The 71,875-nt window shown below is 50.2% G+C and overlaps 2 pseudogenes; both read left to right on the top strand.

Annotated features, from left to right (window-relative positions):
- Positions 1 to 18,192: 18,192 nt before the first annotated feature.
- On the top strand, positions 18,193 to 29,849 carry LOC111163826 (uncharacterized; annotated as a pseudogene).
- LOC149749257 (non-histone chromosomal protein HMG-14 pseudogene) lies at positions 18,814 to 23,852 on the top strand (annotated as a pseudogene).
- Positions 29,850 to 71,875: the final 42,026 nt, after the last annotated feature.

Genomic DNA, 71,875 nt, shown 5'->3' with positions numbered 1-71,875 from the left:
AGAAGGTAGGAAGAAGCATTGCGTCCTATGAGCTGTTCTGAAGCCTCTTAGAAATAATGGGTAATGGGACTGCTGAATCCCTTAGAAGGTACAAATATGGCTTATTTTCACAGTTATCTCAGACAGAGATTGTGCATTAACCACATGAATGTTTTCTGAACTTTGGAACTGTCTAGAGAATTCATGGGTCATTTAAAGAATTGCTTACTCATAGTTTTTTCTGAGCCTACTTCTGCTTCTCACCACTGGAACCACTGTGGGCTCATTGGAAGATGACAGTGGTTCAGAACTCTTATCTCAACTGTGTTTTTACTTGGGAGACTTTAGACAAATCAGTTCATTGTTCATCGAGGTTACTTCCGGGAGAAGCCTGACCAATCCCACATATTTGCGGTTATAAAATAATTTGATAGCGAGCTCTCAAAAAGGCACTAGGTGCCTATGGAAGATAAAGCAGATTATGTGGGCCTTCCATGAAAGCCTAGTGACCTTTGTCCAGGCATTTCATTTTAATTCATTTCCACAAGCATTTACATGGAGTATCCATTGCATCCAGCCTCTTGCCCTGACATAAATGAGCCCAGGAAGGGTAAGACAGCATCCCTGCCCTGAAACTTGAAATCTGTCTCAAATAACCACTCTTGGAACAGGAGTTGCAAACATAAATGCCCAAGGAACTAGACGATAAGACTGTGGGAATCCAGAAGGTGAGCTGGTAGGAGGGTGTTGTTTACCTGGGGACTTACAACCAAGATGTTCATGGACACAGCTGTCTACACCAAGGGCATTTCTGGGCTGAATTAGGTGAGACTTTTTCAGTAACATAAAATAAAAGCTGGTCAACTTTTTAAAAATAAATTTTACTTTATTATTTTAATTTTTATTGAAGTGTAGTCGATTTACCATGCTGTGTTCATTTCTGCTGTACCGCAAAAGGACTCAGTTGTACACATATATACATTCTTTTTCATATTCTTTTCCACGATGGATTATCCCAGGATATTGAATCTAGTTCTCTGTGCTGTACAGTAGGACCTTGTTGGTCCATTCTATATATACCAGTTTGCACCTGCTAATGCCAAACTCCCAATCCTTCCCTCTCCCCTCCCCCCGCCCCGGCAACCACAAGTCTGTTCCCTTTGTCTGTGAGTCTATTCCTCTTTCGTAGATATGTTCATTTGTAAAAGCTGGCCAACTTTTGAAGGATTCACGTTTTATAAATCAAACTTTGCTACCCGGCTTCTCAAGGTTTCCAAACTTTAATATTCATGGAAACCCCTTGAGCACATGACCCAGATTCCCTGGGCCTACCCTTCAAGGCTCCGAGTCAGGGGGTTTGGGACAGGGCCCAGGCATCTGCATTTTACAGCAGCCTCCCAGGAACGCTGAGGGGCCTCCAGCACCAGGTGTGTCTGCTGTGCCCCGCCTGGTGCGGTCATCCTCGGAGCAGGGGTCACTTCTGCAGTGCCCTGAAATCCGCCGCACTGCTATGAGAGTAGGGAACTAGAATTTACTGTTTCTTTCCTGGAGCACTTTCCAAGTATCGATGCTGCATTGCTGGAGACTCAGTTGCCATGGGTGACCGTTGTCATCTTGAAAGGCCATCCAGTGCCAGGGCGGGGTCAGGGGGCCCACGACTGTCGGCATTGTTCAGGGACCCAGCTAACGGCCTGCTGCTGTGAGAGCTGGGTTATTAGCGTGTCTCCGAGATTACTGAACTGGTTTTGATTCCCTCATTTTACATATGGGGAAACTGAAGCTTTCAAAGGCAAGGGACTCCCCAGGTCCCAGCACGGAGGCAGAGCCCGGCCTTGCGCTCAGGCTAGCTGCCCCGTCTCCTCTGCTCCATCCAGCTCCACTTTCTTTTTTTCTGGCTTCATCAGATTCTTCCAGGAGTCTTCATGGTCCAAATTCTCCCATGTTTGGGTGCCCTGGAAGGGCCGGCTTCCCACATTCTGGGTGTTTCTCCATCAGCACAGAGTATCTGCGGTACGCAGGCTCTGGACCAGCAAGCCAACACCCTAGGAGAGATTGTCCAAAGCCCAGGTCTGTGGCCACAGCGAAGTGGGGAAAGGCCCCCAATCCCCCGTTGCTTGTAGAATGGCTCTCTCTCCCTGGGGCAGAATAAGCCACCTTACCCCTGGGGGCGTGTTTCTTAAATAGAATTTGGCAGGGCTGCAAAGACCTCTCTTATCTAAGGGTAAATGGGCTTACAGCACTCTCTGGCTCTCTCTTTCACACAGACACAGACACACACACTCACACACATAGGGGTTTTTGTGGTCAACCCTGGCCAAACTCACAGTAGTTCCGGAGGGAAAGGACTGTGACCCAGGGTGACGCCCGCCTCACCCCATTGTACCCTCACTGCCTCCCAAACCACGTGGACAGGAAGAGCGGGGGACTCGAACTGGGTGTGGCGGCCGGAAGGAGCCTTGTCCCCTGGGTGCCCAGGGCCCCGGGCCAAAGGGTACAGGCACACAAACGCCCGGTAGGACCGGTGATTGCCGTGGACAGGTGACTGGATGCCTGGCTCCCAGCCTTTTGCATTTTAGCCCAGATTGGATGTTGGCCAACTGTGGTCTTACCGATAAGAAAGGAAACTTTAAAAAAACAACAATCACTTGATAGAGCAAAAGAGCTATGAACAGTTGTCTTCCCTGGAGCCCCTCCCCGATCCAAAACACCTGAAGGGTTTCGCTTGTTAATCCAAAGAAATACTGCCTCTGTGGGTCACCGACACTGGGCCGCGGCACCTGCGGGTGGGAGACACTGCCCACTGAGTCTGCTGTGTCCACCCTGACCCCGCTATGATCTGTGTCCCCCAGATTCCCATGTTAAATCCTGCCCCCCAAGGTGATGGTGGTAGGAGGTAGGTCCTTTGGGAGGTGCTTAGAACATGAGAGTGGAACCCTCATGAATGGGATCAGGGTCTTTATAAAAAAGACCCCAGAGAGCTCCCTAACACCTTCCTCCAGACAAGGACAGAGCGAGAAGACGCTGTCCATGAACCAGGGAGGTGGACCACACAGGACGCTGACTCTGCTAGCACCTCGATCTTGGACTCCCAGCATCTAGACCCGTGAGAGATAACTGTCAGCTGTTTATAAGCCTCCCCGTCCCTGGTGTTTTGTCATAGCAGCTGAGCTAAGGCAGACCCTGTCTCACACCATCCCTTTCCTACCTTCCCGGGCAGACTTCTCAGAATAACACCCACCACCCGCAGAGTCTCACCAGTCTCCTGCTGTCACGTCTTGCAGCCCGGCGCCCACCCAGAACTCTGGAAGTTGCTCTAAGTTGGCCCTGGGACCCCCGTTCCAGTCTGCCAGCAGTTACGCTGTCCTCATCCTCCCAGACCTGCAGCTCCTCAATTCTGTCTTCACACTTGACCCGTGAAATGCTTGCCTTCCTTCCACTGAGTCTCTTGTTCCCCCTCCAGGCCCCCAGGAGATGCACCCAGGAAGTTTCTGGTTCTGTGCCCCTCATTTCTACCCCCTGGATTCTCTGCCCGTTGGCATCTTGCCTGTTCTGACTCTGGACCACCAACCGTCCACCCACCCTCTGCCTAAGCTCTGTCTCTCAGGCAGCCTTGGGACCAGGAAGCTTATCTGCTCCATCCCCTGGGGGAGCCACTCAGGCGCATCAGAGAGGGATGAGACAGCCGAGGGGGAGCATCTAGGGGTCTCAGCACCTTCCAGGGGTCTCAGGAGAGATGGTAGAGAAGACAGTTCTTTGGGCCCCTCAGCACAGCTTTAGGCCTGATGATGCCACCAGAAGCCACGGTCTGCCTTCCGCCTGTCTATTCTCTCTTCTCTGTTCTCCCTTTGCCTCCGTGGGCTCCAGGGTCAGGCCTCCTTGCTCCCCCAACAGGGGGTCCTGGGAGCCCAAGCTGGTAGAATTTCAGCCCCCAGGTTTCAAGGACCCTGGGTAGGTTGTGGGGATTCCAACCAGTGGAGAGGAAGTGGCTCTGGAAAGAAGGTGTCTTCTTAGCTTTTCACTCTCCAACAAGTTCCAGGCAGACGCCAGGTGGCAAGACGTCGGGAGCAGGGGGCGGTGAGAAGCTGCAGTTTGGGAAGTTTGATGGGAAGGTAGGAAAGAGATCATCTGAGACCTGGAGGGAACCAGGTCAGAGAAGAGCCTCAAAGATGGAGAATCCTGTAGGTAACGGCAGGTTCCACCAAGGTGGAAAGAAGAAGGAAGGGAACAGAGAAGCATCACTGAGAAAGTCAAAAGAAAACTGGGTGGCAACAGAGGAAAGGAGGTGCGTGGTGGGGTGGGGAGCTTTACACACGGGAATACTTACAGCACGCACCTCTCCCTCTCTCCCTCCCTCCCTCCCTCTCTCTGTCCTGAAATGAAAGATTAGGAAAAAGTGACAATGCCAAATATTCCTTTTCCACTATGCTTCATTTTACGTACTTTCCAGAAAGAAGTAGATACTAATATTCTGTTTGATTGCAGACTTGATATATGTTTTCAGCTCTAGGATCATATGTTTCTGTTCAGCTAACATTTACGAATCCACGTTGAGGTGCATCCTGGCATGGGCTCATGACCTGCTTTCCGAGAGCAGCCCGCCAGGTGCATGGGGTTTGCAGTCAGACCTGAACTCGGTGTGAACTCTGCGTTTGCTTTTCCAGCAGGTGACCCTGGTCACCTTCACCTCTCCCTGGTCTCAGTTTCTTGCTGAACCACACTAGAATAATTATTGTCCTATCACCGGAGTTGCCTAGAATGCACTTGCCCCATCCCTGGTACTTTTTTGTATTTTTCCATTGAGTGTAGCAAAATGCTTAGTTTCCAGGGGTGACTGGTATAGTTTATGAGTCACTAGGCCCTGGAAACCAGAGCAAAGTGTAGCTCTCCAAACTCCTGGTGGTTTCCTTGTTGCTAAATCTATTGCTTTTTTTTTTTTTTTACAGCTTTCTCTTCAAATGGCTTTCGCCGGGTATTTAGTGTCGCATGAACTTCCCTGGGGTGTTCCCTCTTTTCTTCCCCAAGCCTTCTTCCTCTCTCATGATTTATCATCCCCAGCAGCTCGAAGCCGCCAACTTGCCTACATTTCCTGGTGCCGCGAAATCGCCCTTAACACACAGCAGGTTTCCTTCTAGAACTGTCACCTACTGTTCATTTCCCCATTGTCCCTTTCCTTTCCCCAAAATTCTGCCCTAGGATGGATCCCCTGAGAACATTATTCACATGTGCTGTGACCTGTGGTGTATCAGTCTGAAAAAAATAGGCAAACAGATTTTTGCGGTAGAATATCTTGTGTCATCTTTCAAACAATCATCACTGCTTCTTTTAAATTACGTCCCCCGAAGGCTGTGTCTAAAAGGACCTGGCAGAATTCAATGCTTGCCGTTAGGAGTCCTCTCAAAGGCCACAAAATTCAATGTGGGACGCACTTGCCCTAAGGGAACTTTAGATAAGATGTTATTTATTCATGGCTCTGTGTAATAAAAGTGATCACCATAATCCAATCAAGAAGAATCAAGAAAATACCAATTTTAGATTGACTTTTCGATTTAATGCATGGAGACGTATGGGGAGAAGAGAGAAAATGATTAAACTCTGATGTCTGAGCTCATCCCCTTCCTGATAAAACCCATCAGTGTTTAGAATAAGGACAAAAGCCCTAATGAAGCTTCTCCCTCCAGCCTGAAACCTAAACTCCCTGGCTCCCCCCCACCTCCCACTCACTGTGCGCTCCCTCCAGCCTAGGGAATCCTGCACGCGCCACCTGGACACTCTTCCCTACTCTTTGCCTCGTTGACACCCACTGAATCAACCTCAGCTCTGGCCTCAAAGCCCTCGTTCCTTGGTGAAGCTCTCCCTGATTTCCCGATGGGCTCAGATCCCCAGAGTTCACGCTTTCATAGCACCCACCACCCCCCGGCCCACAGGTGGTCTGTGGGGAGAGGTGATGTGTGTCTGCGGTGTCCTCTCTACACCTGCTCCTGCCCAGGTGAGCAGCACGGGTCATGCAGAGGCCGAGCCTCCTGAACAAAGGACTCACCGTCCTAAGTACTGTGTTAAGTTTATCACAGCGAATTTACCCAATAAACTGATGGGGGTGGGATGGGCCCCACCACCATCCCATTTTATGGATGAGAAGGTTGAGGCTTAGAGATAGTAAATATGCTGTCCAAAGGCCAATGTCTGGTGAGTGATAGAGTCCAAATTCTGGTGACTTTTTATCATTGAGCTAAAGATTCCCCAATTTCTTCTTAAATTAGGTCTGGCTTTGGCTGAGTTATCCACACAATTGTCCTATAATCGACTTCCCTCAGACTCCTTGGACCTCGATTTGTAATCCAAAGGGCAGATTGCAGACCTCCAGGAGAAGATGCAGGACGTGATCAATAAGACTCTTTCCCAAGGATTTTGGCTAACGACCTGCCCTTTGCTTGGCTTCTGGAATCCATGGCATATGGTGAGCTGTGAGGAAAGGCTTAGAAAAACGCCAGAGCTGCTCGCATTGGGAGCAGGGCTGAGGCTGGGCGAGGGTGAGGGGAGTCAGGCAAGAGCCTTTGCCCAGCTGCCGAGAGAGGAGAGGGGATTTTCAGCAGTTTTTTCCTATGTGCTATATAATTCATCCTGCACACAGAGAACTCATAAAGGATTAAGCAGCTTTTTCCTTTTCTCTTTTTACTTTTCACCAGTCATCCGGCTGGTGTTTTCTGAACACCACATCTTACGAAGATGAGCTTTGCAAAAGGAGCAGAAAGGTTCCAATTTGGAATCTTCACATTATCCTAAAGCACCTGGATGCTGCACAAGGATTAAGCTGCTGTGTGTTTTATGAGACCTCGGTCACTGCAGCAGAGAAACTGGATGGGAAGAGTCAGGGTCGGGTTAGGGAAGAGACAAATAGTTTATCGGATAGAGAACAGACTTGGGGTTGCCAAGGGGGTGAGTGGGGAGAGGAGGGAAGGAATGGAAGTTTGGGATTAGCAGAGGCAACCTACTGCATATAGGATGGATAAACAACAAGGTCCTCCCATAGAGTAGCGGAAACGATAGTCAGTATTCTGCGGCAAGCCTTAATGGAAAGAACGTGAAAAAGAATATATGTGTGTATACCTGAGTCACCTTGCCGTACAGAAAAAATTAACACAACATTGTAAATCAACTTACTTCAATACATTTTTTTAAAAATTCATCAAGAATAAGAGCTGGGGACTTGGATCAGGGCTGGGGCGGGAGGAAGGGAGAAGAGAAGAAGGATTTGGGGGTCTGGAAGGAGAAGCAGGAGGGTTTGAAGGTTGATTCGTCGCAGGCGTGAGAGACAAAGGAGTCGAGGATGGCACTGAGGTTTCGCCTGGAGCAGGTGGTGCTTCATTCACTACAATGACAGGAAAGGGGACGTGGACCCCCAATCTGGATACGGGGGATCCGCCGTGATGCCTGGGAACAGACTGGGGCCTCAGGAGAGATGCTGGCCCGGGCAGCAGATTTGGACTTTTCAGCAGACACAGAAACCCCCAATCACCAGGCAAAACTCCACTGCCCTGGTGGGTTTCCTGGTGACCACCTAGGACGGGGGTGGCAGGGCATCTCCTCTGCATTCAACTCACACAAAGCGAACCAAGGTTGCCTGTAAAAGAGGGAGAGAAAATGAGACCAGAACCGTCTAAGCAGCACAGGTGCGTGTGCCACCCTAGTTCCCCTTGCAGGAGACGAGCATGCAGCCTAGAACCCTGCCATCCCCCCAAGTCATCTAACTTTATGATGAAAATGATAAAAGTACTCTTGGCAATTTCCTTTCCTTTAGAGAAAATGGCTACCGTATATACGTTTTAATAGCTTATGTTCCTGTAGTACTCAAAACTTTAAAAATCTGTTCACGCCTTACTGTAAAGAGTCACTAATTCTTTTTTCTAAAAAACGTGTTGAGACACGTCTGCTCTCCTGAGGTCCCCTGGAGTGGTGGCTGGAGCCGGCAGGGACTCCGTGCCCCAAATTCACTGCCGCTGTCTCGTCCAGGAACGAGGCCTGGCACATGGTTTGCAGAATCAATGGACAGAGGCCAACGTCATGTCCATTGCATCTGTTCGCAGGCGGTCCCTCCAGGGACAGCTGCAGGGGAAGTGGAAGCAATCAGGGTTGGGGGTTATAGGGATGGGTCTGGAGTGACAGCCAGCCCGCTCTGCTTTTTCCTGAGGAAACGATTGCAGATAAAATGCTGGGTCATGACTTCCCCCATCAGGACGATTCACCCTCACAAAACCCAACAAACTCGGTGTTGAATTCTGTGGGGGCCAGGTCAATGGCTTTTGACTTTCCTTCCTTGTGTCAGAGGTGACGCTGCCCTGTCTCTGACCACCTAGGAAATCCATTCCAACAACTCAGGACCCCATGGGTTTGCCCCTGAAGGTGCTGGGGTCTCTGGATTCCCCTTCAGTAGACCTGCAAGCTGTCTGGGCTTTGGGAAAAGATGCCAGCCTTCGAGGAGGGTAATCGATTGAGGCCAGGAGCCCAGCCACCTGAGAGGGGTGTGGAAGGGGATAAGCAGTCAGGGGCATCCTCCTTCGGGGCCAGGCGGAGGGCAGCAGCCGTGAGAAGGATGGAGAGGAGGGGCTCCTGGACAGGTCGGAGAAAAGGCAGGAGAGGAGGCTGGCCTCTGTTTCTTTACCTGTGCAGTGGGCTCCCAACAGCTCTCCTGTCTCCCTGCTGCGCTGACGACGACCCAGTTCCCTCCCTTCCCGAATGGTTTCTTGCCCAGTGAGTCACCCAGGTGCAACCAGACACAACACACCTGGGAAGGACAGAACGATGGAGCCGGTGGTGCAAGCGCGCCCTGCCTCTCGGATGAGTCAGGGGAGCTGCGGGCCGAACGTCACCACCGAGACAGCTTCCTCCACAGCCTGTGAGCGGGGTTTAGCCCAGGCCCTTCTGAGAAGGTGGTCATCGAGTTATTCTGCACACGTGTTTTAGATCAAAGCCAGACCTCACGTGTCACTCTAAGAGGAGCCACCCAGGCCTCCTGATGTCGAAGGGCAGAACTTTTCCCATGCCCAGCACAGCTGTGCACCCACTCAGGAGTCAAGGAGCATCCTATGTCCCACCCGCGGAGTCACTGTCCTTGGGAAGCTAGAATCCCACATCTGGAATCATCAGGGAACAATGCCGCCCAGCCTACAGTGGGTTCTGGGCAGGATGGACAGGATGAAGGGGCAGCCCCAAAAGAGGGCGACCAACGAGGCTGGAGCAGCGCCTGGTCCACAGGAAGAATACTCTCCCTTTCTCTCTTTCTTTCTTTCCCTCTGTATGTCTCTCCCTGTCTCTCTCTCTCTCTCCTGTCTCTCTCCCATCTCTCTGTCTCTGTCTCTCCCTCTGCATTTACGATGGTGAACAGAGGATGCTCCGTTGAAGAACCAGCACACGTCACCAAACCGCCCAAACAAAGAGCTGCGCTGAGCAGGTTACTGGAGGGCCAGTGGCCTCTGTGTACTTTCTGGGCAAGGGAGAGGCTGCCGTGATCTACTCGGCCTGGCACTGTGGGCACGTGCCTGGCTTCGCCTCGGCAGGCCACACAGCTCTGCCTCTATTACTGACTCATCTTGTTCCAGGGGTTACAGACATACACAGCATTCGAAGATAAAATCAGAGCCATAGAAGGGAGTGAAGACAGCAGGACAGAGAGGAAAGCAGGGCTGCAGTCGGACCCCAGGGCCCACACCCCGAGAGGGTCACCCGTCTGCCTGTGAGAGACTCAGGGACCCAGTGTCCACCCTGTGTCAACCGATTCTGCAGCCGAAAGCAGCATTTCCACGTGACCTCAAGTGCCTCTGTATCAGAGGTGTTTTCCCAGCACCCGCTACAGCCTCATACCTTGGGGGAAGGGGGTCCCTTATTTCCAGGGAGTGGGCCAGGCTTGGATTTTGAACCCAGGCCCTCAGAGAGGGTGGAGGACCCAGAAGCTAGAGCCCGGGGAGATAGAGGCAGGGCTGTGAGGCTCTGGGCCGGCACCTTAGAAGCAGGGCAGGCAGGTTGAGGTCCCAGAGGCAGGAGGGGACTGGCGCCTGGGCCCAGGGGTGCTCACCACAGGCGGACCTGGGCCGGAGATGGCTGGGTCCTGGACCACCGCCGGGAGACACTGCCAAGTCACCAGCAGCCTTTCCGAGCCCCCGCCCCACAGGGGACCAAAAGCTGAACCCGGGTTGATCGGATTCAGACATGGAAGAACGGCGCCGTCCTTCTCTCCAGGGTGCTTCTCACGTTCTGGGTTCTGTTTGCTCGACTTAGCGACATCCTGGGTTGCCTGCTGCCCCCAGAGCCTGAGTTCAGGGCCTAGCCTCCCTCCCTCCGGTCAACAACCCTGGGACAAAGACCCTGTGTCCCAGGCCTGTCCGAGCGGCGATCTCCTTACAGGCGTGCCAAGCAGATAATCCCCATCTCCCGGTCCTGCGGGGCTGAAACGTGGAAGCTGGTGGGCTGTCCTGCGTGTGCCATGCGCTGGGTGGCTAAGGGGCCACACTCCCCACAGGAGCAGGAATTAAAGGGGTGTCCAGCAGGAGAACCCACAAAAGTACACAGGGGCAGCTGCCAGACACCAGCAGACGTAGACCACCGTCCTGGGTGCAAGCCTGGCTGCGCACAGGGCCTGTCTGGGGGCACGTATGCGGGTGTGGCCCGGGGACTCGGGGGACTGCCAGGATGAGCGAGAGCCCCAGTTTCCTCCAGGGTGCAGGGAGGTTGTGACCCAGCCCCCTGTGGCCGGTGTGAGCTTCTGACACGGTGCCGGCACGTCATCACGGCTGTGTCAATATTTGCCATTATGGGTTGTATGTTTTCAACAACCTGGGATTCAGGTTTACGCTTCAGGGGTAAAAGTGAGTCAGGGAAGTTGGATCTAGAATGATGTCACTGTGAGAGGTGTGGTTTCCCCCGTGACCGTGGTCAAAGCCAGAGTGCCTGGCCTGAAAACAGTGCAGAGCAGGGTTAAGCAGTGTGGGACCTGGGACTGTTGGGATGGGGACCCTGGGGGGCCGCGACCAGCCCTGGGACCCTCTTCCTCATCCAGGCAAGCTCCCACGCTGAAGACGCCCCATCTCTTCCTTTGGCCTCAAGGAGCTCCATGCTCTCCTGTATCTCTCGGTTCCCTGGAATTCTCCAGTTGGCCCAGACAGAATCTCATTTTGCCAAAATACATCAGCATCTGGCATCGTCAGTTCTTTAAGGCTAAAATTCTCTGAACACTCCCTGAAGAGTGAGGGAGTTTAGCAGTAAGATCCTATAATTTTTGCAAAACCCAAAGAAAACAGAGTCCAGTGGTGCATGCCAGTCCTTCCCCACACGGAATTTACTTCTTACAGACCTCACCACCGGGCAGAGGTTCCAGTTTCCTCACTTACCCACGGGGGCAGGCACCATTCGCTGCCAACCCAATATCCATTTCCCCACATCCTAACCAACAGGACCCCAACTATGCCCAGGCAGGTAACATGCCCAGCTAAGAGTACTCGCCTCTTCAGGCTCACCTGAAGCTAAGGATGGCCACATGACAGTTCTGGTGAATAGACATAGACAGAAATCTGCTGGGGCCTCTGAGGAAGTTTTCCTTCCCTGAAACAGGGACCACCCTTCCTTCTCCCATTCCTTCCTCCTCCTTGAACCATAGATGCAATGCCTGGAGCTGCAGCAGCCATCTTGCAATCATGAAGCAATGATCTGGGAATGAAAGCCAACATTAAGGGTGGTAGAGCAGAGACAGAAAGAGCCAGTGTCCCTGATGGCATTGTTGGGCCACTGCACAAATGCGGGGCCTACCATGTGACTTCTTCTAATGTGAGACAAAAGCATTATTAAACCTGGGTTGTTTGTGGGGAGAGTGTTATTTCCAGGTGAACGCTCTTAGAATGTACCTGAGTTTATATGGGAGGCTTGGTAATGTGATCAGAATTGACCTGGGTTGAAGTCAGGAGGGCATTCTGGCCAGTCACAGGTGTATTGTTGCCGATAAAGACACAGCGGGCAACCACGGACAGGCTTCCTGTGTAAAGGTCCACTACTGAGGCCACGTGGCCACATTCTGCCTGTCCCCAGATCCCTACATGGTGACTGTGTGCCCTGGGGTGGTCTTGGAGTCCTGTGGGATCTGCTAATGAGTCGAGCAACACAGAGGCAGAAACTCTGCTTCTCTGGACCTCAGTTTTCGTTGGTTGATTGATTTTCTTTTGTTTTTACTATACATTAGGGCTCCTTCCTGATCCATCCTTCTCTGCACCTGGCTGAGGCTGGCAAGATGGCCAGTAGATGGAGGCGGAAAGGGCAGAGAGATTTCATTGGAAAACCTTTTCTGACTCTGGTAAGATAACCACGTACTGTTAGAGGTGTGGGTGGGGAGGTGTTTCCACATAAAACAGAACTGTTTTTATCAGAGAAGTGTTTTTGTTTTCTTCCTGTTTGACAAGAATGCACAGCGAGTATCACAGGTGTTGGTACGAACTCAGCACCCTGACCCCAAATATTTACATTCCAGGTGAATTACTCTCACTCCTGTGTCTGCTGGGTCTGTTCGGGTACCAGCCTGCACACAGGAAAGAATGCCCTGCCTGGGATCCCAGAAGACTCGGGGCCCCTGAGGGAGGTCGTGTGAAGCCTCTGACCCTACTTGCTCAGCGAGAGTCCTGAGAAATCAGAGTGATCCCGTGGCCCTTGCTCTGCAAATACACAGCTGCAGCCACGGACAGACCCACCCGGCTGCATTCTGAGAACTGACCGCACAGCAGGACGCAGGTCTCAGGTCACATGGTGAAGCCCCCACCCCACGCCGCCCACTGCATCCTTCAGGAAGGGCTGTTCCCGGCGTCCTAGAGGGCCGGATGCCCAGAGAAATCCAAGCTGCGTCATTTCCGTAAGGCAGGGCTCTGGAGCTTCAGGGGGAGCAGCAGACACCTTTGCTGGATCCCCTGCTCTGTCCTTCCTGCCCCCCCCCACCCTGGCGTCTCAAATTCATCAGTAAGAGGCATGCCCATCCACCCCTCATACATGTCATCAATAAGATTCGTGTTTCTATTACTCCTGCAGAAAAACCTGATGGCTCTCAGGACACTTGGGGGCCAGAGATGGAGGAGAGAGGAGAGAGGGACTTACACTTCTCCAAAAACAGAAATGACACTGACTCTCCCACCCTGATCCAGGTGAGCTCAGGGAAGCCAGGGCCAGGCTGTTAATTTTGTATCTCTGGCTCCAGACACGGGGCTTGCATACAGTAGGTGCTCAACGCTTGTTCAATTGAGCAATTCCTTTTTTATTTGAAATAAGGGCATGCATTTGGCTTTGAAGAAAAGGCTCTTTTTTTTGCTTTTGAAACTCAAAAAGAGATCTATAAGGCTATAATAATTTAGGCATCTTCATTTAGCTTGGGGCTTTCAGATAATTTCATATCACAAGGTGTTTGATGTTCACAGTGGGCCCATTTGGGGCAAAGTACTAAAGAACACACACACACACACACACACACACACACACACATCCTAGACAGGCCATATTTTCTCAAGATGTCATCCACATAAGATGCTCCATTATTTTATGTACATCTAAGCAAAAATAACGGCTACCAAATAAACTATGATATGCCATCATTTGGAAGATGTCTTCCCATTTCAGAGATGTTAAAATGTGGTCTTGAGTCAAGGAAGTATAGTTATTTATCTTGACTTAATGTGTGCCATCATATATATACCTGAAATAAATTTAAAAACTGACACAGTAATTACGAACTATGCAGTTTGGTATAGGTGACACACACCATGGGAATTCAGAGGGGAGAAGTTCCAGCTGGTGCTGAGCCAGATCAAGGAAGGATTTGAAAAGAAGGTGACATTATTTGGGCCCTGAAGAGTGACGCTCTAGCTGCAAGGAGAGGCCAGGAAGTGACATCATGGAAAATCCTTGGAGCAAAGGCATAGGGAGAAGGTCAGGGTGGGGTCAGGGTCGGGGGGGCATAGGCAGGGGCAGCGGGTGCTGGGGAGCCAGTCAGACTGACTGCAGCGCAGGTGTGATGGTGAGGATGACCACTCACCTGTGCATGGGGTTCTTCACACACTATCACATCTCACCCATCACACCCCACAGGTGAGGCAGTTTCCCCAGGAGCACACATCGTGTATTCAGGAATTACTCCCAGGAGAGCCTGGTAAAGGGCTGGGACAACCAGCTCAGGGGCCAGAAGAAGGTCAAGCCCCAACCTGATCTCACAGGGGCACTGAGCATACGACACATCTCAGAGAAAGAAGCTGGGTGCGCCCCTGTCAGCCTGGTCTGGGAGCCTGGGTGGATACAAATCCCCAGGCACTGCGGACTCACTAAGATGTGTGGCAAAGTGGCTCCTTAGGCAATCCTCCAAGGAGACCTGCGGATGACGGCTGTTCCAAGCAAACCCACAAGGAAGCCAGGAGGTTCGCAGGTGTGGGGAATGGGGCTGGAGAGCACCTGGGCACGGCTCCAGTGGGGTCGGCCCAACAGGCATCATTCCCCTTGTACAGAAGACGACTGAGGTCTCTAAGGCGACACTACTGGGGGCTAGAAACAGGCTCTCTGACTCTGAATAAATCACTTATCCTTTCAATGAGCAATTTTTTTTCACTTTTTTTTGCTACAGCCAACTGCTGAGCAAAGGATTTGATTGCACAGTAAAGAAACTTGAATTAAAATGGGAAAAACAGGACCATCAGTGAGCTGTGGAATTTTTCCACTATCTTTTTTTCCCTTTGTTCTACATTAAAATAGAAAGATATAGATAGATGATAGATAGATACATAGAAGATAAATAGATAGATGGTAGAGTGATAAAATAATACCATAAGGAAAGTATAAGACAAAAAACAAGTCAGAAAAAATATTTACAACTTGTACCACAGAACACGTGCTATATCACTAATATAAGAGCTGCCAAAAATCAGGGAAGAAAAACACCAAGACATCAATATTTTAAACGGGTTGGAGATATGAACAGCAACTCACAGAAAATGAAATGCAAATGGCCTTGAAAAAGATTCTCAAACTCATATTAAGAGAAAGGTAATATTTTAAAAACCACAAAAGATACTATTTCGTAGCTATCGGAATGACAAAAAGTCGAAAGCTTGATGACACATGTGGTTGGAAAAACTGTACAAAATAGGCATTCTCACACACTACTCGTGGGAGTGCAAAATGGAACTACCCAATACAGAGGGCAATTTGACAGGGTCTAGCAAAATTTCATGTTGATCCAGTGATAAACAATAAATAATAAAATGCTAGAAAGGTATCCCAAAGATACACTGGCAAAATTATAAATGATATCTATTCATTGCGGTGTTACTCAGAATAGCAAAATACAGGAGGAAAAACAATTCTCCATCAATAAACTGTGTTACTTTCATATATGAAGTGCTATGCAGCTGTAAAGGGGAGTAAGGAAGGTCTTGAAACCCTGCTACAGTGTGCTCTCCAGGATGTATCACTAAGGGAAAAATCAAAGTGCAGACCAGGGTGTATAACATGCTACCTTTTTGTAAGAAAGGAGAATAAACAAACAGATTTTTGGTTACATTATTTTTTTAATGGAAAAATAAATCAAAACTCAATAAACCATTACCCACAGGGGGAATTAAAAAAACAGGTGGAAGGGACTGGAATGAAAGACAGACCTCTGTGAAGGCATCTTGCGGGGAGTTATTGAAGGTGGTTCTTAGAACACAGATTCCCATGGGGAATGTGATGGGCAGCCAATTAGCTTAGTGGCAGCAATCACGCTGGAGCCGCCTGGAGCTGACTTGTACCACATTGCAAGAGGCAAGTATTAAATATTCAGGAATGTTGCAAGCTGGTCGTTAAACTACTGGTAACTTTGTACCGGACATGATCAAGGTATGCCTGTCTGAGGACTGGCTCAGATCCAGGAGCTGGGAGAGGGACCAAACTTTCTACTGGGGTCATTGTCCTCCCCTTCTTGACCAACCAGCTTAGATTTCTGTTATTTGGGGGGCGGGGGGTATTTTGTTTTGTTTCTACAGGTTTTTGAAGAGTAGGCGAGTGAGATGTTGGGAAACTAGCCTTCCAAAAAAAGGTCGTGATTTGCTGTGTTTCCCAATTTCCTTGATGTAAATGCTCCCACCCCAGAAGGGAGAATCTTTCGATCAAGACAAGTGCACGTAGTAATAATTATCCCAGTCCTTCCCCCTCACCAGCATTTGCTCATTCAGCAATACTGGGGAAGGGGAAGGATGGTTGAGCGCAGAGTTCACTCCTGAAACATCATTATGGGCCGTCGACATGAGAGAGAGGGAAGGGAGGTCCTTAGTGGAGTCCTGGCAACATCCAGCTCAGAGCGGGTCCACTGGGCCCACAAACCAACCCATTGGCCACTCCTGTGTCCCTGGAGGTATAATTGGAATGTATGTCCTCGGTGTTTAAAACAACTCCAACATTCATTTCCAGGCTTTGGAAGGAATTATCATATTAAGAAAGGTAAGCTTCTGAAAATGCTTTCCCCCACCCTCCCCCACCCCAAGTCAGGATAGTGATTCAAGATCAGCATTGCAACCTGGGAGCAGTGGCAGTAATTAGTGCTGCTTTAAAGATTAAAGGATGTGGGAGCGGTTCTTGGAATATCTCCATTCGCCAGTCGAGAGCCTGCAAAAACCAGTCGGATCCTGGGAAGTGGCAGTGGACAGCTGCAGGCTCAACCAGGGAGCAGCCCCAGTTGCAGCTGCTGTGACAGATGTGCTATGTTTGCTGGAGCAGCTTAACCGAGCATGCAATGTATGGATTTCATAAAATTTAAAAAGTCTATGAGACTTCCCTGGCGGTCCAGTGGTTAGGACTCCATGCTTCCAATGCAGGGGGTGTGGGTTCGAGCCCTGTTCAGGGAACTAACACCTCACCTGCCGCGGGGCACAGCCAAAAAATATCGGGCTGGCCAAAAAGTTCATACGGGCGGTGCTATACCATCTTACAGAAAAACCTGAACAAGCTTTTTGGTCAACGCAATAAATAAATAAATTTTAAAAATACTACTAATAAAAAGTCTATGTATCAAATGACACTATCAAGAGAGTGAAAAGACGGCCCATAGACTGAGGGGAAATATTTGCAAATCATAATTCTGATAAGGGCCTAGTAACCAGAATACATTAAAAACTCCTATAACTCAACAACAGAAAGACAAACAATCCAATTTAAAATGGGCAAAGCACTTTCACTGACATTTCTCGAAAGAGGCTATACCAACAGGCACAAGAAAGGAAGCCCAGTATCCCTGGTCATTAGGGAGATGTCACTTCATGCCCACTAGGGTGGCTATAATTTAAAACAAACGAATAACAAACAAACAAACAGAAAAGAAATATCAATGAGCATGTGAAGAAACTGGAATCCTTGTACATTACCAGTAGAAATGTAAACTGGTACAGCTGTTATGGAAAATAGCCTAGCAGTTCCTCAAAAGTTTTACACAGCATTATCATATAGCCATCACATCTACTTCTGTTTTATTTGTAAAGACTTTAAAATTTTATATTGCAAGTGTTTTCTGGTGGTTCAATATCTTCACTTTGTATACCAAAAAGATTCCTTTTGGGCTCTGATTGAAATCACATCAGCGATGGATCCATCCAGGGAGAGTGGAGATTCTACAGTCTCAAGTTTATTGCCCACAGCTCTCTCGGGACCCAGTGGACACAGGCTGTGTGTGTTCTTCGGTAAAGCTTACTGTTTTGTTCACAACTTAATTTCCTAACATTCCTCTTAGGTGCTTTATAGTTTGGGCTGCAGTAGTGCTGGGCATCTTTCCCTGTTGTATTCTCACACTGGCATAGCTGGTGTGAGGGAGGGGCTGCCAGTGGCTGCGAGTTTATCTCACGCCCAGCCCATACCTGGATGTGACTTAAGAACCGAGACAGCCACTCAGCAGAAACTTGCGTCGTATACTCCCTACAAGCTTTCTGGAGCCAAAGAACAGATGAGAAAACAGATTCTTGCAACATACTCACAAGTTTAATGAGTAAAAGCTGATTGTAGAAAACACAGCAGCCCTAATGAGGGGCTCGTGCAACAGCTCCAAACATCAACAAGGAAGGGCAGGCGTGGGAGCCTCCTGCTGGGGCCACGCGCACACCCTGGGGTGGGGGGGGGGATAAAAGCGGATATCCCCAGCACCTCACACACACTCACACCCTCCTTCAGCCCCCCTGCCACACCATGGCCGCGTCCACCCTGTCCGTGTGCTCCAGCGCCTAGAGCTACGGCAGCGGCTCTGCCTGCCCGGTTCCTGCACCAGCTCCTGCTGGCAGGTGGACGACTGCCCAGAGAGCTGCTGCGATCCCCCCTGCCGCGCCCCCAGCGGCTGCGCCCCGGCCCCCTGCCTGACCCTCGTCTGCGCTCCAGTGAGCTGCGTGTCCAGACCCTGCTGCCAACCAGCCTGCACCGGCCCCTGCACGGCCTCGTGCCGCCGACAGTCTAGCTGCCAGCCCCCCTGCCGCACCTGCTCCCCCTGCCAGCAGGCCTGCCGTGTGCCCGTCTGCCGCACACCTGCTTGCTGCGAGCCCGTGTGCTGTGAGGCGCCCCCTGCTCAGCCCCCTCGTGCTGCCAGCCCACCCCCTGCCGCTCGTCCTGCCGCAGACCCTCCTCCTCCGTGTCCCTGCTCTGCCGCCCCACCTGCTGCCCCGCCTGCTGCGTCCCCGCCTCGGGCACGTCCTGCTGCTGACCGGCTGGATCGTCTGCCCCCCACAAGCTGCTGTCTCTCGGGAGCCCCTGCCCCTCTGCTGGCACCAGGACCTCCCCTCTCCCCATCGCTTGACACTCAGTGGTTGCCTAGAGGGATTTGAACCTGCCGTCCATCCCACAGACCCCTCGACCAGGGTGGACTGCGGGCCCTGGGTGCCTCCTCTGCGGGTTGGCAGCTTGAATCCCATGTGACAAAGGTTAGCTGCTATCATCAATAAAACACTGTGTCCTCCTCAAAGACATAGTCTCAAATCCGAGTTCAAGCAGCTGAAAGACCACAGGATCTGAAAGCGGGTGTCATCTGCACGCTCTGTGTCCCTTCCTACCCCGGGGCCCACCCTCCCCAAAGCCGGCAAGGGAGACGGGCGTGGGGGCAGAAGGTTCGGACCCTGAGCAGGCCCTGGGCTCCTCCCATGCCCACCCCCCTGCCTGTGCAGGTTAAATGTACGTGGGGAGCTGCAGAAACCCTGTTGGGTCGGGATCTGAGAGTCCAGGACTAGCACCATTGGAGGGAGGTGCCCACCCAGAGGAGGCCTGCCTGCATACTGGTCTGCGTACGAGTTCCTGTGGGCCCCGAGGGCGGTGCAGGGTCGGTTCAGACATCACTCGTTCTACTCAAGATTTCAAGGCCTGAGTGAGAAGGCACAGAGCAAAAAAGGCACCTTGTGAACAAACCCTCAAGACAGCGGGGAGGATGAGCCTGCAGTCTCAGTGGACCACTAGCTCTGGAGTCAAATGGGCAGCAGTCAGACTGATGATGTCAGCATCCGGCACCCTACTTATCCCCCAGTCACGAGCAGGCTGATGGGGTCCGTAGGAGCAGAACAGTGGAGGCCAGGCAGGAGGGACCAGGAATTGAAGGCACCTCCCAGGGGGCTCCGCCCCCACCCCAGCTCAGCTCCATCCAGGGAAGAGGGGACAGAGCAAAACCCGAAGAGGACCTTTAAACAGGAAATGGCCAGATTGCAAACTTGCCTCAGCTCTTAAATCTCTTGCCCCAGTTTATTCAAGACCTGTACCCTTTACCTGTTCATTCAAGTTTTAAGAAAATATAACCATCTCCTTATGGACAATGGACAAAGGCCTTGATGGACTCTGCATAGCACAAAGAGTTAAAAGACATAGAGAAGGTTCCACTTCACCCCAACCCAAGAAAAGTGAAGTACAGGGATGTTGACACACGTGGAAATCAGAACCCACAACCCACAGGGACACTAAATCGTCCATCAGAAGGATGAGCAGGGCGTCTTCGGGGTTCCTGACAGGACAGCAGTGTCGCCATGGACAACACGAGCAGGACACGTGGCCGCATGTGCACCAAGTGACACCAAGCAGAAAACAGGCTGACTGCTGGCGCTGTGGGTGTCCACGCCGGTCAGGCCACAGCGCAGACCCGGAAGGAGAGAATCGGTTAAAGACATCCAGGTCTCTACTTTGGAGAGCTTGTTTAGAACATGTTTGTAACAAAACGACAATTCTAAATCCTCTGAGAGCCTCCAGATCTCAGGTGAGCTCCTCTGTCACCGTGACACATCTATCATCCATGTGACTAAGACACGGAGAGTCACCACCCTCAAAGTCATCCCATGAAACAAGAGCAACCCGCGAAGCCTTTCTCCCCTGCCTGGTGGACAGCGCAGGTGACACCCTGGGGGTGTCCGGGAGGGTGTCGGAAAGGCCAGGAGGTGACATAAAATGGCCTGGCTTGGATACAGGTGAAAATAAACAGGCCTGGCAGGGAGGTTTGGTTTGAAAGCAAGCATGGTGAGAAAGTGCTGGAGTAGTGGGTACTCTAAGAATTCCTTCTGCACTTCACACCCTCATGATCATGTGACATCACAGTGATGGAAGTTTCTAGATATGTGCCTTCCAACAGGAAGGATGCCCTGATGGCACTCCTTGGATTATTTCTTCGTTCCCAAAGAGCTCCCCACCGGTACCCTACTGTGGCAAGAGCTTCCTTCTCTTGGGGATGGTGCCTTCTCTGGGCATCCCCTCAACCCCCTCCCCAGGACGGCCCCAGTGTCCTTGCTCCTGAGGGGCCCGCGTTCACACCACGGAGGCTGAGCCAGCACTTTCTGGGCCATCCCACATGTAGGCCTGCACCTTCCTCCCATAATTGCCGTGATTCCGGACACGAGTGGGGCCTCTGTGCACAGTGAGCTCGTCAGGTGTCAAGTGAGGTGGGATTCTCAAATTGGACTCTCCTGGTTCCTCAGGAACCAAGAGGTCAGATGTCACAGGACAAGGGGAACGGCGGCGCGGCCACGCGGGTGCACGAAGGAGGGGCTGGACTCGTCTTGCAGCTTTGAGCTGCCCCTCTGGCGGGTTGAATTGTGTCCCCCCACAAAGATATGTTGAAGTCCTAACTCCCAATACCTCTGAATGTGACCTTAGTTGGAAATGATGTCCTTACAGATGTGATCATGTTAAAATGAGGCCAGTGGGGTGCGCCCTAATCCAAAGACATATGGCGGTGTCTTTATCAAAAAAAAAAAAAAGGAAACTCTGGACACAGAGGCAAGAGCAGAGGGAAGATGTTGTGAGGGTGAAGGCAGAGATCGGGGTGATGCCTGTACGAGCTGAGGAACCCCAGAGACGCCAGCAAACAAACGCCAGGAGCCGGAAGAGGGGATGGATTCTCCCTCGCCGCCCTGGGAAGGGACCAGCCCTGCCCACACCCTGATCTCCAATTCTGGCCTCCACGCCGGGAGACCATACATGTGTGCTGTTTAAGAGAGTACCCTGGCAGCGGCCAGGCAGCCCAGCTTTGCAGAGGCTCCCCCTGCACCACAGCCCGCAGGCACCCGGCACGCGCTGGCCCTGCAGCCATGATGCCCAAGAGGAAGGTCAGCTCCCCTGAGGCAGTGGTGAAGCAGGAGCCCGAGAGGAGATCGGCGAGGTTGTCAGCTAAAACGCCTCCTGCAAAAGTGGAAACGAAGTCAAAAAAGTGGCTGGAAAGAACTTATCTTCAGCCAAAAAAAGTGCAAACAAAAGGGAAAAGGGGAGCAAAGGGAAAACAGGCTGAAGGGGCTAACCAAGAGACTAAAGGAGACTTACCTGCAGAAAACGGAGAAACTAAAAACGAGGACAGCCTGCCCTCTGATGAAGGAGGAGAGGAAGAAGCCAAGTCTGATTAATATCACACACACCCAGTCCTATCAGTGGTCCCTGTCTCACTTCTTGTACAATCCAAAGGAATATTTTTATCAACTATTTTGTAAGTGCAAGTTTTTTAGTAGCTCCAGAAACATTTCTTAAAAAGGAGGGAATCCTACCTCATCCCACTTTTTTTAAGAGTAAATTCCTTTTTTTTTTTAGTTTCCCAAGGAGAATTTTATGGATGGCACTAGTTTATTTCCCTTCCAAAAAAACCAATTGAGGGCTTCCCTGGTGACGCAGTGGTTGAGAGTCCGCCTGCCGATGCAGGGGACACGGGTTCATGCCCCGGTCCGGGAAGATCCCACATGCCGCGGAGCGGCTGGGCCCGTGAGCCATGGCCGCTGAGCTTGCGCGTCCGGAGTCACAACAGGAGAGGCCACAAGAGTGAGAGGCCCGCGCTCTGCAAAAAAAAAAACAAAAAAAAAAAACCAACTGAAGCTAAATGAAGTAAACAGTCTCAAGTTTTTATTGTCTTCATAATAAAACAAAATATGAGGCTGAGAACTGGATCCCTTGGCCCTTTCTCTTCTTATCTCTTCCCAGTTCAAAATGCCTGCATCTCTTAAGAGCCAGCATTCTCTTAGATCTGCAGTTGGGCTCAACGCATTCAAGCCTCAGCACAATCTTCTTTGTAGTTTTAGCCTTTTTCCGGAAAATCGGCTCAGTCTGCCCACCATAGCCACTCTGCTTCTGTCAGGACGCCGCTGTCCCTGGGCACACAGAGAATCCTTGCCCTTGTACTGTGTCTCTTTGTGGGGCCGGTGGGTTTTAGGAATGCTCACCATGTCTGAGAGAGCACTGTCGGCGCGGAAGGAAGGTGAATGTCTTTTTTTAAGGGGTGAAATCACTTGCTGTTTATTTTTTGGTACAACGAGAAAACAGTGGGATATTGAATATGGGAGGCTTTGATTGTCTTGGGTGTCAGCTTAACATTCCACAGTTGGGAGGTAGCTTTTATATCCTATAATACAAAGCATACTACATGGCAATTTGGAGTCAGTTGCGCATTCGATGTCTTGAACACTTTAAATTACTTCTCTTCCCACGTTGTTTTCGGTAGAATTGTTTCCTAAAGCAAACCACTCACCCCTTGATCTTGGCTCTCCTGGGCAGAGTTTTGCGCACTCTGTAACAACTTTGGTCGTGACAGTCCAGTTCTTCTAGTAACTTTGTTAATGTGCTGTGAACGATTGACAATTTGAGTATGTAGTGTATGTGATATTAAATTGTGAAATAGTGGACCAAACGTAAAATAGATAGCTAGTGGGAAGCAGCCACATAGCACAGGGAGATCAGCTCGGTGCTTTGTGACCGCCTGGAGGGGTGGGATAGGGAGGGTGGGAGGGAGGGAGACATAAGAGGGAAGAGATATGGGAACATATGTATATGTATAACTGATTCACTTTGTAATAAAGCAGAAGCTAACAAAAATAAAAAAATAAAAAATAAATTGTGAAATAGTGGGACTTCCGATGTAACAGCATATCAGTATTTGAAGATATTGGTACTTGATATCCCGTCAAGGAAAATTGCCTCCACATTTTAGGCTGGAAAGTCACTGGAATAACTGTTCAGAAAAGAATCACAATGACGATTTTTTAGATTTTTGGTACATACGTTAAGAATTGTCTACAAATTGAAATGTCTGTGTACTGATCCTCAAAACAACCAGCAAAATTTAAATTATGAAAGAAAAAACAATAAAAAAAGACAGTACCCAGTCTGTGTACTTTGCATCCCTGGACGTTACCCCAGCCCCTCCCCAACTCCAGCCCCCTAGACAGGGTGGAGAAGCCAGGAGGGGGTCTGTGTGTCACGGGTCCAGGCCCGTGCCTGCCGGGGTCAAGAGCCATCCCTGGAGAAAGCTGTGCCATGTCCCCTCACCCTCCTGAGGAGGAGGGACTGGGGCAGTTATGTCCTCTGCAGGCAAAGGAGGGGCTCCCAGGGGGTCACCAGGAGTGTGATAGAGTCCCCTGCAGGGAGGCCCAAAACTGCCCGGTGCCAAGGTGCCCAGAATCTGCGCCGGATGCTCAGGGGCAGGGTGGTCTGAGAGTCCCCACGCGTGGGAGAGAGGACAGGGCCAGCTCAGGCCAGGGGAGAGAGCCTGGAGCGGGACAGACCTGGGCAGAGATATCAGCTACAGCGAGCGCCAGAGAAGGGCAAGGACCCGCTGGAGGGGCTTCCTCCCCCGGCTGGGGGCTGAGGGTCCCATCGCCCAGCAGGAAGGGCCCCCGAGGAAAAATGGGCTCCAAGACCACACAGCAGGGCGAGGGGAGCTGGCTCTGCAGCCCCGAGTGGCTCCCCTCCTTCCCTTCGTCCCACCGGCACTGATGGTGCAGCTGGCAGGACCGCGGAGGGAGGGTGGAAGTCCGAGGCTGTGCCGTCAAGAAGCTGGACTGTCCTGCGGCTGCCCTAACAAGTGCCAGGGACACGTGGCTGAGACAACACAAAGTGTCACCCCACAGCTGTGGAGGCCAAATCGGGAGTGAGTCTCACGGGCCACAGTCACCATGTGGGCTGCCCGCTTCTCGCCGCAGGCTCCGGGCAGAGTCTGATCCTCGTGTCTTTCAGCCGGAGGCACCGCATCCTCAGCTCGTGGCCTAGCGTCTGGCTTCCCTCTTCCTGCGGCCTCCCCTTCTGTGGCCGAGTCTCCCCGGCCCCTCTCCCAAGTCCCACTCGGATGACTCAGGACCATCCCCCATCACAAGACCCTTACTTTACTCCCGTCGGCAAAATCTCTTTGCCGTGTGAGGGGACGCATCACAGTCTTGGGGTCGGGCCGTGGGCATCTCTGGGGGACCACGGAAGGTCCCCTCGAGGCTCTTTCCCACCCATCAGGAGGCAGAGGAGCCCTGCTTGCCAGTGGAACATCTCGTTTCCATTTAGACTCCGGGTGGGGGGACGTGGGGCACCACATATCAGTTGCTGAGCAGAAGACCTTTTCACCTAAAAGGGGTCAGTTCAGGAAGTGACTTGCCCTTAATCCACGCAGAGCAGGGTGAGGACTGATCTCGTAAGTTCAGGGGACAGAGTGGGGTCCCTCGGGCTGAGCGCTGGGAGCTCGCCCCTCGGCCAAGAGGCCGGCCGCCTTCCCATGTTCGGGCACCCAGGGCAGGGCAGGAGAGCTAGAAGTACCCGGAGGCCTGACAGGAGGGGGCCACACATACGATGGGCTTGCAGCTCACGGGCACACACACAGCAGGCTTGTGGCTCAAAGGCACACGGCAAGAAGCCTGGCAGAAGCTGGGCACACAGGAGGCCAGCTGGCAGCCCTCAGAGCAGCTGGCGTGGCACACGGTGGCATGGGGCTGGGTGCGGTCAGGGCAGAGGACAGGGCTGGTCCAGAGGCTCCTTCCCCAGGGCAGCCTTCATACTGGGCTGTGGCGTCCTGGCCATGCAGCACCCGGATGTCTTCCTCGTAGCGGCCTGTTGTCTTTCCTCCTCGTCCCCCCCTCGGGTCTCTTCCTGGGGTTTCCACTGGCAGTGATTCAGTGCAGGAAGCTCCTTCTCAGCCGGAGGCTGACGGTGACCCAGCGGCCCTGTGATTTCTGGAATCGGAGCCTGGGTTGGATGGGGAAAGGCCGTCAGTTGGGGACAGGGGCCCCACTTCATGATTTTCAAGGCCCTCCCCAGGTTAAACATCCTGTCCTTTGTCCACAGAAGCAGAGTCACACTCACCGCACCAGCGTCCCCTATTGCGATTTGGAAACTCAGTGATCCAGAAGGTTCTCCCTCAGGGTCGGGCGCCTCACTGGGGGCTGTGGCCACGTTATGGCCATAATCGTAACGGCGGGGTCCCAGCTTTGTGCCAGAGCTGAGCTAAGCATTTTATGTGGACTCTCTCGTAACTAATCAATTATCAATCCTGCCACCATTCAAGGGCAGGATCTGCACAGATGTTCAATCAGGAAGATCTGGAAGGATCCCAGGACGTGTGCACGTTCTCACCACTGCAAACGGAGAAGCAGGCATTGAGGCTGCCCAGCCTCACTCTGGAATCCATGGTCTTTCCATTGTGCCTAACGGTGCTGGGACCTTAGGGGTGGTCTGAGATTCTTGGATCTGTAAACTGGAATATTTTAAAATCAGATTTGGGGATTTTGTCCAGTATTTCTTCAAAATATTCTTAGGCTTCAATGTCATTCTCTTCTCCTTCTTGGGTTGAAATTCCTTGCGTGTTAGCCCTTCTGATATGGTCTCATAGGCCCTCTTCATTTTTCTTGACTCTTTGTGCCTCTTCTTCAGATTGGATTCTTTCTACTGATGTGTCTTCAACTCACCGAATCTTTCGTCTTCCATCCATGATCTGAGCCAGTCCCTCTGCACCCATTCCCTAGCACCTCATGCTGCTCCTGGAACACGCCGGTTTCTGCAGCAGGGTCCTCACAGCCCCTTGACTGCCACAGCCTGGAGCACCGTCCCTGACCCTTCATTGCACCCAGTGCCAGTTCAGCATCACTGCCTCCCTGAGACCCCCAGACCACCCACCAGCACCCACTTCTGTCTGTTGAACCTGCTTTCCTTTCCAGGCCTCAGCGCCCCCCGGAATGATTCCATGCATTCATTTTCTATTTATTCATCGCCCTGGAAAGCTCATGAGGCTGGACATCTCTGTTGCCTGCCCAGAGCATAATCTGTTGCATGAACAAATCAGTTCTTGTACGATGACGTAAGGCAGAGCTGGCAAACTTTCTGTAAAGGGCAGAGGCTTTGCAGCCACACCGTCTCACTCACAACGACTCAGCGTTGTCGGGGAAAAGCAGCCTTAGACACACTAAATGCACAGACATGTCTGTGCCCCAGAGAACTTCATTCACACAAAAGCAGCAGGACAGACTTGTCTCACAGACGGCAGTTTGCAGACTTCTCCTTCAATGTTTTCCTGTGCGAGATAAAAACTCAAAATACATGACGGCCTCAAAGTCTTCATTTGACGGCATGAGATAAAAAGGAGTAAAAGGGTACCGCACTCTGAGTGGATCCTGGGGTGCTCTGTGCACAGCGATGGCCTGGAGAAACACCACAAACCCCACGGGAAGGCAAACCAGAACATCCTGTTTGCAGAAGGAGGAACTGGCCTCAAAGCCAAACTAGTTTATGGTGGAGAACAGCACAGGGAAGCACGTCCCAGGATAATAAGATGCTGGGGAAGCACGATGACAGCAGCCACGAGGAAGTCAACAGCTGTGCTTCTGTGTCGCTGGGACGCCCATGGCCCGGGTATAAAGGCCCCCAGGGAGGCAGCCTGCAGACATCACCACCCTCCTCCCGACACCAGCCCAGCCCCATGCCACCGTGTGCCACACCAGCTGCCCCTCGGGCTGCCAGGCTGCCTGCTGCGTGCCCAGCTCCTGCCAGCCATCCTGCTGCACGTCCAGCCCCTGCCAGGCGACCGGCATGCCCGTGAGCTGCAAGCCAGTTGTATACGTGCCCGTGAGCCGCAAGCCTGCCATGTGTATACCCGCGAGCTACAAGCCTGTGCGCGTGGCCTCCTCCTGCCATTCCTCTGTGTGCCGCCAGCCCTCCCGCCCCACCCTGCTCTGCAGACCCACCCCCCTAGCATCCCTTCCGGCCTCTGATCACGAGGCTCCTCCCAGCTGCTCCCAGCACAGACGGGGTCACACCTGTACCCCTCCCGGCACGAGTCCTCGGTGGGCCTCCAGGTTCTGCATGTGGCAGACGGCAAGCACGCTCAGCCAACCCTCTGAACTCGGGCGAGGAGGTGGCAGGATGATCTGGGCCCTTCCGTGAGCTGACGCATTCCCCCTGGGAAGCCCTGGTCCCTGGGGTCCTCCTCTGTCTCCAGCAGGAAACCATGCCCCATGTGAGCCAAGTAAACCATGCTTTCTCAAGGCAGCCTGTCCCCCTGTTTTAGCTTCACATATTTTTGAAGCTTCCTTCCTGAGAGTATATACAAATCACAAGCACGGAAGACCCTCCTCAAAGAGCCCTCTTCCCAATGGCTCAGCTGAAGGTCCTTGGTGGGTGGAGGGTGGGGGAAGGTGTGTCCTCACGTCCACCACTCGACTCACATTGTGGATGGGGAAGGATTTCCCCTCCCTCTGAGTGGGGCACAGGAAACAGGCCTGGGTCCAGGGTCCCACCTGGTGCCTAAAGGATGTCTATACAGGGAGGGCTGGAAACATTCACACAAACCCACCACACACACAAAAGGGGGTCCGGCCATCCCAGGGAGAAGAGGCAGGAGTCTGAGAAAGCCTCATCCCCAAGCCCCAGGCACACAGGGCCTGTCAAGGCTGACCCTGGGCCAGGACCAGAGACCCTTCCCTGCCCCCTGGCTCCAGCCTGGCCAGCACAGATGCCTGAGCAGCATCGTTCTCCGCCAGGGAAAGGCAGATGCATGTAGAGGTCCCTTCTGTGTGCCAGACACGTAGGACAGCTGAAAATATAGGACAGAGTGAAATCGCTCTGCTCCCCAACCCTTGCAAACGGAGAAGCAAACTTGTGTAAATGCTCATAGTATATATATTACATAAGTCTGATAGAGTTGACTGGAAAAAATGCACAACTTGAAAGTTGAGAATTATGTTTTATTTGGTGGACATGCTGCACACTTCAAGCCTGGGACATTGCATCTCAGATCACGCTGAGCACAAGGCACAGGTCCCCACAAGGAATCTGAAGTTGCTGGTACCCTGAAGGTCCTCAAATAATAATAAAACCCAATCCAAGGTCAAAGCAAGTAGATTCAAACCTCCTCTCGCACCGATGACCTGACAGAAGAAGAGACGAGACATACCCATTCCCAGAAGGAAACATTGTTTATGCCCATTTAAATCAACACATAATATCTGTTATTCGAGAAAACTAATAGATATACAGAAAAGCAGGGAAAAATCAATCTATTGTCAACAGACAAAGCAATCAACACAACTAGACTGAAAATGACCCAGATGTTGGAGCTGTCGGAATGAAAGTTTAAAATAACTATGAGTAGTGAACTAAGTGAGACAAAGAAAGACAAATACTGTATGATCTCACTTCTATGTGGAATCTAAGGAAGAAACAAAACTCATAGATACAGAGAAGAGATTGGTGATTGTCAGAGGCGGGGAGACGGGTGGGCAAAATGGGTAAAGGGGATCAAAAGGTAAGAACGTCCATTTATAAAACAAATAAGTCCTGGGGATGCAATGTACAGCATGGTGACCATAAGAGGAAAAACATTTAGCTTTAATTATTTATTTTTGTTTAAAGAAATAAAAGAGAGAATTATGAAAGCAGAGTGATAGTCTATTAAAATAGAAGAAAGAAACAGACTTCAGGAGAAACAAATAGAACTTCTAGGAATAAAAAGTCAGGTCATGGAAATTAAAAACTCAGTTAAACAAAATATTAGACACAGCTGAAAGAATTAGAAAAGTTAGAAGGCAGTTGTTCGATATCGCTTATCACTTTCTGGGAGTTGCGTCAGCTGAAGGCGATAGTCTTGACCATGGTCAGACTGCCTTTTCAGGGAAACTCACATCTAATAACTGGTCCAGGATAATAAAGACCTGGGCTGGCGCCCCAGCTCAGGACAGCTCCAAAAGACCCTCCCCTCCACAGATGTTGATCCTGAGAGAGCTCCCTAATAAACCTAATATCTGGGCACCTCTGTCTGCAGCAAAGGACCTGGAAGCAATGGCAGCCCTGTAGCAATGAGTGCCCCAGGATCTCGCATGTGGTTGCTAAATCTCATTTCCCACTAAAAAGGACCAGGTGCTCCCTGAAAGAAAGGTAGGCTACTGGGGCAGGAAATGAGCTTAAGGAGTCTGGGACACCTTGAGCCCCCAAACAAGGAAGCTCTCAAGGACTACTGAGATTATATCAACAGGACACAGGAGCCAACCTGAAGGGGCTCCCACTGATGCGCACTGAAGGAGGAGTAATTTCATCCTGCAAAAGAATAACTCCTGCTGTAGAGTGAAACACACCAATTATATAAAAATCCTTAAGTGCATAAAATACACAAGATTTTATGCATATAAATATATACATATACATAAAATATATATATATATGAGTATATATATAGTTTATAAACATGTATGTATATAATTAGAGATCTATAGAGGTTACTAGGAAACCAAAAATTATTCTGAAAATTGATTTAAAGGACAGAATAAATCATGTATCTGGACTTTCCTGGAAAAAGAGTATTTTAGGGTAACCAAATAGGAGTGGAAGGAAAGTTCTTTATAGAAGAATTCCAGGTTATAAATGTAGAAGGGGTGATAAACTTAGATAACCGCCACCTTGCAATGCCCAGTGACATGATAGATCTAAGCCCAGATTCTCAGTGGCTGCTGAAACCGAGCTGAAAGGCTGGCGGGGAACAGACTGACAGCAGCCATCCCAGGGATGACAGCAGTCCCCAAACCGAGGCACCCAGACAGCATCTGCCTTTTGACGTCATACCCTTGGAAGCACACAACTCCTGTGAAGTATTCTCGCCAAAGGAGTTGAACCTGCATTTCAGCCTACCCACAGATCTCCCATTCTGCAAGAAATACAGGAGATGGAGGATTATCTTAAAGAACATCTAAAGACACAAACAACCTAATCCAGAATGTGGAAAACTCTTCAGGACAAATAACTGAGTCTCCTTAACAAACACACGCCGTAAGAATTGCTGTCAATCAGAAGGGACTTAAGAGAAGCAACACCCACGTGTTCTGTGTGAGCCCTGTCTGGATTCTGATCTGAAAAAACCAGCACTTTAAATGTCTTTTTTTAAGACAATCAGAATAAATTGAATAGAATAGGTATCAGTTAACCACTGTTTACAACTCAGTATTTCAAACTCGTGTAAATGCTCATAGTATATATATTACATGAGTCTAATCGTGTTGACTGGAAAAAATGCACAACTTGAAAGTCGAGAATTATGTTTAATTTGGTGGACATGCTGCATACTTCAAACCTGGGACACAGCATCTCAGATCACGCTGAGCGACAGCTCCGAAGAGGCGAGGGGGAGCCAGGATATGTAGGAGTTTTTGCAGCAAAGAGCAGGTAGTCGGAACATCAAAAGATTACTGTTAATTAAAGAAAACCAGACATCTCAAGTTAAGGAATTTAGCGCTTTTCTATGTATGGGAAGATGCAAGAGTCTGGGCTCACTGAAATCATTCCTTTGATGTGCACCTCAGCTCTCTCGGACCAGTCTCCTGCTTTTCTCCATCCCAAATCCCCACAGGGTGCACAGCTGCGGGTGGCTCCCCTGGCTGAGAGGTGGGCAGTGGGCAACCCGTTGGTCTCCATCCCGAGTTCCCTCAGGGCTCACCATCCCAGCTGCTGTAATGTGATGGCTTGATGGCTGCAACATCTTTTGTTTACTGATATGGAAGGCAAAATTATTCATTCACAATAGACACATGTCTATCTATACACACACAGCTTTTTGTAATGTACTTATACTTAATCAATTTGCTCCCCTTGGTAAAATATCAAGGGCTTCTTCCCACCTCCACACACATAGATCTACCTCGTTCTTCTTAATGCCTGAGTAGTATTTCATTACACAGATATGCAGAAATAACGGCATTCCTCTATTAATCACCTTCGTCTAGTCTCCGTTTTTTGCCGTTGTTGCTATTACAATGTGGTCACAAACACCGTCACGCATATCTCTGCGCAAGCATTTCTGTTGGGCTGATTCCTAGGAGAAAATATCCACTTTTCAAAGGAAGTGGAAAGGACCTGGAAAGATCCCTGTCCCAGGCTGCAGTCAGTGTATACACAGCAGAGCTTGATGGAGCCCAAAACCTGGTCTGTGTCGGTCTGTCCAAAAGCTGATCACATCTTCCATCTCCTGCCCTGCCTCCTGCTCTGGGGACTCTTTTAGACGGTGCAATGAACTGACTGTAAAAACCTGGGAAAGGGGTTGCAGCAGCATCCCACCTGGTTGACAGCCACTGCAAATGTCTGCAACGTGCAGTCAGTGAATCGGGAGATCGCCAACCTCCCCATGGTTGAGCGACATTTCTCAGTTGGAATCCAGTAAACTGATGGAGCCCGTCGCCGCCCACTCGGGCCGTCCCGGCAGTAACCAGCTGATGGCGGAGGATGAGACGGCGGGCATGGAAGAATTCCCCTCGGGATTACACTTGGTAACACACACCAGCCGCACCCAGGGGCTTCAAGTTCTCTTCCATTGAATTGAGGACGCAGGGGAAGAGGGGACAACGATGCCTCTTGAGTGGGTGGCCCCGAGAGAGGCTCCCCTGTCTTGTCCCCTTCCAGGGGGCAGTGGGGCTGACCTGGAATAAGAAGGCTTCTTTTCTGGTATCTCCCCCAACCTGTTTTGTCCATCTCCGCGAAGGAGGCGTTGCCTAGCAACTGGAGAGGGGCAATGACGTCCTTGGACTATTCTGTTCCGCTCCTGTGACACTTAACTCTGGTTGATTATTAGCACACGCACTGGGGAGGAGACAACCAGCCTTACAGAAAAACGAGTTCTATGAAGTCACCAAGGGGCAGAAAAGGGACTTCTGGCCTGGCTTTGGGATGGGGTCTGGCCCATAGGAGATTTTTCAGTTCTCAGAAAGAATCTTTCTTCCTAAACCTACAAGATTCCTTGGGCAAGAGGACAATGGGTGCTGAGAAAAGTCTTTGAAATATGAGCCATTCCATTTACTTTCTAATCTGCAAAGCTGCACAGCAAACGCGATCTTTGCTGGCCTCCCTCCCTTGACAGTTATAGCCTTTATGCTTTGTAAGTATATTAAGCACCTGGAAAATAATATCGTGTAGGTAACTATGATATACCATTAATGGGCCTTCTGTGTCTTTTTGTATAAGAATGTGTTAATAATTTACATTTTAACTCAGTACTGTTGACACAGTGGTAGAAAGACTTTTCAAAGAGCCGTTTCTATCACCAGGTAAATAATCCTAGATAAGCTTTGCTTACCCTGAGACTCAGGTATCTTGGAAACTTTAAGGTATGCCCTTTGGCTGCTGTCCTCCCATAGTAAATTGGCACAAGGAGAAAAAAAAAAAGCCACCCACTTGTTCACACAGAGGAGATGTCAGGCGCATTCACATAACTCATGGTCCTGGGCTTGTGGACGAGGAATGTCGCCTGCCATTTCAGTAAACAAAGGATGTTGTGGCCATCAAGCCAGCAGCCATTGCAGCCACCAGAGACTGTGCATCCTGAGGGGATTCAGGACGGAGAAAAGCAGGATACTGGCCCTGGGTCGTTAAGGTGCACATCAAAGGAATGATTTCCATGAGCCCAGACTCCTGCATCTTCCCTTACAGAGAGATCATTAACTTGAGGTGTCTGTTTTTCTTTAATTAACAGTAATCTTTTGATGTTCCAACTACCTAGTTTTTGTTGCAAAAACTCCTATACATCCTGGCACCTCCTTGATCTCTTCAGATCAGTCCCTCAGAGCATCTGGGAGGCTGTGTCCCTGGCTTGAAGTTCTCAGTATGTCCGCCACATAAAACATAATTCTCAACTTTTAGGTTGTGCACTTTTTTGCAGTCGACAGCCTCAACGGAGGTCAAGAGTCGTGCTTGCCCAGGGCTCGGGACAAACCTCAAGGATTTCTTCAACCCTGCCAGTCAGAGTTCCTATAAAAAGGGAGGGAAAGAACTGACCCCACCTCCACACTCCCTACAGTGGGAACCACTGTTGAGATTTTGGTGCGTTTTTTAAAAAGTCTTTTTCTGTATTGCGTGCGTATGTTGTTGGGGGTGGAGAAGAGTTTGCTTCTTCTTGTTATAAAGATGTGGCTATATTGTTGGTATAGCTTTGTTTCCTGCTTTTTCCTCATACGTCTCGTTTGTGACGTAGACCTATTAGCAGAATGAGTTGCTATGGTGGCCATCAACCTCCTGTTTGCAGTCCACGCTGTTGTCTACATCATGCTTTGCTATTTAAAATAATCTGCTGTATTGGAGTAGGGAGGACCCTGAAAAATAACAAATCAGAATTTGGATTTAGATGACAGTGGAGGGACGCTGCAGAGCCCCGTCGAAAAAGGTTTGAACTTGGGAGCAGTTCACGTCTGCTCTCCTCAAATTTCAGGCTGGTGTTTCTGATCATTTCTGTGATATTCTAATATGTTTGCAGGGTGTCAACTTTGACCCTTTTGGTCAGATGACCAAAACCCCAAGTATACACTGGGATCCCTGCATTAGTTTGTCTGTTTTCCTTGTTTTCTCCACCGGAGTCTTGATTCCCTTCTGGGTAAAATCCTGGCATTTCCATCATGCTGCCTGTCGACTGAAAAAAAAATACAGAACCTGAAATTTAAGAATTATGTTTTATTTGGTGGACTTTCTGAGGACTCAAGCCCAGGAGGCAGCCTCTCAGATAGCCCTGAGAAACTGCTCCAAAGAGGTCAGGGAGGAGCCAGGGTATATAGGAGTGGTTTTTCTTTAACCTTTTTTTAAAACTTTTAAAAAAAATTAAAGTATAGTTAATTTACAATGTTGTGTTACTTTCAGGTGTACAGGTGTACAGCAAAGTGATGTATATATACACATATATGCTGTTATACAGGAGTTTTTGCAAAAAAAACCAGGTAGTTGGAACATCAAAAGATTACTGTTAATTAAAGAAAAACCAGACATCTCAAGTTAATGAATTTAGGGTTTTTCTGTATAAGGGAAGATGCAGGAGTCTGGGCTCATGGAAATCATTCCTTTGATGTGCACCTTAATGATCTGGGGCCAGTATCCTGCTTTTCTCCGTCCTGAATCCCCTCAGAATGCAGTCTCTGGTGGCTGCAGTGGCTGACAGCCCGATGGCCACAACATCCTTTGTTTACTGAAATGGCAGATCTGTCCACACACCTCTTGAAGCTGATGACAGGCAGCTGTGGCCACAATAACCTACCCCCCAAACCGGTGAAGAATGAACAGGAGACCCCCTCACATAGCGCCATCAGCCAGGTGGGGCGCTGCCTGTGGCCCCACCCACGGGGGTGGTTATGGGGTGAATCACGTCCCCCAAAAGAGATGTTGCAGTCCTAACTCCTGGTACTCGTGGGCGTGACCTTGTTTGGAAGTAGGCTCTTTGCAGATGTCACAAAGTTTAGATGAGGTCATGTTGGATTAGGGCAAGCCTATAACAAGTGACCTTAAAGAAGCAAGAAACGTGGACAGACGCAGAGGGAGAAGGCCTTGGGAACCTAGAGGCAGAGGCTGGAGTGAAGCGTCTACAAGCCGAGGACACCAGGGACTGCCAGCCGCCTCCAGACGCTGGAAGATGCCTGGGAGGACTCGCCGTGACTGGTTTCAGGGACACCTTGATCTTGGATTCTGGCCTCCAGGACCGTGAGGCAATAAACTCCCGTCGTTTAAAGTCACCCAGTTTGTGGCACTTGGTCACAGCAGCCCCAGAACACTGGTAAAGGGGTGGTAAAGCAGGGAGCTTGGGGGACAGCATCCTGTGTCTGTAGGAACCTGGGATCCCGGGTCTCAGTGGGGACAGAGGGGAGAGAAGCTCACGGGCCGGGAGTGGACCCCTCAAAGCAGTGCCTCCAGGAACCCCACTGGGGAGCGGGGCTCTCTCAGCATCCTTCCTCCAAACTACCGCCTGGGGGTTCCTGAGCCCCATGTGCCGTCCCACCAGCAGCAGTGGGCCTGCGTCAGCAGCCAGTGACGTCACTGCCCCCTCGATCCCGTCACCAGGGCAGGCTGTGGAGCAAGGGTGCTCAGCGTGGCTGGACCTCGGGTCCTGACCCCTGTGGGTCCCTGGGAGAGTCCCCTGGAGTCGACAGTGACAGAGCAGCTGTGCTGGGATGTCGAGCCATAGCGTGGAGGGAGTGACCTCGGCCAGGGTGGCCAACCTGATGGCCTGTGAGCCCTCAGAGCAGGCCCCGCCCCGCCCCCTCCTTCTCAGGCCCCTGCTGACCTGCACTCATGGGCTGCTGTGAGAACCACAGCCCCAGGGGACAGGATCCAGCCCCTAGATGCAAAGTCCCTGAAGTCCCACTCCTGGTAGGATTCAGACTCAAACCAAGGCTCGGGGTCAGGGCGACGACCTCCGGTCGCCATGCGCGGGCTGCCAGAGCGTGGAGCACGCCTCGGGCTCTGTCCCTGGAGGGACCCTGGGCCCTCCAGAGTGTGACAGCAGGAGCGGAGGAGGTGGAGAGAAGACCCTCAGCCTGAGGTGCTCTCCAGTGTACCCAGGACCCTCAGCCCGAGGTGTTCTCAAGTGTACTGAGGTCCTCCGTGGCTTACTTCGCCAGTCTACACCTGCTCCCTTGCAGGCGTCCCTGGGTCCACCTGCAGCATGAGACAGAGGTCACAGGCACCCAGAGCCTGACGACACCACCAAGGGCACCTCTCCGCCTGGCAGCCACCATCCGTGAAAGGCTGAATGATTGTCCCCCAAAGACACCCACGTCCTTCCTAAGTCCTGGAACCTGTGACTCTGACCTTATACAGCAAAAAAGGACATCGCAGATATGATTCAGCTAAAGCTCTTGAGATGAGGAGATGATCCTGGCTTATCCACACGGGCCCTAAATGTCCTCACAGGTGGCCTTACAAAAGGAAGGCAGAGGGAGATTTCACACACACACACGCAGAAGAGGAGAAGGCCATGCGACCACACAGATGAGATTCATGTGATGGGGCCACAAACCAAGGATACCGGGCAGCCTACAGCAGCTGCAGGAGACGAGGAACAGCTTCTCCCCTAGAGCCTCCGGAGGGACCACAGCCCTGCTGGCACCTTGGCACGCCTTGCCAGCACAGTGATAGTGATTTGGGACTTCCGGCTTCCAGAACTGTGAGAGAACACATTTCTGTTGTTTTAAAACCCCTCAGTTTATTTATTTTTTTAAATATTGAAGCAGAACCTAATGTTTATTTCTTTTAATTAGTTTTTATTGGAGTGTAGTTGAGTTAGAGTGTTGTGTTAGTTTCTGTTGTAAAGCACAGTGAATCGGTTCTACACATACTAAAATCGGTTCTACACATACTACACTACACTAAAAAAAAATCTTTTTTTAGATTCTATTCCCATATAGCTCGTTACAGAGTACTGAGTGAGGTGCTTTCTTAACAGCAGCCCCAGGAAGCTCACCCACCCTCACGTCTTACAGGCTCTGACTCAGGACATTTCAGCTCTACGTACAGGGAGACCCACAAGATGTACAGCCCAGGAGAAAATTCCCGTCGACGTGACCTCCCTCAAGGGCACCCTCATGGCTTTCTGGCCCCAAGCACTCTCTCTTCGCTCCTGCTTATTAAACCAGAGTAAGAAAAACAGAAAGAAATCTGACTTCTAAGGGGCTCGTCTTTCGTCTGCAGCATGCAGACCCCCAGCCAGAAAGACAGGCCCACGGACGAGGAAAGGACACCTTGATCTGGCCCGTGGGCGGGTCTGGCCTTCGCAGCAGCGTCAGTTCCTGGATGAGATGAGGCTACAGCAAGGAAGCTCTAGGCCCCGCTGAGGGCCAGGCCCCTGCAGGACGGGCCGTGCTGAGGCCGAGGCCTTTCTCCCTGTCCCTGTGCAACTGTTTGTCTTGCATTTGTGGCCCAGCGAGAGGCGGGCGTCTCGGTGACACCTCGGAAAGGCTCCATGTCGAGGGGACCACTGGAGTGTTGTCACGGCAGCTGGCTTATTCTTCGGTGTTCAGTCACCTGCAAACCCAGGCTGCGGGTCACTTTGCCAAGAGTCAGCCCTGACAGGTTTCCAGAAGGTATGAATAGAGCCAGTAGCCCAAGGACATACCTCTGCCTCAGCTCCAAATACCCACAGGTCAAGGCAGCTTAACCTTGGCACTTGGCATTTCCCCAGTGAGAATGTTCTTTATCCAAGTCATCAGGCCCAGTCCTTCTCCTCCTTCACAGCTGTGCCCGGTGCCCCCTCCTTAGAGTAAAACCCCTCAACTTCAAGAAAGACCAAGATCACGGCCAGCGGGAAGATTGAGCCGGTGTAGCCAGATGATCTGGGTCAGAACCAGGCTTTGTCCCTCATTAATCAACGGGGGAAAGTCGCTCGCCTTCTCCAAGTGTCTGTGTTATCAGGGTTCAGTGACACAGGACACGGGGCAGGACATCCCAAAGCTGGAGGTAATTGATGTAAAGTGCTGAGCACAGGCTGGCACAAAATTGGTGAGTGTCGGTCAGCGCTGCTGCTTCCAGCCAGTCTACCCCGATGCACAGTGCCGGGGCTGGTCAGGCTCCAAGACAGCCCCCAACCATGACTCTGCCTCTTGCCGTTCATGTCCTATGTGACCCATCCCTCCAGTGACTACCTTCTAAAGAATAGAAAACAGCAGGAATGACAGGATGTCACTTCCGTGTTGAGGTCTCAAGACCGACGTCCGTCCTGCAGGGCTTCTCTCTGCTGTGCTCCCAGCTCGCATACTCCAATGAAGCAGCAGTTGTGTTAGGCTCTGGTCCACGTGGCAAGGAACTAGGGCAGCCTCTGGCCAACAGCCAGCCTGCCTTCTGATGAGCACTGCATGCGGGCAGACCCCAGTGGAGCTTCAGATGCCTGGGGTCCCACACGGACACCTTGACTGCAAGCTTGGGAGAAGCCCCGATGAAGAGTCAGCCCAGCCGTGCCTGAATCCCCGCCCCACGGAAACTGAGCTGATAAATGTCGTTCTCAGCCACTACGCCCTGGGTTTATTTGTTAGGCAGCGATAGCTAACTCGTACAGAGCCGTGCCCTCTCCGTGCCTGCCGAGTGTATATGCCACTGTTGGAAATGCGTTTCTTCAACCCAGTCCAGGTTTATTAATAACTGTCACCTACAAAGCACAAGAGCTTGTCTCACTCTCCAGAGATGGTAAATCCCCCAGTGTCTGCGGAAGGGGCGATGGGGCCACAGAGGACTGTGAGGCCCATGGCCTGCTTGATGGGCAGAGACGATCTCATAGACAGACGGAGCTGAGAACGGAGGCAGTGGACAGCTGGACGGCTGGTAGGGCTGGGCCTCTTGTCCCTGAAATACTCCAGTCCATAGATGGCTGCTGCACAAAGGCCCCCCAAGTGCTCCCTGTGGGGACCTCCCTAAAGAGGTAAGTCCTGGATCATGGGGGTCCCTGGGGCCCTGTTCCTGCACCCCGGCCAGTGTCCATCTGTCTATCAGTGTCCAGTGCCAGGCAGTTGTAGGAAGACAAACTCTATCTCTCCATCTTCAGCTGGCCTGAGAATTGAATGACATAAGACATATTAACAGGAGAAAAGCAGACACATTTATTCCATGTAGGTTTATTCCGTGTAAGACACAGGAGCCTTCATAAGGCAATGAGGACCCCAAGAAGTGGCAAAACCTACTTGCGTTTATACCGGGTTGAACAGAGAGACTATTGCGGAAAAGTGACTAAGTACGCGGCGAGGCAAGGGGAAGGGAAGCGCTATTCTAATGAGGTCTGTTTGTACAGAACTTCCTGGCCTCCTGGTGCCGGGAGGGCAACCCTCAAAGGGGACTTTTCGTTGTTGTTGTTGTTGTTGTTATTGTTTTTTGGCCTCACAGCACGTGGGATCTCGGTTCCCCGACCAGGGATCAAACCCGTGGCCCCTGCAGTGGAAGCGCGGAGTCCTAACCACTGGACTGCCAGGGAAGTCCCCTCAAAGGGGACTTTTATCTCTCACTTTCAGGAGGAGAAGGGGGTCCAGACCACCCTCCTTGCACTGGCTGTTTTTCAAGTGCTTTCAGCTAAATTTGATCCCTATGTCAACAGGGCAGTTCTGGGGTGACCTATTCGGTCCGCCCCACAGGGGAGAGTTTTTATGAAACTCCCCCTCATTAAGTGAGACGCTTGGCTGCACAGAGGTCCCCCCTGTGAAAGGCCCCGGCTACCTTCCCCCGGCTCCACCCAGAGTCCTGTGAATGCTTTTGTCAAATAGGAGAAGATGACCCTCCTTGGGGCATGTGCAGACCGGGCAGCCAAGCAAGACGGGATGTGGTCTCCCCAGTGGCTATGCCCGGATTGGTCACGTGCTGGCCGCCCGGTCATGGGCCCGGCATCTCTCTGTTAGCCGGTTTGAAGTCGGCCAAGCCCTGAGAAGACTGCACAAAATAGCTGAACGTAAAAGAAAAAAACATCCTGGTTTCTACCCCAGCTCAGCCACTAGTCATTCATGAAGGTGTCTTGGGAAAATCCCTCGATTTCTGGGGCGAGTTCCTGCGACTCTAAAATGAAGAGAGTTAAGTCAGTACTTCTCAAACTTCTCCACTGAACTGCACGCGCCTAATGCAGGCAAAGCTCAGGGCACCTCTCGGGCATCTTTGGCCCTGAGTCACCTCCTGGAAGTTCAGAATGTCTTCAGAGACTTATGTTTTATCTTTAAAGACCATGAAATATTGTCATTCTGTTACATAGACTGTCCATGTTTGTTTTAAAATAAAAGTAGAGCCTCAACCCCTTAAATTGCCCCTCTGAGATGTCTGGTTTGACCATGTGATGGTGGGGTTATCCCCCTCGCCAGCCCGACTCCACCCCAAGGCGGTCCCAGCCCCTCTGTCCCTCCCACAAGGGAGGGGAGGGTCAAGCACTCACCAAACCTCCCATCCCCACCCCCACGCCAAGCTGAGGGGTCGAGAGGATGACTCCCTGCGTTCGAGCCCCAGCTCCATCACTACTGGCTGTGTGACCTTGTGCAAGTCACTCAACCTCTCTGTGTGCCCCCCAGCACACAAGATGGAGGTGACAATATCTACTGGCAGGACTGTGGTGAAGCCTCGAGGAGCTGCTCTGTGGCGCTCTTAAACGACGCCCAGCACGTGGAAAGTGCTTCATGTGACGAGCGTCTCAGCCCCTTTCACCTCGAGAGCCTCTTCCGCCTGCCCCCTCACCTCTCGTCACCTCCACTTCTGCCTTCAAGCCCAGATAAATTTCTCTTCCATTTTATTTTACCTTTCCCTGGCTTTCTTCTCCCCTTACCTCTCTCTCCCTCTTGTTTTGTTCTACTTGTGACCCTAAGATGACCTCAGGGGCTGGGGCTCAGCATCAAAAGGCTTAAGGTCACGTGCCCTTGACTGTTGCGCTTCCGGTGCAGGAACCCATCCTCCCGTGGCCACCAGCACACTTCGAACCCTGCGCCCAGCACGGGCACATGGCTGACACGAAGGGTGGCCTCCTTCACAGTGAGATGCACGGGAAGCCGCTTACGAAACGCACAGGGCCATGCGTATTGGCAAACAGAGGTGGTCAAGATGTGCCCCCGTAGAGGACCGCTAGGTAATTCATGATGCATTCGCAGTGTAGAGTGCCTCGGAGGCATACCTAAGGCAGGGGTCTCCTTATATTCTAGCACTGAGAAGCTTTATTGAAAAATTTTAAATATTGCACAGTGGCCTCCAGACCAAAAGCCTAAAGCCGTTCTGCTTGCAGCAGGGCAGGGGAGCCGGGACACCAGCCCTTCCCGCGCACCCCATGGTGGCCCCTCAGCCCCCTTGGGCTGCGACTGCAAACATCACCGTAGAGACTATGGGATGGTGCAGGGGCGTTCGTGCTGTGCTATCAAGTGAACGAAGCGGAACCCCCAACCCTGCAGTTTATCTCACTCTCTGGCACGTTAACTCTCTCAGTTCATTCCGCTGCTGTAACCTGAGCTGATGCCGCAGCCTGAGCTGTTGAACAAGCAATTCATTTCTCTCGGTCCTGGAGGGTGCAGCGTGGTCGGTGAGGGTCCTCTTCCGGGCCTCACACTTCTCACTGCGTCCTCACATGGGGAAAGGACAAGGTGCTCTCTGGGGTTTCTTTCATGAGGGCTCCACCCGGGGGTCGTAATCACAACCCAAAGACCCCACCTCCTAACATCACATGGGGCACTAGGATCTCCAGGTTTGAATTTTTTTTAATATTTGTTTATTTATTTATTTATTGGCTGCATCAGGTCTCAGTTGCAGCACGGGGGATCTTTCGTTCTGCCTCGCGGGCTCTTCGTTGCGGTGCGTGGGCTTCTCTCTAGTTGCGGCCCGTGAGATCCCGAGCGCGTGGGCTCTGTCGTTTCAGCACGCGGGCTTAGTTGCCCCGCGGCATGTGGGATCTTAGTTCCGCGACCAGGGATCAAACCAGCGTCCCCTGCATTGCAAGAATCTGTCGATTCTTAACCACTGGACCACCAGGGAAGTCCCAAGATTTGAATGTTGAGGGAACACAAACATTCGGGCTCTAGCACTTACCTACAGAAAACATTGAAAAGACGCCAATCTGTTATAGGCGATTTCTGGATGGTGAGGTTACAGGCGGTTTAAAGGTTTTCTTTTTTCCTGAGATTTTCAAAAAAATTTAGCATAAACTTATATGATTTTTGTATTAAGAACAAGAGTCAGTAAAATTCTCTTTGGCGGCAATAGCAGCTGAAATCGACGTCCTTAGCTGAGGGCAGTGTAGGATGACAGCAGCAGGGACAGTGCTGCAGGGCCTCAGACCCGGCCCTGACACTGGACACGGCGAACTCCATCGCAGGGGCCCTGGGAGCCAGTGGGAGTTATGCCGGGAGGGATGAATGGACCGTCCCTTTGGGTATATTGTGGGGGACACATGGGGGTACTTAGAGGAACTGGACGGACGGGAGGGATGGAACGGTGGGTGGGACCAGCAGGGTGCATGGCCTGCTTGCATTCCGTTGTGAGGGGCCTCACAAGGCCGTCCTGCAGGGATGGTCCATGTGCACAGCCCACTCTGCATCTCCCTTTAAGGAACCAGCAAAGCGGATGTGTCATCGACAACCCAGTGTTAAAATACTGCCATAGGCACCGTCCTTGGAATTAGCTGCAGCCGACTTGCCTTCCAGGCTCCCACAGGCAGGATGGAGAGACAGAAAGGGGGAGCGGGGAGGAAACAGGCGGAATGGGCCAAGGTCCAGCCTGCGGAGGTGAAGCCAGCTGAGCAGTGTGGGACAAGGGTGTGACCCCCGGCTGAGTGGCAGGAGAGGGTGGGAGGTTAGGAAGAGCTGAGCTTGGGCTGTGGGCAAAGTCGCTGAGGACAGCCTGGGGGGAGGGGCGGACTGGGAGGGGAGGGGTCAGTGGCAGGGTGATGGGGGGAGGGGAGGGTGGTAAACAGATGGGAGCATGTGCCGTGATTAAAAAGGAGCAGAGCCCTTCCCTCATAGGTCCTGATGTGGGGTGAAGGGTGTCCCCCAAAAGATACACTGAGATCCTATCCCCCAGCGCCCTTGAAAGTGACCTGATTTGGAAATAGGGTCTTTTTAGATGTAGCCAAGTTCAGATGAGGTCAGGCTGGATTAGGGTGGGCCCTGATGCAGAGACTGGTGTCCTTGTGAGAAAGTGGAGACACACAGATGCACGAGGAGAAGACCGTGTGAAGACAGAGGTAGAGACTGGAGTGATGGAGCCACAAGCCAAGGGCTGCCGGCAGCTACCAGAATCTGGGAGACGCAAGGCAGCATCCTCCCCTGAGGCTTCAGAGAGAGCACAGCCCTGCTGACACCTCGAGTTCAGGCTTCTGGCCGCCAGACTGAGAGAGAATAGGCTTCTGCTGTTTAAGCCCCCAGACTGCGGTACTTTGCTACAGCAGCCCCAGGAAGCCAACGCTGGTCCTTGCGGACACTCCCCATCGCACGGTGCCTGCCTGGTCCCTGACGGACACGCAGTGAGCCTGTGAGCCAGGACCACCCCGGACCCTCAGACAGGCCTCACTGCAGGGGGCCTGCACCTGCACACACACGCACCCCCCCCAGAGATGAGCATCGGGCAGAGGCATCTGAGCAAAGCAAGATCAGCAGGGAAGGGTGCGGGAGGTGGGGACGAGATCAGGAGACGGAGCCCTTGCAAAAGGCCGTCTGCACCCCAAGAGCACATGCCGACTGGGTTGGGGGGGGTGTGAAGCCAGTCGCTCCGGCTGGGCGGCAGAGGCGCACAGGCTTGGGGCGGGCGTGTCCACGTAAGCCTCAAGCCACACTGCCCTTTGGGCAGCACCAGACACCCTCCTCTTGCCACCTCCCCACCCCCAGGACAAGCCCCGGGGGGCTGGGGGGACATAGCACTCCTGGATGGAGATGTCACCGTGTCCTTCCTAGGACAGCGGCCGGGTGAAGAGGGTGGTGCGTGCAGAAGTCGCCCTGCTGGGCGGTGGGGGACAGGGGGCCTGTGCGACTGCCCGGGTCACAGCCCGCGAGGGCAGCCTGGGCCAGGCGCTTGTCCCAGAGGGACCGGGTGGTCCTCACAAGGCGGAAGGGCCAGGGCCGCCTTGGGGACTGGAGTGTCCTGCATAGCAGGTGTTAAATGAATCCAACACGGAGGCTGTTAAACAGATACGGCTCGACGGCTGCGTAAGCAAACCAAGATCTAAGCCTGCGAACGCCTCCCGGTTCTGAAATCAAACCCGAAGGACAGCCAGTCCTAACAGCCCCCTGGGCCTTCAGCTACACCCATCAGGAATGGCCCGCTTTCCATGTCCCCGCCTCTGTCTGCGAGGGCTCCTCGCCACTGCTGGTTTTGGCGCTGCCCCATTCCAATCAACTTTTGCTCAGATAAACTCTGAAAATGTTCACTATGCCTCCGTTTACCTTCTCACAAGGAGAGAAGCCGCGCCTGTCCGCCAGAGCACACACCCACTGCCGCCCTGGTGGGGAAGCAGGTAGGGACAGGCCCCTGGAAGGGATCTGAGGCTCTTCCATTCTATATGCAAGTGAGGAAAGCGAGGCCAAGAATAATGAAAGGTACAGCATCATTAGTTGAGAGCCAGGCTCCGGGCTAGTACGCTGTGTCATTTAACCACCACAGCCCCATGGAGGGTGTTCCTAGTGACCCACTTTACAGATGAAGCAACTGAGCCAACACAGGACCTTCCCCAAATTCTTGGGGCTGCAGAGGCGCAGCGGGGCTGAAACCTGGGATGAGGCTGGTGGCGTGGCCTCCTGCTGCCTCGACTTACCAGCGCCCCTCCCCCGAGCCGGGACTCTAACCCACGAGGTCCTGATGCCCTTCCCCAGCATGGAGCCAGGCAGTGGTCAGGCCAGGCTGTCCAGCCAGGACAGGAGGGCAGAGGCTTGCGGGCCAGGCCCTGAGCGCTGAAAAGGAGCCGCACAAAAGCTGCTGTGCAGTGGGCGAGGCCAGCCCCAGGCCAGGTCCCCAGGGCTGTGGAAGACCTGGGCACAGAGCCTGGAACTGTGGCTTGGTGGCTTCAGGGAGGAGCCCAAGGACGCTGGAAGCCCCGGGCGCACACCGTGCTGGCGGCGGCTGAGATACTAGACGTGTTCAAGCCTGACACGAGATACCAGGAGAAGACACCACTGGCTTGGGGCATTGTTCTTTGGATGCTTTTGATTCGGGATTTTTCTCACTGTCTCAAGGAAGTCTGGGGCTCTGCATTCTTGAGGTTTCACAACTCTTCACCCGGAGCGGTGGCTGGCTTCTCATCCCTCCCCGTTCCCTGGGGAACCTCTCTTGTTTTTGCCCATGGCTCCAGAGGTCCTGAGTGGGTGAAGCTGATACTATGCCTGCCTTGCTGTGTGCGGGCTTCTTTCCAACCGTGTCCCCCCAAAAAGCGATATCCAAGTCCTACCCCCCAGTACCTGTGGATGTCACCTTATTTGGAAATAGGGTCTTTACAGATGTAACCAAGGTGAGATGAGATCAGGCCAGAGTCGGTCCCTTAACTCCCTCCCAGCCAGGCCTTGCTTGTCTGACCCTAGGCTGTTGCCTTACTCCCCACTCCTCCCCACCCAGCCCCAACTATGGACTTGGCCGTGGTCCTAAGCAGCCTGGCCCAGACCCCCTATCACCCCACCTCCTGCTACTCCTTCAGGCAAAGCCTTGTCCACCCAGATCAACGGCACCTGCCAGTCCATTCCCACCCGCCAGCTTTAGCCTGCTCTCGCAGCCTGGAAACCTCCATTCATACGTCTCCTCCTCCAGGAAGGCTTCCAGGAAGCCCCCGTGTTGTGGAAGAAGCCCTCACACTGGCATTTCCCACACTGTTGGGTTAATCATCGTCCATGCATGGGTGTCCTCTGCTGGACGGCGGCTTCCCTGCTGGCAGGGACTGCGGTCATGCTCGTAGAGCCCCTGATTAGCACGGGGGCTGGTTCCCACAGGGACACCATGAAGGTCAGGGGAGCAGAGAGATGATTCAACAAGGGCGAGGGGTTAATTCACTTCCATTGTCCATGCGTTTTCCCATTTTTTGGCCCCGAGGCAGCGTCTTTTCCTTGGTCCCAGAGTTCCTGTGCGGTAGTTAATGATGGGGATTAGACTGTAATAATGAAACTCATCTAGTCATCCAGGTTCTGGCACTGAGGCCAGAGGAAAGCGGGCTGGCACCAAAGACTGAATCAAAAGGGCAAGTAGGGGGGTGAGTGGGTCAGAATTGCTGGCTGGGGACAGGCATGGGGGAGATACGGGAAGGGGAGGTCGGGGGGAGCCAGTGAGCACTGGGTGGGTAGCCCTTCACGCTGGTCCTCTGGGGTGCACTCTGGGGATCCACGCCCTACAGCCAGTTTTTGACTCTGTCACAACACAGCACCCCGAGAATCTCATGTCACCATCCAGCTGCTCTAAGCTACCTGCTCCAGCTTGTTAGCTGAGAAAAGCTTGATAAAATCTCTGTCCTAATTTTGACGTCAGCAGCGCAGGGATTGCAAACACCCATGAAGAATCCAAAGTCCCCCAAGCCGCTTAGACTCGAGGGGAATTGCGTGAGGATGGTGCCCCCTCACCTGCCTCAAGGGGACACTGGGAGATATGCCTGTGCTTCCAGCCCTCACGGGAGCTGCTGGCTTCCACCTCTGGGTCCCCGATCACATGGCCTCCTCCCCAGCCAGCCACTCTCAGCTAGAGGTTCTCACCACGGTCACCACTCTGCTCTCAAAGCTTAGAAATGTTGGCTTTTTTTTCCTTTCCTTTATTCTCTTTTAAGAAAATTGTGTGTGTGCATATGTGTGTATAAACATATATATGTGTATAGTTATGACTGAATTGTGTCCCCTCAAAATTCATATATTCCAGCCCTACCCCCAGCACCTCACCATGTGACCTTATTTGGAAATAGGGTCATTGCAGATGTAATTAGTTAAGATAAGCTCCCACTGGAGTAGGTGGTCCCTCATCCAGTATGCCCGGTGTCCTTATAGAAAGGGGACATTTGGACAGATGGACAGGGAGTTACCATGTGAAGATGAGGGCCGTGATCAAGGTGATGCTTCTACAAGCCTAGGAGTGACAACGATTGTTAACAAACCCCCAGAAACTGGGGGAGAGCCTGGGATGGATCCCCCCTCAGAGCCTCATAAAGAACCACCCCTGCGGACAACTCCAGCTCAGAGCTCTGGCCTCCAGAAAGAACTGTGAGAGAATAAACTTCTGTCGTTTAAGCCACTCAGTTTGTGGTACTTCGTTACAGCAGACCCAGCAAACTAATACCTACAGACATATACAAAATACATACCTATTGAATAAATATGGAAAATATAAAAATCATAAAGACGAAAATAACGACCCTAGCTCTCAGAGATAGCACACTTTTTGGTGGATGTCCTTCCATTTTTTTGCCCCATATGTGTAGGTATCAAGTTGAGTTCATACTGTGTACTTTTCCTTTAAAATATGGCTATTTTCTTGTATTATTATTTGTTCCTTGAAATGGTTATATAATACACCATCAAATAGCTAAGCCATTTCATTTCATTATTTCCAATTGTTTGCAATTTAAAAGAAATGCAAATGAACATCCTCATGTGTAAATCATTTCCTGCATTTCTGAGCATTTGGGTGAACCTACCCAAGCTGCAGGGAAGGCCTCCACTGTTTTAACCCAACTGGGTGAGTCCATCCTCTTAGCCCAGAGTGACCTTGGCCTATGGTCATCCATGTGAGATGGGTTCAGAAATGAACATGCAGCCTGCCTGCTGCCATTGAGGCGTGGGGGACATCTGCCCTCACAAGGTTGGAGGGAACACAAGGCTCTGGGCTCTTCTAAGAGGCATTTGGGAAACCAACTTGCTTTTCTCCTGGAGGGTGCAGTATAAAGATGTGATGCGTGGAACCGCTGCAGCCTTTCTGTCACTGTGAGGGAAATCCCTTGGGGTAGAGCCAAGAGACAGAAGGCAAACAGGCCCTCGATGACACCCATTCCCAGACTTTCCAGGAGTGAAAGCCAAGGGATCTGGAATTAAAGCTGGATTTAGCCAACGTTTGTACCATAGAAAGTCGTGATGGATGCAACCTCTGACAGCTGCCACAAGCGAGGAGAAAAGCTAATAAAAGCACACTGGCCCTTCCGTTCGTACTTGGCCCTTCACACACTGCTTTGTCAGTACTTGTCTCACCGTCCTGTGGAACTTGAACTTGGATATATTAATAAAAATCCCTCGGCAGACCCATTTGGGCATCGGTTCACCAGACCAGGTGGCAGACCCAGGTCATCGTGGGTGTCCACGGGGTTCCATCCATGTGGAGGGACCATGGGTCAGGCCGGGCTGGTGAGGCCTGGGCAAGCACTTTTGTTCTCCAGGGCTGGAGGAAACAGGCTAGAATAAGGCTGTGTGAACAGCAAACTGTGTGAATGTGGGGCAGTCCAGCCCGTCCTCTTTTGTTTCTCTCCAGTGTAGGAATTGACTTGTGTAGTGGGTTGAATGGTGTCCCCCCCAGAATTTATGTCCATCCAGAACCCCAGAATGTGACCTCATTTGGAAACAGGGTCTTTGCAGATGTAAGTGGTTAAGAACCTGGAGATGAGATCACGCCGGGTTATCCGGATGGGCCCTGGATCCAATGCCTGCTGTCCTTGTCAGGAGAGGAGCAGACACAGAGACACACAGTGATGGGAAGACAGGGCAGAGGCCGGAGTGATGCGCGTATAATCCAAGGAACGCCAAGGGCTGCCAGACACCTGCAGGAAGCTGGAAGAGGGGCCTGGGTCAGATTTGTCTTCGGATCCTCCAGAAGGAACCAACCTGCCCATGACCTGATTTCGGAATTATGGCCTCCAGATTGGTGACGAGAATAAACTCCTGCTGTGTTAGACCACAGAGTTTGTGGTCACTCGTTCCGGCAGCCCTAGGAGCCTGACACCTGGGAATTCTGGCTCTAAAACTAAAGGCCACCCCCAGGCCCCCTGCTCAGTAAAGAACCCCTGTGATCTTAAAGCGTTATCAGGCCGCATGTCTGGAGAACTTGTCCAGCCTCACTCATCCTGTGTCCAGTGAAACCTAATGCCCCTTAAGACAGGAAGAGGTGCTCTGAGAGAAAAAGTGTCAGGTCTCATGGAGCTTGGTGGCCACCTCACGTTGCTCTAAAGCTCCCTGTTATAGGGACCTTCATATTAGCGTGTCACCAGCTCTGAGATGGATGGCCTGGAGGAAATAGAAAACTTGGAGAATTTCTCCAGGCAGAGTTTCTGTTCATAGACTCTTTTCTTTCATCAAACACTTACAAATACACCAGAGAGCCAGAACACACTGTGGGGCTCGACGCTGTCCCGCACTGTGATATACTGTCTTCCTGGTGAGAGAAGGGGACACCAGAGTCCCAGGCAGATCTGAGTTAAATTCGCAGACCAAGAAAAGTCATTTATTTCTTTTTTCAGCATAGAATTGAGCTGACGCAATGGCACGGGAGGTGGGATTTGGGGAGAGGGACATACATACGTGCTAGGGAACTTCACAGCTGTTTCTGCCCAAAAACCTGTGCTGCGCTCACCAGCTCCTCCTTGCCGAGTAGCTGTTCCCAGGTCATGAAGAGAGAATGTGGCCCAGCCCAGAACTGTGGATCCAGGGCCGTCTGAGACGCGGCTGGTCTGATGGAGTTGGTGTAAAATGCACACAGCCTACTAGAGAGTGGACTTGAGGACACGGGGAGGGGGAAAGGTAAGCTGGGACGAAGTGAGAGAGTGGCATGGACATATATACACTACCAAACGTAAAATAGATAGCTAGTGGGAAGCAGCCGCATGGCACAGGGAGATCAGCTCGGTGCTTTGTGACCACCTAGAGGGGTGGGACAGGGAGGGTGGGAGGGAGGGAGACGCAAGAGGGAGGGGATATGGGGATATATGTATATGTACAGCTGATTCACTTTGTTATACAGCAGAAGCTAACACACCATTGTAAAGCAACTATACTCCAATAAAGATGTTAATAAATAAATAAATAAATAAATAAAATGCACACAGGCCTCCAAAGACGGTGCAGAGCAAGGGATGTGCAATGTCTCATCCATAACATTTTATATCATTACATATTGAAATGTTATTATTTTGGATATATGGAGTTAAATAAAATTTACTGATGAAATTAATTTTAATAACATATTTTAATTTTTAACTGTTTTTGAAGTGGCTGGTGCTACATTCCCACCAGGCAGAGCTGCGACTAGGGCTTGGGTGTCCTGACTGCCCAACTGCGGGAGGAGTGGGCCTCACCTTGGACCCTCCCAGGCTTCCCCAGAAGAAAGATGTCAGCTTGCCCCGCCTGGGAGATTAAGGTGTAAGTTCCCAGAGGCTTCTGGTGCTCATACTTAGGGTACAGGGCCTAGATTGGGGCCACTGGAGGAGAGGCAGGAGTGGGGAGCCTTCTCCCGGCCGAGAAACAGGATCCCCACTTTTCTTCTCTTTCCACTCACCGTCCACTGACCCCACTTTATGGAGGGTGGCCTTCACGGTCCACAGAACCTTTGCTGGACGACCTTGGGAACAAGTGTGTGTTCTGCTCATTAATCATCATCCAGTAGAAGCAGGTCTGCTGCTGCGCTTGGTGGGTGGAAGGTCATGGAGTCCTCGGCAAGTTCTTGGAGGACGCGGGCTGGGTCCGGTCGCTCTGGGACCCCTTCTGGCCAAGCACAGTTGCTGAGCGTGTGGTGGGTGGTCTCAAATGCCCGGAGGATGTGAATGAAAACTATTGCCTGCCATACCAGTAAACAGAGGAGGTTGCAGCCATCAAGCCATCACATAACAGCCGCCCAGATGGTGAGCCCTGAGGGAACTTGGGATGGAAAACAGGAGGCTCACCACCTAGCCCTCAGCCACCACAGCCCTCCCCCGAGCCCCACCCCCAGCCCCCAGAGGAGACTCGGGATGAGAAAGCACAGGGTTCTGGCCCCAGGGAGCTGAGGTGCACAACAAAGGAATGATTTCAGTGAGCCCGGACTCTTGCATCTTCCCATACATAGAAAAGCACTAAATTCCTTAACTGGTGACGTCTGGTTTTCTTTAATTAACAGTAATCTTTGATGTTCCGACTGCCTGGTCTTTGTTACAAAGCTCCTCTATATCCTGGCTCCCCCCTCACCTCTTCAGGGTGGTCCCTCAGAGCTATCTGAGAGGCGGCCTCCTGGGCTTGAAGTCCTCAGAGAGTCCTCCAAATAAAACATGATCCTCAACTTTTAGGTTGTGCATTTTTTTTCCAACGACAATAGAAAGCAGGGGTTGCTGCTTTCCTGCCTCACAGTCTGTGCAGCTCACTCGCCCCCCAGAAGGCCTGGGGGCGTGTGGAAGAGCCCTCTAGGATTACAATCTAACCTTCTCTTAAGAGTAAAAGACCTTCCCTCTAGCTGCGGGGGATTGAGGCTGGCAGCCCTCTCCAGCTAACAAAAGGCAGAGCTGTTACAGAGCAGCATCGGGGAGACCTGGTGCTCCCAGGCCAGCAGGGGGCAGTGTGGCACGTGTCTGCTCACCCAGGGCCCTGCCTCTAAAGAAGGGGTTGCTTGGCGGGGTCCCCTATTAAATAGAAGATCCAGATCTGTGGTCATAATCATTTACTAAGAAAGTTCAGGCAGTGCTTGGGGGCTTTTGCTGCTGCAGGCATTTCCAACACTGACTTGATAACTTTAAAATACACAAGCAAATCTAAATAAAAGTAAAAAGACGGACCTCAGAGAAGTTTCTGGGAGGTCCCAGCAGCAACCTGTCCTGGCAGGGGAAACGGAAGCAGTCACGGGCCTTAGCACCTCTCCCCACAGGCCAGCTTCTGCCAACGGTGAATGACCCTTAGGACTTTAGTCCTTGAAGAGGTGTCCACACACGACTTACTAATGTTTAATCTATAATTTATTGCACATACGTTAATTCTCCCCCTAAAGCATGAACCCTGTTCTGGTCATTTCTCAGTGCTCCTGAGGCTGAGGGGCGTCAGCCTCAGCCAGTAGAGGCGTATCTGGACCCTGTGCAGAAGGGGTTTGGGGATCTCAGTGTGAGGCAGGAGGTGCCGCGGCCAGAGAGGCCAAAGAGGGGGGCCCTTCAGCATGTCACCAGATGTCAGCCCCTCAGGGGCAGGGATGCAGCGGGCAGCTGGGGCTGCACCGATGGCTCTTCGCCTCAAAGTGGGAGGAAGCATCTCTGTGATTCCTGTTTGCTGGAACCTGGCTGAACCTGACCAGGACAGACAACTGGGTTCAGAGCTGCAGCTTCCAGACGAGGGAGCTCTCTCCCTTGCCTTGACGGGTGAGCCCCTACACTTTCCACACCTTCTGGTCTTAGCCAGCGGTGACCTGGCCCTCCCCTGGCGGCCTCAGCTTCCACAAGCCCAGGATGCTGGACGCAAAGCAGCATCCCCACCCGGGGAACCGCGGGGTGGGCAGTAGAAATGTTGAAGCCCACCTCCTGTCCTTTTGCAAACACATGCTCCGTATTTGGGAAGATGGGATAGAGGGTCCCTGTCCTTGTCTGGAGCACTGCAACAACTGAAGAGGCAAGAACATTAAACTTTTTTCTTTTCTTTTTTTTTTTAGCAAAACTGGTCCCTGCTGAATGCCTTGAATTCTGTTGCTCAAGTCCCAGACTTCCTGGAGTTGCTGACTGTGGTCGAGGCTGAGCGAAGCAAGGGCTGCCGGCTGAGCTCTCTATGGACCACGCACTGGGGGCAGGGAGGGTCTGTCTAACTGATCTGTACCCTCCACACACGCACACACATCTGGCCCACAGCACGCCCGGGCTGTCCAGCTGGGAAGGGTCTCAACCTCGTGGAGGGCATCCATGCAGTGGGTTCAGAACGCACCCTTCTCATAAGAAAGGCAGAGCCACCCAGATTCCTTTCCCGCCTCTCTCTGCCAAGACACACATATGTTAATTCTCCCCCAGTTTTAGGTTGAAAGGAATGTGTGTTCGCCTGCAGCGACTTTAGCCTCGGGACTTGAATGCGGCTTTGATCTGGATCCTGGAGCGCAGTGTGGGAAGCTCGCAGCTCCCGGGCCTGGGAACAAGCCCAGACATCCCCGCTCCCGGACTCACGTCTGCCTTGTGCCCTCCCCGTTCCCCTCCCTGCGGTGCTCCACAGAGGGGCCACCCTGGAGAAGATTCCCAGGAGGAGGATCCAGATGTCTGTGTGCAAACGGCCTTCTGGCTTCCATGCTCTGAGAGACTGCACGCGTCTCCCTGAGCTTAGCAAGTGGAAGCGCCCTTCACGCCTCTCCGTGTCGCTTATTTAAATCAGCACATGTCTACTAGTCATTTATTCATTCACTCCTCGTGCAAACCTGTCTTGCATCCCTCCCACACCGCGGTGCCGGGCTTCATGCTGGGATGGAGAATGGATCACTCTGAGGCCCTTTCTCCATGGACACGCCAAGCCTAACTCAGAAAACATGTTCAAACTGGAGGCTGAAAGAGTGAGACTTTCTAGCCTCTGTAGTTGGTAGATGGGAGAGACAGAGCATCCTAGACAATGGCAATTTTTCTTAAAGATCTTAGTTTATAGAGCAGTTTTAGGTTTACAATAAAATTGAGAGGTAGGTACAGAAATTCCCCCTTGACCCCACTTGCCTATCTTCCCCACATGACCAACATCACTCCCAGAGTAGCACATTTTTAACCAAGGATCAGCCTACACTGGTACATTATAATCTCACCCGGAGTCCATAGCTTACATTAGGGTTCACTCAGTGTTTTACATTCTATGGGTTTGGACAAATGTATAATGACATGTATGCATCATCGTAATATCATATAGAGGATTTTCACGACCCCAAAATTCCTCTGTGCTCTGCCTGCTCATCTCTCCCTCTACCCACTCTCTGACAACCACTGATTTTTTTTTTTTTTTTACTGTCTCCATAGGTTTGCCTTTTCCAGCATGTTGTATAATTGGAATCATACAGTATGCAGCCTTTTCAGATTGGCTTCCTTCACTTAGTAATCAAATGCATTTAAGGATCCGCCACGTGTTTTCGTGACTCCATAGTTCATCTCCTTTTAGCACTGAATGATATTCCATCATCTGGATGGGCTGTCCTTCACCGACTGAAGGACATCTTGGTTGCTTCCAAGTTTTGGAATTTATGAATACAACTGCTATAAACATCCATGTGTAGGTTTTCATGGGGACATAAGTTTTCATCTCCTTTGGGTAAATACCAAGGAGCACAATTGTTGGGTTGTACGATAAGAGTACGTTTAGTTTTCTTAAGAAACCTCCAAACTATCTTCCAAAATGGCTCTACCGTTCTGCATCCCCACCAGCAGTGAATGAGAGTTCCTGTTGCTCCACAGCCTCACTAGCATTTGGTGATGTCAGTGTTCAGGATTTTTTTTTTTTTTAAAGATAGGTACTTTATTTAATTAATTAATTTATTTTTGGCTGTGTTGGGTCTTCGTTTCTGTGCGAGGGGCTTGCTCTAGTTGCGGTGAGCGGGGGCCACTCTTCATCACGGTGCGTGGACCTCTCACTATCATGGCCTCTCTTGTTGCGGAGCGCAGGCTCAGTAGTTGTGGCTCACGGGCCTAGTTGCTCCGCGGCATGTGGGATCTTCCCAGACCAGGGCTCGAACCTGTGTCCCCTACATTAGCAGGCAGATTCTCAACCACTGCGCCACCAGGGAAGCCCAGTGTTCGGGATTTTGCCCATCTTAAGAGGTGTGTAGTGGTATCTCATTGTTGTTATTGCATTTCTCTGGTGACATACGACATGGAGGGGGGAATGGAAATTTGATGAGCCAGCCACTCAGGCCTGCCAAAGTCATCAAAAGAGTGATTCCTTCATCCAGTATATATTTACTGAAAGTCAAGTATCCCTCTAGGTTCTATTTAAATAGCATATGCACATAGGTGAAATAAATAGGCTCCTAGACACATACAAGATATATTTTTATAAACACAAAAATATAAAACCAATTAAGAAGGTTGTACCACTTCAAAAAAGAAAAAACAGAACTTTGCATTATCCATTTTTAAAAGTGTGCTTTCAAAAAACTGTACCTGGATATTCCAGCATGCTTGCTTCCTCTGGAGCCTGCGGTCTAGGAAGAGCGGCAGTAACCAAGGTAACAGCTCCAGGAGCCGCAATGGGAGAGCCCACCTTGGCAGGGCAGGTGGGAAGAGACCTCTGTGAGCCAAGACCTGGAGAAGCCATCCTGCACAGAACAGAGACCCTGAGTGGGGAGGAGTCTGGCTTGTTCCAGTCCCCGAAGGACCCTGTGTGTAGGCAGAGGAATGACCCCAACCAAAGATGCCCATGTCCTAATCCACGGCACCTGTACTCCACGTTACAGCACACGTCGAAGGGAACTCAGGTTGCAGGCAGAGCTGAGACTGCTAAACCATTGACCTTAACATAGGGAGGTTTTCCTGGCTTATCCGGATGAGCCCAAGGTAACCACAAGGGTTCCTAAAAGGGGGAGGTTCTGGGCTTCCCTGGTGGCGCAGTGGTTGAGAGTCCGCCTGCCGATGCAGGGGACACAGGTTCGTGCCCCGGTCCGGGAAGATCCCACATGCTGCGGAGCGGCTGGGCCCGTGAGCCGTGGCCGCTGAGCCTGCGCATCCGGAGCCTGTGCTCCGCAACGGGAGAGGCCACAGCAGTGAGAGGCCCGCGTACGGCAAAAAAAAAAAAAAAAAAAAAAAGTGGGAGGTTCTGACCCAGAGTAGCTGCCTGTGAAAATAGAGGAAGGGGCCCCAAGCCAAGGAATACAGGCAGCCCATAGAAACAGGAAAAGATAAGAAAACAGATTCTCCCCTGGAGCCAGCAGGAACTAGCCGTGCTGACACCTTGATTTCAGCTCAGCGAGACCCGTTGCACACTTGTGACCTCCAGGTGCTTAAGGTGATGAATTTCTCTGTGCCATTTTTTGGTAGTTCGCTACAGGAGCTGTAGTAGGAGGCTGGTAACACCTACCAGAACCACTTTCCCCTTCTGTAAGCTTCAGCACAGAACCATGAAGTGAACGAGGATGCTATGACCAGGGACATTCTAGAAATGGTCAGGGCCTGCCATCTGTGGGCAAGGCTGCCACAGCAGGAATGCAGTGTGTGGTCGCCTCCTCTCAGTGCAGGGAGGGTGAGGAGGGGCGGGTGGGTCCATGGGCAGCTGTTCCTCCAGCCAGGCAAACCCCAGGTCTCTGCTGACCAGCTGTGCAATTCAAGGTGCCTACTTAGCCTGGCTGGGTCTCAGTGTCCCCTCTGCTGCCAAATGGGCATAAGAATCTCAAATTTAGGGCCGTTGGGGTGATTATTGAGGGCAAAGCATCTCACACCATCCGGCTTTTAATCGGATCTCAAGAAAGGGATGCTCTTGTTAGTTTTGCACATTTATTTTTTAAAATAGAATGCCTGTCATCTGCCCTGAGAGGATACAAAACAGTATATAAGTCAAGACAATTGCATGAAAGTTATAAGGTGAGAACAGAAACAATTTAAAGAGCGTGTTCCAGGTGTCTGCGATGACCTAATTCCTGCAGGTGAAAGCCACACTTAGCTCATGCTTCCCGGGTACAGGGTGGAGAACAGGCCAGGTGTCAGGAGGCTCCTGTCGCCCACAGAACACCTGTAAGCTTTGCCTAGGGGCTGCCTTCTTTCTGCTGAGAAACTCCAAAAGATGTTAAAGATATATCACATATGTTTACGTGTATGTGTTTTTGCAGGGAACACATTCATATGGTTTAAATATATTCAGACACATACATATATTATAAAATGCATGTATACATACACATATGAACTCACCACGTATTACATATACAGTGAAAGGTCCCTTCAACTCTCTCCTCCGTCAGCCCCTTCCCATCCCCACCCCCTCCTTAGCCAACCATGTTACTAGTTTTCTTATGTATCCTTCACGAGTTTCTTTAAGGAAATAACAAGCAAATAAAAAATAGACATTCTGGGGCTTCCCTGGTGGCGCCGCGGTTAAGAATCCGCCTGCCAATGCAGGGGACATGGGTTTGATCCCTGGTCCGGGAAGATCCCACATGCCGCGGAGCAACTAAGCCCGTGCGCCACAACTACTGAGCCTGTGCTCTAGAGCCTGTGAGCCACAACTCCTGAGCCCGTGAGCCTAGAGCCCGTGCTCCGCGACAAGGGAAGCCACTGCAATGAGAAGCCTGCACACCACATAAAAGAGTAGCCCCCGCTCGCCACAGCTAGAGAAAGCCCGCGCGCAGCAACAAAGACCCAGCGCAGCCAAAAATAAATAAAAATAAATAAATTTGAAAAAATATATAGACATTCTTATTCCCCGCCTCCTCTCTTTTTATACAAAAGGTTTTACTATTACAATGCTGGCTAACATTTACACGGTGCTTATATGCCAGGCATCGTTTTAAGTTAACCTTCACAATAGCCCTGGGTGATGAATAAATTATTGACTCTGGTTTATGGATGAGGCACCCAGGCACAGGGAGGTTAAGTTACCTGCCCGACGCCATGTAGTCAGTAAATGATCCAGTGTCTGGGAGCTTCTCTTGCCCCGGATCCCATCTCTGAAGCGCTCACCTGGCCTTGCCCCCTTCTCTTCTCTTCCCTTCTCTCTCTTCCTCTTCCTTCTTCCTTCCCTCTTTTCTTTCTTTCATTCTTTTTTTTTTAATTGAACAAGACACCATTCCTTAGTATATAGAAATACCTCCTTTTATTTTATTGTGTTTCATGGATATTGCACGTTTTAACGAATTGAAGGTTTTTGCAAATTTTGGCACCCCTACGTCGAGCAATTCTATCAGTGCCGTGCTTTTCAATATCACCTCTCTGTGTCACATTTCTGTAATTATCACAATATTTCCAGCTTTTTCATTATTCCACTTGTTAGAAATATAAAAACTTTAACATACGAGGAGTTGCTTCTTACGGATGAGCAAAGACGGTGGTTCTTTGAGATGGAAACTACTCCCAGTGAAGTTGCTGGGAAGACTGTTGAAATGACAACAAAGGATTTAGACTATAACAGAAATTATAGTTGATAAAGCAGAGGTAGGGTTTGAAAGGATCGACGCGCATTTTGAAAGAAGTTCTCCTGTGGGTAAAATGCTATCACACAGCAGTGCATGCTACCAAGAAACTGTTCGTGAAAGGAAGAGTCAATCGATGCAGAAAACTTTGCTGTCGTCTTATATTAAGAAATTAGCACGGCCACCCCGACATTCAGCAGCCACCACCCCGATCAGTCAGCAGCTGTCAACATGGAAACAGGGGCTTCCCTGGTGGCGCAGTGGTTGAGAGTCCGCCTGCCGATGCAGGGGACGTGGGTTCGTGCCCCGGTCCGGGAGGATCCCACATGCCGCGGAGCGGCTGGGCCCGTGAGCCATGGCCGCTGAGCCTGCGCGTGCTCCGCAACGGGAGAGGCCGCAGCAGTGAGAGGCCCGCGTACAGCAAAAAAAAAAAAAAACAAAACCATGGAAACAAGAGTCTCCACCAGCAGAAAGATTACGACTCGCTGAAGGCTCAGATGATGGTTAGCATGTTTTAGAAACAAGGTATTTTTAAATTAAAGTCTGTACACTTTTCTAGGCATAATGCTATTGGACATTTAATGGAATACAGTATAATGTAAACATAACTTTTATAAGCACTGGAAAACGAAAGAATCGGGATGACTGACTTTATTGCAATATTCACTTTATTGCGGTGGTGTAGAAGTAAGCCCGCAGTATCTCCGAGGCCGCCTGTGTTCACTCCCTACTGCTGTTGCAACAAATTACCAAAAACGTAATGACTTAAAACGACCCCAATTTATTATCTTATAGTTCTGGGGGTCAGGAGTTGAAAATGAGTTTCACTGAGCTACAAATCTTATGTTGGCAGAGCTGCATCCCTTCTGGAAACTCCGTGGGAGAACCCATGCCCCAGTTTCCAGGGGCTGCTCACTTCCCTTGGCTCGGGGCCCTTTCTTCATCTTCAAAGCCAGCAATCACGTTATCCAGACCTCTGCTTTCCTCTTCACATCTCCTTCCTCCCCGACCCCCGCTTCTGCCTCTGCATCAATTAATACCCTGTGATTACATGGGACCCACCTGTACTATCTGGGTTCATCTCTCCATCACAAGGTCCTTCATTTAATCACATACTCAAAGTCCCTTTTGTCACGTAAAGTAGCATAGTCACGAGTTCTAGGACATGGACATTTGGGGGGCCATTAGTCTGCATATCGTACCTAACGAGCCCCTTGTTTTTTTTTTTTACAAATAAGTAGTCTTCCACAGCAGGGAAGTTCTGTAAATGTATTCACCCACTCCTCTATGAACGGGTCTTTGGCGTCTTTCCAACCTTTCACCATTATTGAAAAGGCTGCAGTGAACAATCTTGTACATGACATCCTTCTGCACGTGTGCGACTAGAGATGGAGGGTAGACTCACAGAAGTAAGATTATTGGGTCGAAGGATGTATACGTCTTTGTAATTTTGTTGGAAATTACCAGCTTTCCCTCCAGTCTGAATTCCCACCAGCACTGTGTTTCCCCACGCCCTTGCTTTTACATCATTGCCAACCCAGAAGAAACATGTCACATAAGGCCACGTACACCTGTATTTGAGACAGCATCATGTTTTCATCTGGCTTGGCAGGAGAGGGGGGAGTGTTCTTTTTTTGGCTCTGGAGAGAAGCCAAGGGCATTGTATTAGCTTATTACTCAATGAAGTACTTTATTTGGGGGAAGGGCAAAGCTAAAATAGTCATTTTGTTACTTTTTGATGATTTTTTTAACTTCAAGCAGTATGGAACTTGGAAAATAAAAATGGATGGTAGGGCTTTTAACAATGTCTGTTTGGTCATAGATGTCTCAAATGTATTTTGGGCAGGAACTAAAAATCATTCAATTTAGCCCGAGAGTGCTAATCCCATATATTGTGTTGCTTATTGAAGAGAGACCAAAACGCTCCAGTTACCAGATGAGAAAATAGCCATCGGCATTCAGATATTTTCACAGAAGAGCAGAGATGGCCTCATGGAAACACAGGTCACCCCTTCCCATGCACGTTGGGGGAAAGGCCAAAAGATTCCCTCAAAAGAGATTTGAATCAGCTTAAGTCCTAGGACAAGCATTTAATTAGGAGCCCACAGTTCTGCTCCCCAATGCGTGGAGATTTTATGGCTCTTGAAAATTTTGAGATAGTATGCTGTTTATTCATAGTTACAGCAAATGAAAGACACCCCACATGTCCAGTGAGGGCAGAATGGCCAACGACTGTCCCCTGCCGGCCCTGCCTCACAGGCTTCAGGGACAAGACCCCTGTGACCCCTGCAGCATCCCCAGGACTGAGCTCTCTGGACCAAGGCAGAGAGCTTTCAGGCAGGTGGCAGTTTTCCTGCTGGCAGGCCAGGTCTCCAGTGGGCTTTTGGGTCAGCTCTGAGGGCTGGTGTGATGCCCGCATCACTAATCTCCTCCCTCCGACAACATCTTCTTACCCCAATACTGTGCTCTGGTCTCCTGCTTCAGTTTCCATTTTGTAGGCCTTCTGTGATCTGGCAGGATAATTCCAGGATCCTGTAAAATCCCGTCCAGCTCTTGTTAGCCCCTGGTCTCTTGGACTAGATGCCCCATCTCACTGTCAACTACACTTGGGCCCCATCTTATAAGTGAAAGAAGTCCTCCAGGGGCACAACTGAACTATGACCAAGAATCTCACACCACCTGGAGCCTCCCACCAGCTCAGACAAACTTCCCACCTCTCAATCCAAGACAGACCAAGCCTTAAGTACAACGTTCAGCTGGGGTTTCCCTTAAACCGGTGTTTCTCGAGCTTGTATTTATGGATCCCCTAAAAGAAAAATTGTATGAACTTCCAAGTTTTTGTTGAATCCTTCTAATATTATTGTTACTTATATGTGTAGCAATACTAGAATATGGGTAAATATATTACATTTATAGCTCATATGTAACTAAAACCCAAAGAGATTTATAAATGAAACGAAGCAAAGCTACAATACCAATACCCGTCAAATCAACAATAGAAATTTAATGTGATGGATGATGCTGTCCTGTTAAAAATAAATCACCAATGTTGGATATAAATTTTTCTTTTAAAATTTTCTATTTCTGTTTTATATTTTAGTTGATTCCTTTGGTTTTGAGAATAATCATCCCTCTTGGAGTTATGGTTGTTGTAATTATTATTTCTCTTTTTAAACAAAAAACCATTTAACCTTCAATCCATCACTTTGATGGTCCAAAAAATGTAAGAGTCCACCCCAAAATATAATAAAAAATAACTCGTAATAATAAAGTCTACACTGAGTGTTTTTATTTTTTCCAGAAATAAACCCACACACATATTACTTACTGCTAATGACATGCTGGGAGTTTCTACAAAGAGGGACAGGATCCCCACCATTCGTTCACCCCCAGCAGGAGGACCACCCTCAGTGCTACAGTGCAGGTCGGGGTCTTGGCGGTCACCACTCCTCCTCTGGTCTGTGTCAAGGTGATCACGGCTCACTCAACTTGGTCGGCGGCAAAGCTTCACTCATATATTTGACCAATTGACTACGATTATAAGTCCATTATAAGTAGATAATGAGGGCTCCTGGCTGCAGAAAATTTAAGGTGGTCATTCAGACTATCTAAATACGTGTGCAACACAGACACATGCACATGTGCACACTCATGCACACTTGTAAAATAAGAATGAAAGCACAAAATTAAGACGGCACTGTGATGTTGACCTGTTTCTGAAACACTGCGTTAAAAGCCTAGTAAACAAAGATTTGAAAGTGTGATAGCATTTGCTGGTGAGTATAAGAGCAGAGTCACACTCCCATATACCATCGCAGGGAATGCAAACTGGTGCAGCCTTAGGAAGAGCAATTAGCAAAATCTAACAAAATTTAAAACTTTCATACCCTCTTGACCCAGCTCCTGAAATGTGTCCATCACTTACCCCAAAGCACCAAGTTATGCATGCTGGATATCTATTACCACATTGCTTAGAAGAGCCAAGTTTGAAAACAGCCTACATTTCTAGCAGCAAAGGTTTTATTGGCATAGTATGGCACATCTACAGGCTGGAATAGTATACAACCATGGAAAGAATGAGGTTAATTTGTACATCCTTACAGGAAAGATGTTCAAGACACATTGCTAAGCAAGCTGAAAAAATTCTAAATATAAGAAGATCTCATCATTGCTTTAAAAAATTAACATATGTTTTAAAATACAAAAGAATTTATAACAAATTGTTAAAATGGCTAATTTGGTCTTTTTCCCAAGATTGCTTTGGCTATTCAGGGTCTTTTGTAGTTCCATACAAATTGTAGGATTATTTGTTCCAGTTCCAAGGAAAGGGTCATGAGCATTTTGATAGGGGTCATGTTAAATCTGTAGATTGCTTTGGGTAGGATGGACATTGTAACAATATTAATTCTTCCAATCCATGGATATGGAATATCTTCCCATTTATTTCTATTATGTTCAACTTCCTTCATCAGTGTCTTACATTTTCAGAGTACAAGTCTTTCACCTCATTGGTTAAATTTATTCCTAGATATTTTATTCTTTTTGATTGGATTGTAAATAGTACTGTTTTCTTCATTTCTCTTTCTCACAGTTCATTATTAGTGTATAAAATGCCACAGATTTCTGTATACTAATCTTGTATCCTGCAACTTTACTGAATTGATTTATTAGTTCTAATAGTTTTTTGGCGAAGTCTTTAGGGTTTTCTACATATAACATCATGTCATCTGCAAACAGTGACAGTTTTACTTCTTTCCTTCCAATTTGGATGCTTTTTAATTCTTTTTCTTGTCTGATTGTTGTGGCTAGGACTTCCAATACCATGCTAAGTAGAAATGGTGAGAGTGGGCATCCTTATCATGTTTCTGATATCCTTATCCTTATCCTTATCCTTACCATGTCTTAGAGGACAACAAAGCTGGAGGTATCATGCCCCTGACTTCAGACTAGACTACAAAACTACAGTAATCAAAACAGTATGGTACTGGCACAAAAGCAGACACATAGATCAATGGAACAGAACAGAGAGCCCAGAAATAAACCCACACACATATAGTCAATTAGTCTACCACAAAGGAGGCAAGAATATACAATGGAGAAAAGACAATCTCTTCAATAAGTGGTACTGGGAAAACTAGACAGCTACTTGTAAAAGAATGAAATTGGAACATTGTCTAACACCATATACAAAAATAAACTCAAAATGGATTAGACTTAAATGTAAGACCAGAAACCATAAAACTCCCAGAAGGAAACAAAGGTGGAACACCCTTTGACATAAATTGTAGCAATATTTCTTTAGATCTGTCTCCTAAAGCAAAGGAAATAAAAGCAAAAATAAACAAATTGGACCTAATTAAACTTAAAAGCTTTTGCGCAACAAACGCAACCATCAACAAAATGCAAAGACAGCCTCCTGAATGGCAGAAAATATTTGCAAATGGTATGACTGACAAGGGGTTAATACCCAAAACATACAAATAGCTCATACAACTCAACATCAAAAAGCAACTTGATTTTAAAATGGGCAGAAGACCTGAATAGATGTTTTTACGAAAAAGACATACAGTTGGCCAACAGGCACATGAAAAGACGTTCAACATCATTAATCAACAGGGAAATGCAAATCAAAACCACAATGAGGTATCACCTTACACCTGTCAGAATGCCTATCATCAAAAAGACCACAAATAACAAATGTTGGCAAAGATGTGGAGAAAAGAGAACCCTAGTACACTGCTGATGGGAATGTAAATTGGTGCACCCACTGTGGTAAAGAGTATGGAGGTTCCTCAAAAAATTAAAAAAAGCACTACCAGGCTTCCCTGGTGGTGCAGTGGTTGAAAGTCTGCCTGCCAATGCGGAGGACACGGGTTCGTGCCCCGGTGCAGGAAGATCCCACATGCCGCGGAGCGGCTAGGCCCGTGAGCCATGGCCGCTGAGCCTGCGCGTCCAGAGCCTGTGCTCGGCAATGGGAGAGGCCACAACAGTGAGAGGCCCGCGTACCGCAAAATAAATAAATAAATAAATAAAAATAACACTACCATACGACCCAGCAATTCCATTCTGGGTATTTATCTGAAGAAAACGAAAACACTAATTTGAAAAGGTCCATGCACCCAAATGTTCACAGCAGCATTATTTACAATAGCCAAGATATGGAAACAACCTAAGTGTTGAACAACAGATGAATGGATAAGGAAGATGTGAGATATATATATATATATATATATATATATATATGTATGTATATAAAGGAATACTACTCAGCTTTAAAAAAAAAGAATGAGGGCTTCCCTGGTGGCGCAGTGGTTGAGAGTCCGCCTGCCGATGCAGGGGACACGGGTTCGTGCCCCGGTCCGGGAAGATCCCACATGCCGCGGAGCGGCTGGGCCCGTGAGCCATGGCCGCTGAGCCTGCGCGTCCAGAGCCTGTGCTCGGCAACAGGAGGGGCCACAACAGTGAGAGGCCCGCGTACCACAAAAAAAAAAAAAAAAAAAAAAAAAGAATGAAATCTTGTCATTTGTAACAACATGGATGGACCTAGAGGGTATTATGCTTGGTGAAATAAGTCAGACAGAGAAAGACAAATACTATATATGTTTTCACTTACATGTGGATGCTAAAAACTAAAACAAACAAATATAACAAAACGGAAACAGACTCACAGATACAGAGAACTAGTGGTTACCAGTGGGGAGAGGGAAGGGGGGAGGGGCAAGATAGGTGGTGGGGATTAAGAGGTACAAACTACTAGGTACAAAATAAATAAGTTGTTACAAGGATATAATGTACAGCATACAAAATATAGTCAATATTTTATAATAACTTTGTATGGAGTATATTCTATAAAAAATATCAAATTACTATGTTGTACACCTGAAACCAGTACAATATGTCAACTATACCTCAATTTTTTAAACATGGTTAATTTGCAGGGGGAAGTATGGAACTATGGGAGATTTAACTTTCTACTTCATATAGTAAGACAGCAGAGTAACCTTTTATTTTATAATAGTGCATGCAAGTGTGCCAGGCATTATTCTAGGGGCTGGTGATACAGTGATGAATAAGCAGGATGGGTCCCTGCTCCCACGAGTAGTATTCTACTGGAGAGACGCACGGTAAGCACTTGGATACATGATGAGGCAGGAAATGATCTGTGCTGTCATAGAAAACAACCAGGCACCATGCTAAGGAGGGATTAGGGTGCTAGTGCAATGGCATGAACGTTTTCAGTCAAAATCGGTCCTCCTCCGCCCTTGCCACTTGTTTTCCCCAGAGAAGATGGAGAGAGGGACATGCTCCCCTGGTGACATGACAGGAGGCATCAGCATCGATTCCGGGCAGGAGGCAGATGAGACAGTTCCCTTATTCTCGGCCCGTCTGTCCACCCCTTCCTGGGATGTGCGCTGTGGTTTCGGGTTACAGACAAAGGGCAGGCGGGACCAGGCTCATTATAACAGATTATAAAAAGGAGGATCTTAAAATTTATTGCCCAAATCAATAGACTCTGTTGCTTCATGAGGAATCTTTCGAAAACTATCTTTTATAAAGACTCTATTATGTGCCAGATGTTTTGCTTAGGTTCACTCTAAGCTTTAGAGCATCAGGTAAGGCAACTATTCTTATTACAGAGTCACAGGAGCCAACGACTGGTGGTACGGGGATTCGAACCCAGGTCTCATTTGCTAATTGGTCTATGCATATAACACCATCCTGCCTCTCCCCACTGGGCAGGTGACGATGAGCTGACCCTCTCTTGGTGCTCCCTTGCATCCCTTCCACCATCGCTCACCCACCCAGGCTCATTTCCAAGGGCCCTTCCCTCCGCATCGGCTCTGACTCAGGACCGTGGAAACTCCCCCTGTTCCTTGTGGCTCAGCAGGCATAGGCAGCCCCAGCCCAAGCAGCCATCTCCTGGCAGGTGCTGAGTCAGTCCTGCCCCTGAAGTGGTGACACACACATGTATGTCGCAGCTAGTGTAACACACATGTGGACACAGTCACAGCCGAGGGCCTGGGGGTTTGACGACAGCCTCAAAGGAAAGAGACAGATGTTCAGACTTTGCTCACATCACTTCAGGAGCTCTGACAAAGGCCCCAGCCCAGAATGTTACCTGGAAATGTTATTCATCAACGTTGCTTAGCCTGGGTCTGACCAAGTCACAAACACACATTCCCGGATTAATGCAATGTGATGTAAGGCACCATCTCACACATCCATCAGGTGGACCAGCTGTGGATTCAGATCAGCTCCAATCTTCAGCAATTTTAAAGGTATACTTTCTTGAAAAGAGTTACTCAGTTCCTCTAAGCCTCGTGTTCCTGATCTGCAAGATGGGCGTGTTAATTCCTCACCCATAGGGTCGCTGGGAGGGTTATCCGAGGTACTGAGTAGGGCTCACCTAGCACAGCCTGGCCCATGACATGACAGAGGGGCAGTAACGGGACCCTCATCTCATTGGTCCCTTCCAACGAAGAGGACAAATCCACTGCACAGCTGACCTTTTTCCTTCACCACTAAATTCTAGAGCAGAGGGGTAATGCTGAGGGTGGCAATGCCTAAGTTTCTCCTTCTGCCCCCATGACCTCCCTGTTTGCCAAAGGTATTTCGCAAAATTTCTCTTTTGAATCTTCCTCGCAAAGTGGAAGCGATAGCTTTCCTAGCTGGCCTCTATGACGACACTTCCAAGATCCTCAGAGAAAGCAAGCTCGTGCCTGACTGGGGCTGTGCTGAGCCCTGGAGATCCTGGCGCTGCCTTTGCAGAAGGAGAAATGCTCGCCTCGGGGGACTGCCTTCTGCCCGTGGAAGCCGGGCAATTCGTTTTTGAGGAAACTTCTCCAGCTAAATGATCAGTGCCGCTCTCTCCATATCTCCAGCTATTGGCGACCCTCTGCTCTGTTGGGCTCAGACAGTGTGAAACTGAACTTGTGCGAAATCAATTTTTCAAATCCATTTTGATTCTGGTAGAAAGCCACGTGCAACAGCAAGGAGAAGTGCCCAGTGTTCCCTGGGTTCACCAGCCTGTCCGAGGTGAGTAGGTGACCCATCAGCTTTCCCCTCCATCTGATGTGAAACCAAAATCCGTTCATGCCTCTGCACCAGGGGCTGCCAAATGGCAGCCCTGGCCCCTCTGCCTATTTTTGTAAATAAAGTTTTATTGGAACACAGCTATGCTCCCTCACTTACATGATGCCCATGGCCACTTCTGCACAATGACAGCAAATCTGAGTATTTGTGACAGAGACTGTATGGTCCTCAAAGCCAAAATTATTTTCCATCTGGTCCTTTACAGAAAAAAGTTGAAATCCCTGCTCTGCTCCAAATATCCATTAACTGTTTTATTCCTCTCTCTCTCTTTAGGGACTTCCCTGGCGGTCCAGTGGTTAGGATTCCACACTTCCACTGCAGGGGGCACAGGTTCAATCCCTGGTCGGGGAATTAAGATCCCGCATGCGGCGCAACAAGGCCAAAAAAAAACCCCCAAAAAACAAACAAAAAAAAACCACTATAATTTTAAGAACACTTTTAGTTTTCAGAAAACAAAAAATGTGCAGACATACTGAGAGCCCACATCCCCTGCCCCCAATTTGTTTCCCCTGCTAGTAACATCCTCATTTATATGGTGCATCTGTTACAATTGATGAACCAATTTTATTTGACACGTTATTATTACCTAAAAAGTTCATCATTTACATTAAGGTTCACTCTTGGTTTTGTACACTCTACAGGTTTTCCCATATTGTTTTATTTCTTCATTAAATTTTTTTTTAATTTACGAAAGTAATTACCTGTTTAACACAAGTTGGAACGATACAAATGATATAAAGAAAGCAGTGGAAGATTCCCCCACCTGCTTCTTCCCTTCCTGAGGGCAGTACCCACACGGCCGATGTGCATCTTCCCCGACCTGTTCCTGGGCGCACAGCAAGTACACGCACAGAGGTCTGAGATTTTTCTAAACACACCGTGCTAGACGCGGTATTTCCCACGACACTGTATTCTGTGGATACTGTCCTCAGATTTTATAATGGCTGCTGAACGTTCTATCGAATGCATGTGTCAAGGTTTATTTATTATATTATTATTATATCTATAATTATATAATCAGTCTTCTTGTCCACCCACCTTGGAGCAGTTTGGGGAGCATCTCTTCAGAATAGATTCCAGCCCAGCTCGAAGGTATGGGCATATTTAACTTTGAGAGAAACAGAATAAAAAGCCATCCAGAAAGCTTGTGGCATTCACACGCCCATTCTCTCGCAGGCAGCGTGGGGCTGAGAGGTGAGAGGTAGATCCCAGGGCAACGGGGGCACTAGAAGGAGGGTTCCCACGAGTTAGAGCAACCCAGGGAGGCTTCCTGGAGAGGTGGGTTATGTACGGGAAGGCGAGCAGGACCCACAGCGTCTGGAGTAGAAGGGGGTCAGCCGGGCGAGAGCCCCCCGAGCAAAGAATGAGGAGCCCTTTATGGGGCCTGAGGTCACAGGCTGCTCCTTACAAATTGCATCAAACGTACACCTTCTGGGAGGAAAAGACTCGGTAGTCAGGGCAGGAAAGTGGGTATGAAGCACGCCTTCACCGGGGCGGAGGGAAGAGGCGCTGGGAAAGGGCACCATTGCGCGCGCGTTCATGAGGCCAGGCACGGCCTCGCCGACGGGCCCCCGCCCAGGTGCCCAGTGTGGGGGGGGCGGGAGGGAGGAGAGGGAAAGAAAGCAAGGGAGAGAGAAAAGTGGAGAGGAGGGTGGACGGGAGAGAGGGAAGAGGGAGGGGAGAGCGGAAAGCATTGGCCTCCAAGTAAACCCCGGAAGACAGGACAGAATGTTCACAGCCATTGACTCACAGTGGCCCCAAACTGCAAACAGCCCCGAGGGGCATTTATGATAGGACGGACAGACCGCTGTGCGGGCGTGCACAGAGCACCACACAGGCAGGAAGGAGAGCCAGGAGCTGCTTCTCTTAACAGCATGGGGGATGAGGGCACGGGGGCGGCTCTGGGGGGCGCACATGGCCCTGGCTCCTGAGCTCTCCCCTCACCCGCCCCCTGCCTCCTTTCCACCATCCTGACCTTGGCGGTAATAGCCTCCTGGTCACGCTGCCCACCTAAGCACACCTCCCTAAGTAGCAGGCTTTCATTCTCTTTTAGCAGGTGTTTCTTCTCCTCGAGGCGCTGGGAGTTTCCCCAGGAGGTGCTGGGAGAGGGTCACGTGGGATTTCTCTACCTTGTGAAGTTACATGGAGCCAGTGCTTTTCTGTTCTGGGCACGTTCTTCTATGCGTATCCTGTTTCACAATAAGAAAGGTTCTCCAGCTTTAAAAACCTGAAAACCATTGGTTTACTCCTTCTCTTTATGCTATTTCTATTATATGTGCAATATATAGTATCCTATATATATATATATAGTGTATGTATATATACATAGAGACAGAGAGACAGAGATATATACTGATAAATACATATATATAGTATATAGTAGATTATATAGAGGTACCCTGTATATATAGGTATATATGTATACCTATATATACACCTCTATTTATATATATATATATGCACCCAAGTATATATGCATATACATATATATAGTACAGATTACAAAACAGAGGTATCCTGTATATATAGGCATATATATATATATATAAATACAGTACCCTGTATATACAGGTATATATGTATACATATACCTCTACTTTTACGTATATACATCTAGGTGTGTATATATATCTATATATGTATAGATATATATACACGGTACCTCTATTTATGTAATCTGTACTATATACAATAACAGAAACAACAAAACGAGAAAACGCCCCCAAACATGTGGAGATGGCAGACTCGTGGCCTTCAAGTTCTGTGCTTTGTCTGCCGGTCTGCATGGAGATGTTTCCTGAGTCAGCCCCGCAGCGGCCCGGCCGGGCAAGCACAGCCATGACTGACGGTTAATCTTCCTGGGAAGCTGGCTCAGCGTCATTCATCTTTAAAAACCCTCGAGTGACTCATCCCACGGGGCCTGCACAGGACGAGGGCTGTCAAGACCTTTACGAGGCAACGTGTTTGCCCTCACTTCCCAGGCCAACTTAAGAAAGGGTGAGCAATTCAGGCAGCTGTGATTACGAAGAAAACAAAACGAAAGTTTTCCCTCATCCCATGCTCCTGAAGAAGCCGAGGCACGGAGGGCCGCAGGTCACGTCGACGTGATCTTAGGCAATTCCTGCCGAGAGATTTAAACTCTTGCACAATCACTGGCAAAAATCATGACGGTCCCGTTCGCAGCCACAGCTTGAGAGTCGAAATTATCAGCCCGCTCAGGAGCCACACGTGAATGTGGACGGTCTAGATCACTCTCCCTGAATCAGTTTCCCGGAATTTTATTTCATTTTTATAGATCCTTCCTTCCCCCCACAAGGTGCTAAACTCCTGGGGCTGCTGTAACAAAGCACCACACACTGGGGGGGCTTAAAGGAACAGCAATGTCTTCTCTCACAGTAGCTAGAACGCTGAAATCAAGGTGTCGCCAGGCTTGGTTCCTTCTGGAGGTTCTGAGGGGGATCGTCCTTCACCGCACCCCCAGCTCCCGGCGGCCGCCAGCAGGCCTGGTGTCCCTGGCTTACAGAACCATCTCTCCAATCTCTACTTCCGTCTTCACGTGGCATGTGTCTCTGTGTCCAGGTTTCTCTCTTCTTCCCAGGGACACCAGGCGTGGCACTTAGGGCCCACCCTAATTCACACCCAGTGTTACAGGACTGAGGCTTATACGATTTGGGGGTCCTCGTTGAGGAAAAGAACACAAAATCATTAAAGCACAATTAGGTATAAATGTGAATTCATATTTAGAATACAAATAAATTACAAGAGCTGCGGACATTCAGACGCCTTCCTTCCGCCATCTCTTTAGGTAATTTACCAGAAGTGGCTCTGTAGATTGTCTTCTGGCGTTGCTCCCTGCCTACAACACTCTATAACTCCCAGAAGCCCTGCACATTCTTAGGGAACGTGCAGATGAAGGCCCTGGAGTTTGAGCTCATTTATTCCCAGGTAAAGCCCCTTCTGCCTGCAAAAGGAGGTACACTTTCAGGCCAGGCGGGTAGGAAAGGAAATGGGGCCAGCACGGGTATCAGAGTCTGTACAGGAGTGGGCAGAATGCTGGCTCGGCCTGAATGTTGCAGTCGCCATGGCCTGGGAGCCTGGCCCAGCTGGACAGCTGTGACCATGTTCCTCTCTCACCTCCCAGCCTTCTCCTGCTCCTCCAGGCACCCCCGCTCAGAACCAACAACCAGGAAGGGGGGCTCACTCCAGCAGCAATGTGCAATTCGTGCTCCCTGCCCCCCAGCTCTGAGAACTTCACTGGAAGCTCGTAAAGTCATGCCACAGCTTGAAAGGCACATCCCGAACTGCCCCAGATTTATGTCCCATGTAAGATAGGGATGTAATCACAGCCCTCTGCTGTGATCCAGCCAAATGAAAGGTGTTAGTGAAAGGGCAAGTGTAATTGGGCCACCTGAAGCCCCTGACGACAGGGCAAAGCCAGGCCCCAGGTTAGACTCTCCCAAGGACCGCCAACCTGGCTGGGGCCAGCTGGCCTGATTTGGGAGGAAAGGAGAGCAGAGCTGGGTGTCAGGGGAGCAGGGAAGCCACGCTGCCCCAGTCCTCAGCCTTCCCCTTTCTCTCTCAGTCATTCTTCTCCCCTGCCTGCCACCTGTCTGTCCAAGCCCCACCGCTTCTAAAGGTAGAGGGTCGGCCCAAGATTCCTGGGTGGGTTGCTTGTGTAAGGCACAGGGGGTCTTCTCCCTATACGCCCCATATTTAAGCTTGGCCCTTTTAAGTATGCTATTAAATGGCCTGCTACAATGGAGATTTAGGCAGGATCCCAAATCTCTTCCTTATGTCCTAGAACTCTGTTCATTTGTCCATCCACCCATTCATGCATTCATCATTCATCTTCCATCATCCATCC

This window comes from Delphinapterus leucas, chromosome 4, assembly GCF_059928025.1.
Source record: "Delphinapterus leucas isolate spDelLeu-1000000601 "Yukka" chromosome 4, BTC_Dleu_Yukka2, whole genome shotgun sequence".
In the NCBI taxonomy this organism is placed as follows: domain Eukaryota; kingdom Metazoa; phylum Chordata; class Mammalia; order Artiodactyla; family Monodontidae; genus Delphinapterus; species Delphinapterus leucas.
Note: the sequence above shows the minus strand (reverse complement) of the source record. Positions and strands in the feature narration are given on the sequence as shown.